General features: G+C 40.5%; 6 non-coding genes across 6 annotated transcripts; all 6 read right to left on the bottom strand.

Annotated features, from left to right (window-relative positions):
- Positions 1-42570: 42570 nt before the first annotated feature.
- TRNAN-AUU (transfer RNA asparagine (anticodon AUU)) lies at positions 42571-42644 on the bottom strand. Its single transcript has one exon. It is a non-coding gene; the product is annotated as a tRNA-Asn (tRNA).
- Positions 42645-43738: 1094 nt separating this feature from the next.
- TRNAN-AUU (transfer RNA asparagine (anticodon AUU)) lies at positions 43739-43812 on the bottom strand. Its single transcript has one exon. It is a non-coding gene; the product is annotated as a tRNA-Asn (tRNA).
- A 3432-nt stretch (positions 43813-47244) lies between these two features.
- Positions 47245-47318, bottom strand: TRNAN-AUU (transfer RNA asparagine (anticodon AUU)). The gene has a single exon. It is a non-coding gene; the product is annotated as a tRNA-Asn (tRNA).
- Positions 47319-49576: 2258 nt separating this feature from the next.
- TRNAN-AUU (transfer RNA asparagine (anticodon AUU)) lies at positions 49577-49650 on the bottom strand. The gene has a single exon. It is a non-coding gene; the product is annotated as a tRNA-Asn (tRNA).
- A 3427-nt stretch (positions 49651-53077) lies between these two features.
- TRNAN-AUU (transfer RNA asparagine (anticodon AUU)) lies at positions 53078-53151 on the bottom strand. The gene has a single exon. It is a non-coding gene; the product is annotated as a tRNA-Asn (tRNA).
- Positions 53152-64758: 11607 nt separating this feature from the next.
- TRNAN-AUU (transfer RNA asparagine (anticodon AUU)) lies at positions 64759-64832 on the bottom strand. Its single transcript has one exon. It is a non-coding gene; the product is annotated as a tRNA-Asn (tRNA).
- Between the last annotated feature and the right edge of the window lie 7257 nt (positions 64833-72089).

Below are 72089 nucleotides of genomic sequence, written 5' to 3'. Positions count from 1 at the left end.
AGAAAGAAAATTTTAAAGCCTCCTGTTAGGCCATCATCTACACGACATAGCCCTGAATTTTCCAATGCGTAGCTCTTTGCAAAAGAGAGATATTGGCAAGGAAAAGCTGTCTTGTACCATTGCATTTTTCTCCCAAACGAAGGACACTAGAAAGAAAATTTTAAAGCCTCCTGTTAGGCCATCATCTACACGACATAGCCCTGAATTTTCCAATGCGTAGCTCTTTGCAAAAGAGAGATATTGGCAAGGAAAAGCTATCTTGTACCTTTGCATTTTTCTCCCAAACGAAGGACACTAGAATTAAAATTTTAAAGCCTCCTGTTAGGCCATCATCTACACGACATAGCCCTGAATTTTCTAATGCGTAGCTCTTTGCAAAAGAGAGATATTGGCAAGGAAAAGCTGTCTTTTCCCTTTGCATTTTTCTCCCAAACGAAGGACACTAGAAAGAAAATTTTAAAGCCTCCTGTTAGGCCATCATCTACACGAAATAGCCCTGAATTTTCCAATGCGCAGCTCTTTGCAAAAGAGAGATATTGGCAAGGAAAAGCTGTCTTGTACCATTGCATTTTTCTCCCAAACGAAGGACACTAGAAAGAAAATTTTAAAGCCTCCTGTTAGGCCATCATCTACACGACATAGTCCTGAATTTTCCAATGCGTAGCTCTTTGCAAAAGAGAGATATTGGCAAGGAAAAGCTGTCTTGTACCATTGCATTTTTCTCCCAAACGAAGGACACTAGAAAGAAAATTTTAAAGCCTCCTGTTAGGCCATCATCTACACGAAATAGCCCTGAATTTTCCAATGCGCAGCTCTTTGCAAAAGAGAGATATTGGCAAGGAAAAACTGTCTTGTACCATTGCATTTTTCTCCCAAACGAAGGACACTAGAAAGAAAATTTTAAAGCCTCCTGTTAGGCCATCATCTACACGAAATAGCCCTGAATTTTCCAATGCGCAGCTCTTTGCAAAAGAGAGATATTGGCAAGGAAAAGCTGTCTTGTACCATTGCATATTTCTCCCAAACGAAGGACACTAGAAAGAAAATTTTAAAGCCTCCTGTTAGGCCATCATCTACACGACATAGCCCTGAATTTTCCAATGCGCAGCTCTTTGCAAAAGAGAGATATTGGCAAGGAAAAGCAGTCTTGTACCTTTGCATTTTTCTCCCAAACGAAGGTCACTAGAAAGAAAATTTTAAAGCCTCCTGTTAGGCCATCATCTACACGACATAGCCCTGAATTTTCCAATGCGTAGCTCTTTGCAAAAGAGAGATATTGGCATGGAAAAGCTGTCTTGTACCATTGCATATTTCTCCCAAACGAAGGACACTAGAATTAAAATTTTAAAGCCTCCTGTTAGGCCATCATCTACACGACATAGCCCTGAATTTTCCAATGCGCAGCTCTTTGCAAAAGAGAGATATTGGCAAGGAAAAGCTGTCTTGTACCATTGCATTTTTCTCCCAAACGAAGGTCACTAGAAAGAAAATTTTAAAGCCTCCTGTTAGGCCATCATCTACACGACATAGCCCTGAATTTTCCAATGCGTAGCTCTTTGCAAAAGAGAGATATTGGCAAGGAAAAGCTGTCTTGTACCATTGCATTTTTCTCCCAAACGAAGGACACTAGAAAGAAAATTTTAAAGCCTCCTGTTAGGCCATCATCTACACGACATAGCCCTGAATTTTCCAATGCGTAGCTCTTTGCAAAAGAGAGATATTGGCAAGGAAAAGCTGTCTTGTACCTTTGCATTTTTCTCCCAAACGAAGGACACTAGAAAGTTAATTGGAAAGCCTCCTGTTAGGCCATCATCTACACGAAATAGCCCTGAATTTTCCAATACGCAGCTCTTTGCAAAAGAGAGATATTGGCAAGGAAAAGCTGTCTTGTACCATTGCATTTTTCTCCCAAACGAAGGACACTAGAAAGAAAATTTTAAAGCCTCCTGTTAGGCCATCATCTACACGACATAGCCCTGAATTTTCCAATGCGCAGCTCTTTGCAAAAGAGAGATATTGGCAAGGAAAAGCTGTCTTGTACCATTGCATTTTTCTCCCAAACGAAGGACACTAGAAAGAAAATTTTAAAGCCCCCTGTTAGGCCATCATCTACACGACATAGCCCTGAATTTTCCAATGCGCAGCTCTTTGCAAAAGAGAGATATTGGCAAGGAAAAGCTGTCTTGTACCTTTGCATTTTTCTCCCAAACGAAGGTCACTAGAAAGAAAATTTTAAAGCCTCCTGTTAGGCCATCATCTACACGACATAGCCCTGAATTTTCCAATGCGTAGCTCTTTGCAAAAGAGAGATATTGGCAAGGAAAAGCTGTCTTGTACCATTGCATTTTTCTCCCAAACGAAGGACACTAGAAGAAAATTTTAAAGCCTCCTGTTAGGCCATCATCTACACGACATAGCCCTGAATTTTCCAATGCGCAGCTCTTTGCAAAAGAGAGATATTGGCAAGGAAAAGCTGTCTTGTACCTTTGCATTTTTCTCCCAAACGAAGGACACTAGAATTAAAATTTTAAAGCCTCCTGTTAGGCCATCATCTACACGACATAGCCCTGAATTTTCCAATGCGTAGCTCTTTGCAAAAGAGAGATATTGGCAAGGAAAAGCTGTCTTGTACCATTGCATTTTTCTCCCAAACGAAGGACACTAGAAAGAAAATTTTAAAGCCTCCTGTTAGGCCATCATCTACACGACATAGCCCTGAATTTTCCAATGCGCAGCTCTTTGCAAAAGAGAGATATTGGCAAGGAAAAGCTGTCTTGTACCTTTGCATTTTTCTCCCAAACGAAGGACACTAGAAAGAAAATTTTAAAGCCTCCTGTTAGGCCATCATCTACACGAAATAGCCCTGAATTTTCCAATGCGTAGCTCTTTGCAAAAGAGAGATATTGGCAAGGAAAAGCTGTCTTGTACCATTGCATTTTTCTCCCAAACGAAGGACACTAGAAAGAAAATTTTAAAGCCTCCTGTTAGGCCATCATCTACACGACATAGCCCTGAATTTTCCAATGCGTAGCTCTTTGCAAAAGAGAGATATTGGCAAGGTAAAGCTGTCTTGTACCATTGCATATTTCTCCCAAACGAAGGACACTAGAATTAAAATTTTAAAGCCTCCTGTTAGGCCATCATCTACACGACATAGCCCTGAATTTTCCAATGCGCAGCTCTTTGCAAAAGAGAGATATTGGCAAGGAAAAGCTGTCTTGTACCATTGCATTTTTCTCCCAAACGAAGGTCACTAGAAAGTAAATTTTAAAGCCTCCTGTTAGGCAATCATCTACACGACATAGCCCTGAATTTTCCAATGCGTAGCTCTTTGCAAAAGAGAGATATTGGCAAGGAAAAGCTGTCTTGTACCATTGCATTTTTCTCCCAAACGAAGGTCACTAGATAGAAAATTTTAAAGCCTCCTGTTAGGCCATCATCTACACGACATAGCCCGGAATTTTCCAATGCGTAGCTCTTTGCAAAAGAGAGATATTGGCAAGGAAAAGCTGTCTTGTACCTTTGCATTTTTCTCCCAAACGAAGGACACTAGAAAGAAAATTTTAAAGCCTCCTGTTAGGCCATCATCTACACGAAATAGCCCTGAATTTTCCAATGCGCAGCTCTTTGCAAAAGAGAGATATTGGCAAGGAAAAGCTGTCTTGTACCATTGCATTTTTCTCCCAAACGAAGGACACTAGAAAGAAAATTTTAAAGCCTCCTGTTAGGCCATCATCTACACGACATAGCCCTGAATTTTCCAATGCGTAGCTCTTTGCAAAAGAGAGATATTGGCAAGGAAAAGCTGTCTTGTACCATTGCATTTTTCTCCCAAACGAAGGACACTAGAAAGAAAATTTTAAAGCCTCCTGTTAGGCCATCATCTACACGACATAGCCCTGAATTTTCCAATGCGTAGCTCTTTGCAAAAGAGAGATATTGGCAAGGATAAGCTGTCTTGTACCATTGCATATTTCTCCAAAACGAAGGACACTAGAAAGAAAATTTTAAAGCCTCCTGTTAGGCCATCATCTACACGACATAGCCCTGAATTTTCCAATGCGTAGCTCTTTGCAAAAGAGAGATATTGGCAAGGAAAAGCTGTCTTGTACCTTTGCATTTTTCTCCCAAACGAAGGACACTAGAATTAAAATTTTAAAGCCTCCTGTTAGGCCATCATCTACACGACATAGCCCTGAATTTTCCAATGCGCAGCTCTTTGCAAAAGAGAGATATTGGCAAGGAAAAGCTGTCTTGTACCTTTGCATATTTCTCCCAAACGAAGGACACTAGAAAGAAAATTTTAAAGCCTCCTGTTAGGCCATCATCTACACGACATAGCCATGAATTTTCCAATGCGCAGCTCTTTGCAAAAGAGAGATATTGGCAAGGAAAAGCTGTCTTGTACCTTTGCATTTTTCTCCCAAACGTAGGTCACTAGAAAGAAAATTTTAAAGCCTCCTGTTAGGCCATCATCTACACGACATAGCCCTGAATTTTCCAATGCGTAGCTCTTTGCAAAAGAGAGATATTGGCAAGGAAAAGCTGTCTTGTACCATTGCATTTTTCTCCCAAACGAAGGACACTAGAAAGAAAATTTTAAAGCCTCCTGTTAGGCCATCATCTACACGACATAGCCCTGAATTTTCCAATGCGTAGCTCTTTGCAAAAGAGAGATATTGGCAAGGAAAAGCTATCTTGTACCTTTGCATTTTTCTCCCAAACGAAGGACACTAGAATTAAAATTTTAAAGCCTCCTGTTAGGCCATCATCTACACGACATAGCCCTGAATTTTCTAATGCGTAGCTCTTTGCAAAAGAGAGATATTGGCAAGGAAAAGCTGTCTTTTCCCTTTGCATTTTTCTCCCAAACGAAGGACACTAGAAAGAAAATTTTAAAGCCTCCTGTTAGGCCATCATCTACACGAAATAGCCCTGAATTTTCCAATGCGCAGCTCTTTGCAAAAGAGAGATATTGGCAAGGAAAAGCTGTCTTGTACCATTGCATTTTTCTCCCAAACGAAGGACACTAGAAAGAAAATTTTAAAGCCTCCTGTTAGGCCATCATCTACACGACATAGTCCTGAATTTTCCAATGCGTAGCTCTTTGCAAAAGAGAGATATTGGCAAGGAAAAGCTGTCTTGTACCATTGCATTTTTCTCCCAAACGAAGGACACTAGAAAGAAAATTTTAAAGCCTCCTGTTAGGCCATCATCTACACGAAATAGCCCTGAATTTTCCAATGCGCAGCTCTTTGCAAAAGAGAGATATTGGCAAGGAAAAACTGTCTTGTACCATTGCATTTTTCTCCCAAACGAAGGACACTAGAAAGAAAATTTTAAAGCCTCCTGTTAGGCCATCATCTACACGAAATAGCCCTGAATTTTCCAATGCGCAGCTCTTTGCAAAAGAGAGATATTGGCAAGGAAAAGCTGTCTTGTACCATTGCATATTTCTCCCAAACGAAGGACACTAGAAAGAAAATTTTAAAGCCTCCTGTTAGGCCATCATCTACACGACATAGCCCTGAATTTTCCAATGCGCAGCTCTTTGCAAAAGAGAGATATTGGCAAGGAAAAGCAGTCTTGTACCTTTGCATTTTTCTCCCAAACGAAGGTCACTAGAAAGAAAATGTTAAAGCCTCCTGTTAGGCCATCATCTACACGACATAGCCCTGAATTTTCCAATGCGTAGCTCTTTGCAAAAGAGAGATATTGGCATGGAAAAGCTGTCTTGTACCATTGCATATTTCTCCCAAACGAAGGACACTAGAATTAAAATTTTAAAGCCTCCTGTTAGGCCATCATCTACACGACATAGCCCTGAATTTTCCAATGCGCAGCTCTTTGCAAAAGAGAGATATTGGCAAGGAAAAGCTGTCTTGTACCATTGCATTTTTCTCCCAAACGAAGGTCACTAGAAAGAAAATTTTAAAGCCTCCTGTTAGGCCATCATCTACACGACATAGCCCTGAATTTTCCAATGCGTAGCTCTTTGCAAAAGAGAGATATTGGCAAGGAAAAGCTGTCTTGTACCATTGCATTTTTCTCCCAAACGAAGGACACTAGAAAGAAAATTTTAAAGCCTCCTGTTAGGCCATCATCTACACGACATAGCCCTGAATTTTCCAATGCGTAGCTCTTTGCAAAAGAGAGATATTGGCAAGGAAAAGCTGTCTTGTACCTTTGCATTTTTCTCCCAAACGAAGGACACTAGAAAGTTAATTGGAAAGCCTCCTGTTAGGCCATCATCTACACGAAATAGCCCTGAATTTTCCAATACGCAGCTCTTTGCAAAAGAGAGATATTGGCAAGGAAAAGCTGTCTTGTACCATTGCATTTTTCTCCCAAACGAAGGACACTAGAAAGAAAATTTTAAAGCCTCCTGTTAGGCCATCATCTACACGACATAGCCCTGAATTTTCCAATGCGCAGCTCTTTGCAAAAGAGAGATATTGGCAAGGAAAAGCTGTCTTGTACCTTTGCATTTTTCTCCCAAACGAAGGTCACTAGAAAGAAAATTTTAAAGCCTCCTGTTAGGCCATCATCTACACGACATAGCCCTGAATTTTCCAATGCGTAGCTCTTTGCAAAAGAGAGATATTGGCAAGGAAAAGCTGTCTTGTACCTTTGCATTTTTCTCCCAAACGAAGGACACTAGAAGGAAAATTTTAAAGCCTCCTGTTAGGCCATCATCTACACGAAATAGCCCTGAATTTTCCAATGCGCAGCTCTTTGCAAAAGAGAGATATTGGTAAGGAAAAGCTGTCTTGTACCATTGCATTTTTCTCCCAAACGAAGGACACTAGAAAGAAAATTTTAAAGCCTCCTGTTAGGCCATCATCTACACGACATAGCCCTGAATTTTCCAATGCGTAGCTCTTTGCAAAAGAGAGATATTGGCAAGGAAAAGCTGTCTTGTACCATTGCATTTTTCTCCCAAACGAAGGACACTAGAAAGAAAATTTTAAAGCCTCCTGTTAGGCCATCATCTACACGACATAGCCCTGAATTTTTCAATGCGTAGCTCTTTGCAAAAGAGAGATATTGGCAAGGAAAAGCTGTCTTGTACCATTGCATATTTCTCCCAAACGAAGGACACTAGAAAGAAAATTTTAAAGCCTCCTGTTAGGCCATCATCTACACGACATAGCACTGAATTTTCCAATGCGTAGCTCTTTGCAAAAGAGAGATATTGGCAAGGAAAAGCTGTCTTGTATCTTTGCATTTTTCTCCCAAACGAAGGACACTAGAATTAAAATTTTAAAGCCTCCTGTTAGGCCATCATCTACACGACATAGCCCTGAATTTTCCAATGCGCAGCTCTTTGCAAAAGAGAGATATTGGCAAGGAAAAGCTGTCTTGTACCATTACATTTTTCTCCCAAACCAAGGTCACTAGAAAGAAAATTTTAAAGCCTCCTGTTAGGCCATCATCTACACGACATAGCCCTGAATTTTCCAATGCGTAGCTCTTTGCAAAAGAGAGATATTGGCAAGGAAAAGCTGTCTTGTACCATTGCATTTTTCTCCCAAACGAAGGTCACTAGAAAGAAAATTTTAAAGCCTCCTGTTAGGCCATCATCTACACGACATAGCCCTGAATTTTCCAATGCGTAGCTCTTTGCAAAAGAGAGATATTGGCAAGGAAAAGCTGTCTTGTACCTTTGCATTTTTCTCCCAAACGAAGGACACTAGAAAGAAAATTTTAAAGCCTCCTGTTAGGCCATCATCTACACGAAATAGCCCTGAATTTTCCAATGCGCAGCTCTTTGCAAAAGAGAGATATTGGCAAGGAAAAGCTGTCTTGTACCATTGCATTTTTCTCCCAAACGAAGGACACTAGAAAGAAAATTTTAAAGCCTCCTGTTAGGCCATCATCTACACGACATAGCCCTGAATTTTCCAATGCGCAGCTCTTTGCAAAAGAGAGATATTGGCAAGGAAAAGCTATCTTGTACCTTTGCATTTTTCTCCCAAACGAAGGACACTAGAATTAAAATTTTAAAGCCTCCTGTTAGGCCATCATCTACACGACATAGCCCTGAATTTTCCAATGCGTAGCTCTTTGCAAAAGAGATATATTGGCAAGGAAAAGCTGTCTTTTCCCTTTGCATTTTTCTCCCAAACGAAGGACACTAGAAAGAAAATTTTAAAGCCTCCTGTTAGGCCATCATCTACACGAAATAGCCCTGAATTTTCCAATGCGCAGCTCGTTGCAAAAGAGAGATATTGGCAAGGAAAAGCTGTCTTGTACCATTGCATTTTTCTCCCAAACGAAGGACACTAGAAAGAAAATTTTAAAGCCTCCTGTTAGGCCATCATCTACACGACATAGCCCTGAATTTTCCAATGCGTAGCTCTTTGCAAAAGAGAGATATTGGCAAGGAAAAGCTGTCTTGTACCTTTGCATTTTTCTCCCAAACGAAGGACACTAGAATTAAAATTTTAAAGCCTCCTGTTAGGCCATCATCTACACGACATAGCCCTGAATTTTCCAATGCGCAGCTCTTTGCAAAAGAGAGATATTGGCAAGGAAAAGCTGTCTTGTACCATTGCATTTTTCTCCCAAACGAAGGTCACTAGAAAGAAAATTTTAAAGCCTCCTGTTAGGCCATCATCTACACGACATAGCCCTGAATTTTCCAATGCGTAGCTCTTTGCAAAAGAGAGATATTGGCAAGGAAAAGCTGTCTTGTACCATTGCATTTTTCTCCCAAACGAAGGTCACTAGAAAGAAAATTTTAAAGCCTCCTGTTAGGCCATCATCTACACGACATAGCCCTGAATTTTCCAATGCGTAGCTCTTTGCAAAAGAGAGATATTGGCAAGGAAAAGCTGTCTTGTACCTTTGCATTTTTCTCCCAAACGAAGGACACTAGAAAGAAAATTTTAAAGCCTCCTGTTAGGCCATCATCTACACGAAATAGCCCTGAATTTTCCAATGCGCAGCTCTTTGCAAAAGAGAGATATTGGCAAGGAAAAGCTGTCTTGTACCATTGCATTTTTCTCCCAAACGAAGGACACTAGAAAGAAAATTTTAAAGCCTCCTGTTAGGCCATCATCTACACGACATAGCCCTGAATGTTCCAATGCGCAGCTCTTTGCAAAAGAGAGATATTGGCAAGGAAAAGCTATCTTGTACCATTGCATTTTTCTCCCAAACGAAGGACACTAGAATTGAAATTTTAAAGCCTCCTGTTAGGCCATCATCTACATGACATAGCCCTGAATTTTCCAATGCGTAGCTCTTTGCAAAAGAGAGATATTGGCAAGGAAAAGCTGTCTTTTCCATTTGCATTTTTCTCCCAAACGAAGGACACTAGAAAGAAAATTTTAAAGCCTCCTGTTAGGCTATCATCTACACGACATAGCCCTGAATTTTCCAATGCGTAGCTCTTTGCAAAAGAGAGATATTGGCAAGGAAAAGCTGTCTTGTACCTTTGCATTTTTCTCCCAAACGAAGGACACTAGAAAGAAAATTTTAAAGCCTCCTGTTAGGCCATCATCTACACGACATAGCCCTGAATTTTCCAATGCGCAGCTCTTTGCAAAAGAGAGATATTGGCAAGGTAAAGCTGTCTTGTACCATTGCATTTTTCTCCCAAACGAAGGACACTAGAAAGAAAATTTTAAAGCCTCCTGTTAGACCATCATCTACACGAAATAGCCCTGAATTTTCCAATGCGCAGCTCTTTGCAAAAGAGAGATATTGGCAAGGAAAAGCTGTCTTGTACCTTTGCATTTTTCTCCCAAACGAAGGACACTAGAAAGAAAATTTTAAAGCCTACTGTTAGGCCATCATCTACACGACATAGCCCTGAATTTTCCAATGCGCAGCTCTTTGCAAAAGAGAGATATTGGCAAGGTAAAGCTGTCTTGTACCATTGCATTTTTCTTCCAAACGAAGGACACTAGAAAGAAAATTTTAAAGCCTCCTGTTAGACCATCATCTACACGGCATAGCCATGAATTTTCCAATGCGCAGTATGTATAAAGAAGAAAGAAAAAAAAAAACACGGGTAGGTGGTATACAATTATGGACGGACTGCCGAGTGCCGACACAGAGGTAGCTACAGCCGTGGACTACCGTACTGTACTGTGTCTGCTGCTAATATAGACTGGATGATAATGAGATGTAGTATGTATAAAGAAGAAAGAAAAAAAAATCACGGGTAGGTGGTATACAATTATGGACGGACTGCCGAGTGCCGACACAGAGGTAGCTACAGCCGTGGACTACCGTACTGTACTGTGTCTGCTGCTAATATAGACTGGTTGATAAAGAGATGTAGTATGTATGTAAAAAGAAGAAAGAAAAAAAAACCACGGGTAGGTGGTATACAATTATGGATGGACTGCCGAGTGCCGACACAGAGGTAGCTACAGCCGTGGACTACTGTACTGTGTCTGCTGCTAATATAGACTGGTTGATAAAGAGATGTAGTATGTATGTATAAAGAAGAAAGAAAAAAAAACCACGGGTAGGTGGTATACAATTATGGACGGACTGCCGAGTGCCGACACAGAGGTAGCTACAGCCGTGGACTACCGTACTGTACTGTGTCTGCTGCTAATATAGACTGGTTGATAAAGAGATGTAGTATGTATGTATAAAGAAGAAAGAAAAAAAAACCACGGGTAGGTGGTATACAATTATGGATGGACTGCCGAGTGCCGACACAGAGGTAGCTACAGCCGTGGACTACTGTACTGTGTCTGCTGCTAATATAGACTGGTTGATAAAGAGATGTAGTATGTATGTATAAAGAAGAAAGAAAAAAAAACCACGGGTAGGTGGTATACAATTATGGATGGACTGCCGAGTGCCGACACAGAGGTAGCTACAGCCGTGAACTACCGTACTGTGTCTGCTGCGACTGGATGATAAATAATGATATAAAAAATATATATATATCACTACTGCAGCCGGACAGGTATATATTATATAATGACGGACCTGCTGGACACTGTCTGTCAGCAGAATGAGTTTTTTAAAGAATAAAAAAAAAAAACACCACACAAGTCACACGACGAGTGTTTAACTTTTTCAGGCAATCACAATATAGTATACTACTAACTATACTGGTGGTCAGTGTGGTCAGGTCACTGGTCAGTCACACTGGCAGTGGCACTCCTGCAGCAAAAGTGTGCACTGTTTAATTTTAATAATATGTACTCCTGGCTCCTGCTATAACCTATAACTGGCACTGCTCCCCAGTCTCCCCCACAATTATAAGCTGTGTGAGCACAGTCAGATATATACATAGATGATGCAGCACACTGGGCTGAGCAGTGCACACAGATATGGTATGTGACTGAGTCACTGTGTATCGTTTTTTTCAGGCAGAGAACGGATTATATTAAATAAAACTGCACTGTCTGGTGGTCACTGTGGTCAGTCACTACTAAACTCTGCACTCTCTACAGTACTCCTAAGCTCCAGTAAATCAAGTGTCTCTGTCTCAAATCAATCTCACTCTCTCTCTTCTAATCTAAATGGAGAGGACGCCAGCCACGTCCTCTCCCTATCAATCTCAATGCACGTGTGAAAATGGCGGCGACGCGCGGCTCCTTATATAGAATCCGAGTCTCGCGAGAATCCGACAGCGTCATGATGACGTTCGGGCGCGCTCGGGTTAACCGAGCAAGGCGGGAAGATCCGAGTCGCTCGGACCCGTGAAAAAAAACATGAAGTTCGGGCGGGTTCGGATTCCGAGGAACCGAACCCGCTCATCTCTACTACACACCCAGTCCGACGCAATTGCCGGTCTGAGTAAGGTATCTGAATGTGTATAAATGGACTTCAGGGTAATCTCCTGTTTGCGGTCAGCACACTCTTTGAGGGTAGCCGTATCCTGGGACGGGAGGGCTACCTTCTTGGATAAGCGTGTTAATGCTTTGTCCACCCTAGGGGAGCATTCCCATCGTAACCTATCCGTTGATGGGAAAGGATACGCCATAAGAATCCTTTTGGAAATCTGCAGTCTTTTATCTGGAGATTCCCAAGCTTTTTCACATAACTCGTTCAGCTCGTGTGAGGGGGGAAAGGTTACCTCAGGCTTCTTTCCCTTGTACATATGTACCCTCTTGTCAGCGACAGGGGGTTCCTCTGTGATGTGCAAAACATCTTTTATTGCCATAATCATAAATCGAATGGATTTTGCCAATTTTGGCTGTAACTTTGCATCATCGTAATCGACACTGGAGTCAGAATCCGTGTCGGTATCTGTGTCAACAATCTGGGATAGTGGGCGCTTATGAGACCCTGACAGTCCCTGCAACATAGGATCAGGCATGGGTTGAATCCCTGACTGTCCCAAAGCTTCTGCCTTGTCTAATCTTTTGTGCAATGAGTTTACACTAGCATTTAAAACATTCCACATATCCATCCAATCAGCTGTCGGCGGAGACACCACATTCATTTGCTCCCGCTCCTCTCTAATATAGCCTTCTTCCTCAGACATGTCGACACACGTGTACCGACACACTACACACACAGGGAATGCTTTTTCTGAAGACAGTTTCCCCACAAGGCCCTTTGGAGAGACAGAGAGAGAGTATGCCAGCACACCCCCCAGCGCTATATAACCCAGGAATAAAACAGTAACTTAATGTTTGCCCAGTAGTGCTGCTGTATGTAATTTGCGAATTATGTGCCCCCCCCACCCCTCTTTTCAACCCTCTTGTCTAACGTGGTATAAGCAGGGTAGAGTCCGGGGAGCTTCCTCTCAGCGGTGCTGTGGAGAAAAAATGGCGCTGGTGAGTGCTGAGGGAGAAGCCCCGCCCCCTCGGAGGCGGGCTTCTGTCCCGCTTAAACTGTAAAATTGGTGGGGGCTTATACATATATAAAGTGCCCAGCTGTATATATGTTATATTTTTGCGAAAGAGGTTTATATTGCTGCCCAGGGCGCCCCCCCTGCGCCCTGCACCCTTACAGTGACCGGAGTATGTGAGGTGTATGGGAGCAAAGGCGCACAGCTGCAGTGCTATGCGTTACCTTAGTGAAGATCATGAAGTCTTCTGCCGCCTCTGAAGTCTTCTTTTCTTCTCATACTCACCCGGCTTCTATCTTCCGGCTCTGCGAGGGGGACGGCGGCGCGGCTCTGGGACGGACGGCGAGGGTGAGATCCTGCGTACCAATCCCACTGGAGCTAATGGTGTCCAGTAGCCTAAGAAGCAGGACCTTGCAACTCAGAGAGCAGGGCTGCTTCTCTCCCCTCAGTCCCTCGATGAGGGAGTCTGTTGCCAGCAGTGCTCCCTGAAAATTAAAAACCTAACAAAATACTTTCTGTCAGAAAGCTCAGGAGAGCTCCTGAAAAGCACCCAGTCTCCACTGGGTACAGTATCAAACTGAGTTCTGGAGGAGGGGCATAGAGGGAGGAGCCAGTGCACACCCAGAACTAAAGTCTTTCTTAAAGTGCCCATGTCTCCTGCGGAGCCCGTCTATCCCCATGGTCCTTACGGAGTCCACAGCATCCTCTAGGACGTTAGAGAAAATAGGATTTTAATACCTACCGGTAAATCCTTTTCTCTTAGTCCGTAGAGGATGCTGGGCACCCGTCCCAGTGCGTACTGTGTCTGCAGTTATTAAATGGCCCTTAACTCCAGAACATTTATGTGGAGATGAAAACATCCAAGGAAGACTTGACCATCTTCCTTGGATGTTTTCCCCCTGTGTGACTGCTCTCCAGACTCGGAGGGTTGCATCCGTGGTCCCTAGGATCCCGTCCTGGATCCCGAACCATCGCCCCTCTAGGTGGTGAGAACTGTGCAGCCACCAATGGAGTGAGATTCTGGTCTTGGAAGACAGGATTATCCTCCGGTGCATGTGTAGGTGGGATCCGGACCACTTGTCCAACAGGTCCCACTGGAACACTCTGGCATGGAACCTGCCAAACTGAATGGCCTCGTAGGCCGCAACCATCTTCCCCAGCAACTGAATGCATTGATGGATTAACACTCTTGCTGGTTTCAGAATTTGTTTGACCAGACTCTGGATCTCCAGAGCCTTTCCACTAGAAGAAAACCTCTTCTGTGTCCAGTATCACTCCCAAAAACAACAACCGCGTCATTGGGACCAACTGCGATTTTGGCAAGTTTAGGAGCCAACCATGTTGTTGAAGAACTGTCAGGGAGAGTAGATGTTTTGCACCAACTGGTCCCTGGATCTCGCCTTTATCAGGAGATCATCCAAGTACGGGATAATTGTGACTCCTTGCTTGCGAAGGAGAACCATCATTTCCGCCATCACCCTGGTGAAAATCCTCGGAGCCGTGGACAGACCAAACGGCAACGTCTGAAATTGGTAATGACAATCCTGAATTGCAAACCTCAGGTAGCTTGATGCAGTGGCTAAATGGGAACATATAAGTAGGCATCCTTTATGTCTACCAAAACCATGAAATCTCCTTTATCCCCCGGACTGGAGATCACTACCCTGAGAGATTCCATCTTGAAATTGAATTTCTTTAGGTAGAAATTAAGGGATTTCAGATTTAAGATTGGTCTGACTGAGCCGTCCGGCTTCGGGACCACGAAGAGGCTTGAATAAAAACCTTCTCCCTGCTGACTAAGGCTGATTTGAACAATCGGTGAGGGGGAACGTCTTGAAACCCCAGTTTGTACCCTTGGGACACTATTTGTAAAACCCACGAGTCCAGGTCCGAATGAATCCAGAACTGACTGAAGAGTTTTAGACGTGCCCCCCACTGGTGCGGGCTCCTGCAAGAGAGCCCCAGCGTCATGCAGTGGATTTGGCAGAAGCAGAGGACGATCTCTGCTCCTGCGATCTTGAAGAGGCTACAGACCTCTTCCCTCTTTTCCTTCCTCTACCTGCAAAGAAAGGGGAATCTTAACTTCTTGCATATCTATTGGGCCGAAATGACTGCGTCAGATAATGATGCGTCTTCATCCGTTGAGAGGGAACATAGGGCAAGAAGGATGACTTACCTGCGGGAGCTGCCGAGATCAAATTAACTAGGCCGTCGCCAAACAAGGCTTCACCTTCATAGGGAAGAGACTCCCTTTCTTCTTGGAGTCAGCATCAGCATTCCCTTGGTGAATCCACAATGCCCTCCTATCCGAGACTGCCATGAAATTGGCCCGTGAGCACTTGTGCCCGGTGTAGGATTTTTAAATATGTGTAGTTTACTGTATGCAAGGGTTTAAAACCTTTTAGGAACTGAGCTCTAAGGTGTATTACATGTAGTTTAAAAAAAACAAAAAAGGTTTATTTTATGGCAGTAGTTTCCAAACTGGGGTTCTTGCACTGGTAGCATAGTTTGGTGGTCCAGGACCAATTAAAATTATTTATACTTTATTAAATTGGCAAAACCATTCCCTCACAACATAACTGAACCTGAGGATGACATGCTATAAACACAATTTACTTAATTTTATATTTTTTTCTGAATTTCTCAATAAAAAAAACTTTGGCCTAGGGGTGCCGTGAAACAAATTTTGATACTCTAGGGCAGGGGTGTCAAACCCATGGGCCGCATGCCGCCCCCAATGCATCCTTTTGTGGCCCACAGGCCGGGGTCCGGCAGGGGTCCGACAGGGGTCCTTTTGTGGCCCGATCACCTTGCTTAGAGCGAGGGCAGGAGAGTGCAGCCAGAGTCTTTGCTTTCTATGTGCGGCACCATCTTCCCGAAGAGATCACCGGGAAGATAGTGCCCCTTCCACTGGCTACAGCACAGGTATACTGGGGTGGGGTAGCAAACTGGGGGCCCCAATGGGCCCCTCCAGCAGTCCCTCTACCAAAACACGTCTTTTGGTGGTTTTGCGGTGTTGTTATAACTACATGGTGACGATACTGTAGCACAGAGATTTTCAACCATTTACAACTCACGTCACACAGAACAAGATTTAAATATTGACAAGGCACACTGAAATATAATGGTGATGCATGGTGCAGTATCGTGTCCTAGGATGTCATGTCGCAGCTTCTCCATAGGTAACGCCTGAACAGGCCCGGTGACAGGGGGGACAAAGGGGACACTTGTTCAGGGCTCCAAGTATTAAGAACAGAAATAATGGGGCCACAGTGCCAATATTGCTTTTTAAAGTGTATCCACCAACTGCTCAATTTAAGCAGGAAAACAATTAACAGGCCAACTAAGCCCTCCCCCCTCCTTTTACCCCATCACTTTGTCCAGTCCCTGTGGTCCATACTGTATTGCCATTATTATGCATGTTGCTGTGCTGGCCCTTTTCTGAATGTCCCTGCCACCGCCACCGAAGAGCTGGATAGCCCAGTATGAAAACCACCTGCCGGCCTCACTGACGGTCCGAGTCAAAGGCTCCATTTTTTTTTAAAGATCCCTCTGCCAAGTTAAGGGGGGGTTGAGGGGGCCCCAGAGATATCAGTGTACTGGGCCCCGAGATTTCTGTTGCTGGCCCTGACCCTCAGGGGCGTATCTACCCCTTGGCCAGGATGGCACTTGCCAGGGGCACCATCCAGCTGTGCCAACCGTGGCTAAGGGATAGAGTTCTGCAGTCTCGAAAGGGCGCTATGGCAATCAGCGTGGGACTGACCAATTAGACGGTGAGGGAAGGATACTGAAATTGTCCCAACCCTGTTACAGTTTGAAACGCCCCTCAACTGCTGTCCACTGCTTCACTCCTAGCTCTGCCCCTTTGAAATTATTAATCCCTACCCCCCGGTAGGCGGAGTTCTCCAGGCCCATACTCAGGAGTCACCACTGCTGTACATTATGTGCCAGTTGTAGAGGCAGAGCGGGGAACATCAGAGAACGCCACAAATTACACAGTGGGCAAGGAGATGGCTGGAGACAGCTGCACAGCCATGCCTTGCAAGTTCGAGAGAGCTGTTGAATTTCAGCACTTCAAGTCAGAGCCTGCCCCCTGCTGCCCAAGCAGTCCGTGACAGTTAGTGTCGAGGAGGGGGGGATTTGTGCATGTGTGCTATCAGTGTGTGTGTGTGGGGGGTGGGGGGGTGGAGGATGTGTGTGACTGTGAGGGAGCTGTCAGTGTCAGTGGGGAGAGGAGCAGGAGGGAGTTGTCAGTGTGTGGAAGTGATGAGAGTTGTCAGTACTGGGGAAATGTGTGTGTGTGTGTACTAGATTTAGGAGTGTGTGTTTGTGAGAGGTTTTAGTTGGGGAATTAGAGTTCATACAGTAATTAAATGTTTTCATATTGAGAACTACATCTCCCAGCATATACAGTGTGCTGGGGATGCTAACAAGCTTTATTTAAAAGTTTAAAAAACATTGCTTTTATGACTGCAATGGTTAAAAAGGGAGAGCTATAAATCAATTTATCAGTGAATGATCGCAGTTTGAGCTGTTACATTTTACTGAACCACCTATCCCTCCACACTCACTACCTGTCCTCAGGATACATTTACCATCCCGGCAGACGGTATACCGGCGGTCATTTGACCGATGTTGGAATCCTGACACCACTTGGGAGACTGGTGCCGGCACACAGACAGCCAACATCCCGAAGGCGAGTATTAGAGGGAGGGTTAGGACCGGGGGAGGGGGTGTTAGGGAAGGCACTAGGAGGGGGGGGGTTAGTCCTAGCTGCCACCCCCTGAGGGTTAGCCCTATCCGCCACCCCCCCCAGAGGGTTAGGATTAGGATTAGGTATCATGTGACTGCTGGAATCCCGAGCGCCGGATGCCATACCCAACCCCCTTTACTTTTTCAGGCATTTCTATCTCTCCTCTCTCTATGGTGTTCCGATTGCCCACTTTCCCTTGTGCTTTTCTCTCTCTCTCCTTTGTTTAGAGCATCAGTTTCTGTAGTCCACTTTATCCTTATTTTTTCCAGTGTTTCACTATCTCTCTGATGTAATGAGGATGTATGGTCTAGAGGGATCAGTAATGCATTGTACTGTATAGAGGCGTCAGGGATGTAGCGTAGGGTATAGAGGCGTCAGGGATGTAGCGTAGGTTATAGAGGCATCAGGAATGTAGCGTAGGGAATAGAGGCGTCAGGGATTTAGCTTAGGGAATATAGGCATCAGGGATGTACTAGCAGGTATATAGAGGTCAGTGTACTGTATAGAGGGGTCAGTAATGCAGTGATGGTTATAGAAAGGTCAGTGATGTAGTGTAGGGTATAGAGGGGTCAGTTATGTAGTGTGGGGTAAAGAGGGGTCAGTAAAGATACTAAGCTGAAGTACTTAGAACACTTCTTGAATTAAGACACAACCTGCAAGAAAAAGTATGCAATATGGGTGAAAAGGCAAATGTCAGAGGTCTGATACAAGTGACCAGCTCCACACCTTGCACCACATAGCATTATGTTAAACTGGGATATGTTCTTTTTTGGTGTGTGTGTGTGTGTGTGTGTGTGTATGTGTGTGTGTGTGGGGGGGGGGGGTGCCAAAGGAAATTTTTGCCATTGGCTCCTTTGGTCTAGAACCAGCCCTGATCACAAAATATTTTTGTCTGAGCAGACTGGACACTGATCAGCGTTGGCTCATTCTCAGCCCCCCGCCCAGCCTCTGCTGCCAACAGACTGCTTTTAGCTAGTTAACCTTCTGCCTTCCCTATCTATGACACAGACTGCTGCTAATGCTACCAGAATGTTCCCAGTGGCTTCACACCAACAGTGAATCCCAGCCGATGATGTAGGGCAGCGTGTGGGGGAGGGGGTCAGTTGCTGTGGCTCCAACATGGTAACCGCCAATGGACTGCAATGCTTTATCGAAAGGGGGGGCGCTAGTCCCTTACTTTGCCAGGGGCGCTTGGACCCCTAGCTACACCTCTGTTGACCCTAACCGATACCCCTAAACTAACCATAATTCCTGCAGTAAAAATCCATGTTTCTATGTATATAGGGGGTCATTCCGAGTTGATCGCTTGCTGCCGTTGTTCGCTGCGTAGCAATCAGTTGAAAAAAAATGGCTAATCTGTGCATGCGCATGCTCCGTAATGTGCATGCGCATCGTACGGGTACAAAGTCCATTGTGGTTTTGCACTAGTTCTAGCGATTATTCCAATCACAGAACAGGCCACAAGGAGATTGACAGAAAGAGGGCGTTTCTGGGTGTCAACTGACCGTTTTCAGGGAGTGCTTGGAAAAATGCAGGCGTGGCAGAAGAAATGCAGACGTGGCTGGACATTCGCTGGATGGGTGTGTGACATCAAAAGCCGTCCCTCGGTTGTTAGAATCAACGCACACGAAGTGTAACTACAGTGCTGGTCTTATTTTGAAACGATTTTGCAGGCGCTCTGCTGCTCAAGTGTTCGCACTTCTCCAAAGTGAATATACACTCTCCAGTGGGCAGCGACAATGCGTTTGCATGGCTGCTAAAAACTGCTAGCGAGCAATCAACTCAGAATGAACCCCATAGTGTATTGCAAGAAAATATCTGTAAATCCAATGGTACCGTAAGTGCGGTATATACTCGCACTTCTTTGCGGGGTGAGAACATCTCCCCTAAGTGAAGTCAGCCCTATGAATAGAGTTTGTGTGATCCCTGTGCAGCAGTCACAGAAAGGGTTCATCTCTGCAGTTTGTCACTCAAATTACATTGCTGCATTTTTTCTAGAAGTGGATCTGAGAGCTGTTACCCGCAGACCAGCTACAATAATTATCCTGGGTACTCACTAGACCAGTGGTTCTCAAACTGCACCCTGGGGTGCCTCAGGACACTTGCAGGGGTGCCTTGGATTGGTGGTCCAGGACCAATTCAAAATATTTATAGTTAGTGTTATAGGCAAAACCAGTGCTGTTGGCTGGCAATCATAACATATGTGCACAAGCAGAAGCAAATCCTGTCCCCTACCAAAGGGCCAGTGCTAGGGTGTTTGGCGCCTCCCTGCAAACTATTAATTTGGGCCCTCTCTCCAATACTTAATAAAGGGACAGTGCGCTCCTTAAAAAAAGACGGTGTGGTATCACAAGGAAGGGGCATGGCCACACAATAGCACCCCAAATCAAAATACGCCACACAGTAGCACTATCTTATTGTCATTACACCGCATGTAATAATAATAATAATAATAATAATACCCACAGTCGCAGTGCCCTTTATACACATAACCACCATATCAGTGCAGCTTACACACATAATGCCAACAGTAGCAGTGCCCCTTCTACACATGCCCACGGTGGCAATCCTTTACATGGCAAATATCAACCTGGTTTTGCCATGTAAAGGATTGCCACTTTAAAAAACAAACAATAAAAAAAAAAAAAACAACAGGAAAAAACACAAAATCTCTCACTTTCTGATTCTCACACCCTATTACATTCCTCCCTATATATTTAAATGTTTCTATTACTGTATGTTCCCTCTTCCCTTCTCCAAACTATACACATAATCTTTTAGTATTTCCAGGTAAGTTTTGTGATGTAGGCCATGCACAATTTTAGTTGCCCTAATGTATTTACAGCCTTCTGGAGATATGGCTTCTGGAACTGAACACAGGATTCTAAATGTGGCTGTACCAAGGACCTATACAGTGGCATTACAGGTTGAGTATCCCTTATCCAAAATGCTTGGGACCAGAGGAATTTTGGATATCGGATTTTTCTGTATTTTGGAATAATTGCATACCATAACGAGATATTATGGTGATGGGACCTAAATCTAAGCACAGAATGCATTTATGTTTCATATACACCTTATACACACAGCCTGAAGGTCATTTTAGCCAATATTTTTTATAACTTTGTGCATTAAACAAAGTGTGTGTACATTCACAGAATTCATTCATGTGTCATATACACCTTATACACACAGTCTGAAGTTCATTTAATACAATATTTTTAATAACTTTGAGTATTAAACAAAGTTTGTGTACACTGAGCCATCAAAAAACAAAGGTTTCACTATCTCAGTCTCACTCAAAAAAGTCCGTATTTCGGAATATTCCGTATTTCAGAATATTTGCATATGGGATACTCAACCTGTATTACTTTTTTCTGCTACTGGTTCTTTAACCTATGCAAACAAGCATCTGACTTGCCTTTCCTATTGCTTTGTTACATTGCTCACCTGAAATAGTAATACTTAGATAGCTTTCCTCTTGCCATTATAATGCCCTTAATATTATAGTTAGCCTTTGCATTTTTGAGACGTGTATGATTTTGCATTTTTTGGCATTAAATGTTGCCATGTTCTTGACCATTCCTCTAGTCCAGGGGCAGAACTGCCAGAGACAACGGAGTCAGTTGCCGCCGGGCTCCAGCCCTGAAGGGGCTCCAGCCCTAAAGGGGCTTCCTCCATTGCCCCCCGGCTGTTACGTGCCCTTCCTACTAAATAGACAAAGGCGCTACCAGCAGGGTCTCGCAGTTTGTACATTCCATGCCGTAACACCCTTCTTTCCACCTTTTTCAAGACCCAGCCCAGCAGCCTCGCCGCTGCCACCACCGCTAGCTGCAGCACTGCCAGCGGTGGGGTGCCCCTGCTTCTTCTCACACCACAGATAGCTGGGCAGCACTGCAACTGCCTGCCTGATTGCTCCGCCCCCTTCCGGCTCCCAAGCACCTCTGCTGCCCAGTGATCCAGGAGCCTGCTGCTAGGAAGAAGTGGCCGAGCTTCAGCAAGCGAGTCTGGACACTGGCGGAGGAAGCCATGATAACCAGATAATGGGGAGTGGAGAGCCAGTTCCAAGGTAATACTTTATACAGCTGGTTGAGATCCTGGTCGGTGGATATGGATTCCAAGAAAACCCTGGAGGTGCTTCCTTTCAAGGGAGACACTCTCTTTGGAGAAGACCTCAATAAGATTGTAGCTGATCTGGCTACTGCTAAAACAGCTTGCCTACCTCGTATGACTCCTACCACGCAGAAGGCTAAAAGTACTTTCCCTTGGCCCTTTCATCCCTCAGGTAAAGCGTACCCAAGGTCAGGCATACCCAAAGCAAGCTCATGCTTCCAGACCTGCCAAGCCCAGACTGAAGCAAGCCTGGGCTGCCCATCAGCCTGCTTCCAAAACGGACAAGCCTGCCGCATGACGGTGCAGGCCTCCCTCTGGGGGATCCCATGGTGGGGGGCCCGACTTCTAGGTTTGGCATAGAAAGGTATAATTCTAAGCTAGAGAATTCTGTTTGGAGCTCACCTTGTACTTTGTGAAGAAATAATCAGCATTGTGGCTGAGCAGATACATGTAGTGTGTGGCTGCAAACTGCATGGATCTGCTGCGTTGTAATGCTGATACTTTTTTTTTGCAAAGTACCAATAGCTTCATATAATGTTCACAATTTTTATGCAGGATCAAATAGCTCAATAGGTAGGGTGTTTGATTAGAATTCAACAGGTTATAGGTTTGAATCCTGGGTATGGTAGTTTGAGATGTGTTATTTAATAAAGTATGTTGTTCTGACTGCTGGGATATCATACTAAATAAATGGAGTTGATCAATTTTTTTTTATTTTTTTTTTAAACTTGGGACAATTTCCAGATACTTTTCTTTATAACTGAGATTGCCCCCTGGAACTTCACATCAGTTGACAACTATGCATGAGTGGGCAGTGCTTGCTCTGGATCTGCCCACCCATTTATGTGCCGTCATAAAAGAAAGCACAACTGACAGTTATCCTGGGCGTACACTACACAATTATCTGTCAGGCTATCTATCCAGTCTGGATGGATGGAATGAAAATCTGATCTGGTAATGTATAGTAGCAAATGTCAATTAACCATTTGCTCCCAAACACTAGAAAAGTGGTCAAAAATGGTCATTACACAAATTGGTTAAACCCAAAATTTAACCAATTTGTTTAGGGGACCATGTTTGTCCATTTTCTAGTGTTTGAGAGTAAATCGTTGATGGTCATTTGCTCACATAGATAACCGGATTTCTATTCCAACCAGCCAGTGTTGGAGATATGGTCTGCCAGATTACATAATGCATACCAGAGCCATAACTAGACTTTTTGGTGCCCTGTGACAGAGAATTATATGCCCCCCCCCTCCCCTCCCCATTTTTGCAATATGGACAAAAGGCGCATGCCTTGTGGGGAAGGGGCATAACAAGATTGGTCTCAGAGAAAGCACATGAGATATGAAGATATATCTAGTATACTTGACACTCAATGGTTTGTGGTATTGCCGGGGTGCCCTCCTTAAATGCATATACAGTCACACATGGCGTGTTTGTGCAAATGGCATATCAGCAGTCAGCACTAACTGGTGACATGCCATTTGTACAAGTAAGCCATGTGTGACTAATATATAAACATACTTTATTAAATAACACCTCAAACTATCATACCCAGGATTCAAATCTATAACCTGTTGAATTCTAATCAAACACCCTACCCATTGAGCTACTTGATCCTGCATCTATTCTAACCTCCAAAAACAGATTCAGTTGCATTTTCCAGCGTGTTTTGTTTGCGCCTTTGCAAATGTCTTACATCGACAAACTTATTTAGTACTATTTTGCAAATAGGGTTACATTGTCGCAACATTGTGTTCCCTAATTGCTTGATTTTTTAAATGCAACAATTGATAAAGACACCTGATAATTGCTCTGTGGAGTGTTATTTTGTGTCTACTTCTTATCTACATTTAATTACCTACCTCTAATCAAGGCATTTTTAAATGCTGGGGGCTGCCAGGACGTGAGGCCTACCTAGACTTTAGATCGGAATTTGAATGTACTTGTGAACTAACTTAATTTCCTACTTCTAAATTCATTCCTAAATTCACTACTTACATTAATCCTGTAGTTGAGCATTTTGAGCCTTCAATTGTGGGTATTGTTTTGTGTCCAGACCAGCAGCTGGTGGTGTGCATTTGCTGGAAAGGCATCGAAGACCTCCGATATGCTGCATCTCCTGATGTGTGTCTCCCTCAAGTGGCTGTCAGCAAATGCATGCTAGACACCCCATTCCAAGCTGATTGTGACATCACGGAACATGCATCATAGAACAGGCATGCCAGAATATGGGTCTTCAACCTGCGACCCTCCAGCTGCTGTGGAACTACATATACCAGCATGCCCTGCCTCAGTTTTAGCATACCTTAATAGCAAAACTGTGGCAGGGCATGCTGGGATGTGTAGTTTCACAGCAGCTGGAGGGCCACAGGATGAAGACCCATGTGCTAGAGCCAAGCCGCAGGTACATTGAATGCTAGCAAGCTGAATGTTTAAATCCTTTTTGTTCCGCAGCATTCCAATGCGGAAGATTCCATGGAACCAGAGATTATTCCATTGAGAAGGACATGCTGCCTGGATGACTGCACTGTGCAAATTAAATCACGGAGCCAGTTGGCTTGTGGGTGGCTCTGGTGACTGGGTGGTTGGGTGGGCGGTGTGTCAGAGGTGGAGCACATGCAAATGAATGTGTATCATCCTGCTAGTGAGAGTGAAAACTCATGCAGGAGTGTGCCTGCTTGTCAGTGGGTTATGCACCTTGCCAGGCGTCAAATCTACATGGAGCAGCTGGAGGGGACAAGAGCAGGTTTGCAAAATATAGATAGAAGAGCATATATGCTGGCGCATTCTCCATGATTGTGTCAGCTTATGTTTTGGTGCACTGCACTTTCCTCCACTAAGTTTTAGCCATTTTGGTTAAACGCAAGTGTAGTTGCTTCTCGCCCTTTTGGCTGTGATCTTGTATCGTGGTTGAAGAGTCTGCTGGAGGGATTGTTTTCTTCATTGACGAGAGACTGAAGATATTACAGGATGGAAGGCTTGGGAACACTATCTGTTTTTCAGTTGTGGAAGAGTTGAAAGACAGCTTTTACTTGCCAATATCTCTCTTTTGCAAAGAGCTACGCATTGGACAATTCAGGGCTATACCGTGTAGATGAAGCACTAACAGGAGGCTTTAAAATTTTCATTCTAGTTTCCTTCGTTTGGGAGAAAAATGCAAAGGTACAAGACAGCTTTTCCTTGCCAATATCTCTCTTTTGCAAAGAGCTGCACATTGGAAAATTCAGGGCTATGCCGTGTAGATGATGGCCTAACAGGAGGCTTTAAAATTTTCTTTCTAGTGTCCTTCGTTTGGGAGAAAAATGCAAAGGTACAAGACAGCTTTTCCTTGCCAATATCTCTCTTTTGCAAAGAGCTACGCATTGGAAAATTCAGGGCTAAGCCGTGTAGATGATGGCCTAACAGGAGGCTTTAAAATTTTCTTTCTAGTGTCCTTCGTTTGGGAGAAAAATGCAAAGGTACAAGACAGCTTTTCCTTGCCAATATCTCTCTTTTGCAAAGAGCTACGCATTGGAAAATTCAGGGCTATACCGTGTAGATGAAGCACTAACAGGAGGCTTTAAAATTTTCATTCTAGTGTCCTTCGTTTGGGAGAAAAATGCAAAGGTAGCTTGTGCCATCGCCACTCTGCTCCTTGTGCCGCCTTGGCGGTTTACATGAGCCACTGCGGTGACGTTGTCTGACTGGATCAGAACCGGTTGGTCGCAAAGTAAGGTCTCCGCTTGACGTAGGGCATTGTATATGGCCCCTAGTTTCAGGATGTTGATGTGAAGACAAGTCTCTTGACTTGACCAAAGACCTTGGAAATTTCTTCCCTGTGTGACTGCTCCCCAACCTTGGAGGCTTGCATCTGTGGTCACCAGGATCCAGTCCTGAATGCCGAATCTGCGTCACTCGAGAAGGTGAGCACTCTGCAGCCACCACAGGAGTGATACCCTGACCCTGGGGGACAGGGTGATCAACCAATGCATCTGTAAATGTGACCCAGACCACTTGTCCAGTAGGTCCCATTGGAAAGTATTCGCATGGAACCTGCCGAATGGAGTGGCTTTGTATGATGCCACCATCTTTCCCAGGACTCGAGTGCAGTGATGCACTGACACAAGTTTTGGTTTCAATAGGTTCCTGACAAGAGTCATGAGTTCCAGGGCCTTTTCTATCAGGAGATAAACCCTCTTCTGGTCTGTGTCCAGAATCATGCCCAAGAAAGACAGACGAGTCGTAGGAACCAACTGCGACTTTGGGATATTGAAAATCCAGCCGTGTTGCTGTAACACTTTCAGTGAAAGTGATACGCTGTTCAGCAACTGCTCTCTTGATCTCGCTTTTATGAGATCGCTCAAGTACGGGATAATTGTGACACCTTGCTTGCGCAGGAAAACCATCATTTCCACCATTACCTTGGTGAAAATTCTCTGGGCAGTGGAGAGACCAAACAGCAACGTCTGAAATTGGCAATGACAGTCCTGTACCGCAAATCTGAGGTACGACTGATGAGATGGATAAATTTGGACATGAAGGTATGCATCCTGTACACAAATGCGGACAACAGGTGTCAAGCCGTGTGTTGCCTTTGTCAAGCTGTAATAAGTAGGGGTAAGGACGTTAACCACCTCAGAACATCCTCCCTTATACGTCACCTGCAGCGCATTAATCATAAGTCAGTGACAAGTTCAAAAACTTTGGATGACAGCGGAAGCAGTCCACTGACCACTAAATCCCTTCCTCTTGTAACCAAGCTCCTGCAAACCACACCACCAACTCCCTCAGTGTCAATTTCCTCCTTAGACAGGAGAGCCAATAGTCCTGCAGGCCATGTCACTGGCAAGTCTGACGAGTCCTCTCCTGCCTGGGATTCCTCCGATGCATCCTTGAGTGTAACGCCTACTGCTGCTGGCGCTGCTGTTGTTGCTGCTGGGAGTCGATCGTCATCCCAGAGGGGAAGTCGGAAGACCACTTGTACTACTTCCAGTAGGCAATTGACTGTCCAACAGTCCTTTGCGAGGAAAATGAAATATCACAGCAGTCATCCTGCTGCAAAGCGGATAACTCAGGTCTTGTCAGCCTGGGTGGTGAGAAACGTGGTTCCGGTATCCATCGTTAATTCAGAGGCAACTAGAGACTTGATTGAGGTACTGTGTCCCCGGTACCAAATGCCATCTAGGTTCCATTTCTCTAGGCAGGCGATACCGAAAATGTACACAGACCTCAGAAAAAGAGTCACCAGTGTCCTAAAAAATGCAGTTGTACCCAATGTCCACTAGTCCACATGTCCGTGGTTAAGTGGAGCAGGGCAGACTCAGGACTATATGACTGTGACAGCCCACTGGGTAGATGTATTGCCTCCCGCAGCAAGGACAGCAGCGGCGGCACCAGTAGCAGCATCTCGCAAATGCCAACTCGTTCCTAGGCAGGCTACGCTTTGTATCACCGCTTTCCATAAGAGGCACACAGCTGACAACCTCTTACGGAAACTGAGGAACATCATCGCAGAATGGCTTACCCCAATTTGACTCTCCTGGGGATTTGTGACATCGGACAACGCCACCAATATTGTGCGTGCATTACATCTGGGCAAATTCCAGCACGTCCCATGTTTTGCACATACATTGAATTTGGTGGTGCAGAATTATTTAAAAAACGACAGGGGCATGCAAGAGATGCTGTCGGTGGCCCGAAGAATTGCGGGCCACTTTCTGCATTCAGCCACCGCGTGCCGAAGACTGGAGCACCACCAAACATTCCTGAACCTGCCCTGCCATCCTCTGAAGCAAGAGGTGGTAACGAGGTGGAATTCAACCCTCTATATGCTTCAGAAGATGGAGGAGCAGCAAAAGGCCATTCAAGCCTATACATCTACCCACGATATAGGCAAAGGAGGGGGAATGCACCTGACTCAAGCGCAGTGGAGAATGATTTCAACGTTGTGCAAGGTTCTGCAATCCTTTGAACTTGCCACACGTGAAGTCAGTTCAGACACTGCCAGCCTGAGTCAGGTCATTCCCCTCATCAGGCTTTTGCAGAAGAAGCTGGAGACATTGAAGGAGGAGCTAAAACAGAGCGATTCCGCTAGGCATGTGGGACTTGTGGATGGAGCCCTTAATTCGCTTAACCAGGATTCAATCTGTTGAAATCAGAGCAATAAATTTTGGCCACCGTGCTCGATCCTAGATTTAAAACCTACATTGTATCTCTCTTTCCTGCAGACACAAGTCTGCAGAGGTTCAAAGACCTGCTGGTGAGAAAATTGTCAAGTCAAGCGGAACGTGACCCGTCAACAGCTCCTCCTTCACATTCTCCCGCAACTGGGGGTGCGAGGAAAAGGCTAAGAATTCTGAGCCCACCCGCTGGCGGTGATGCAGGGCAGTCTGGAGTGAGTGCTGACATCTGGTCCGGACTGAAGGACCTGGCAACGATTACTGACATGTCGTCTACTGTCACTGCATATGATTCTGTCACCTTTGAAAGAATGGTGGAGGATTATATGAGTGACCGCATCCAGGTAGGCACGTATGTATACTGGCAGGAAAAAGAGGCAATTTGGAGGCCCTTGCACAAACTGGCTTTATTCTACCTAAGTTGCCCTCCCTCCAGTGTGTACTCCAAAAGAGTGTTTAGTGCAGCCGCTCACCTTGTCAGCAATCGGCGTACGAGGTTACTTCCAGAAAATGTGGAGAAGATGATGATCATCAAAATGAATTATAATCAATTCCTCCGTGGAGACATTCACCAGCAATTGCCTCCAGAAAGTACACAGGGATCTGAGATGGTGGATTCCAGTGGGGACGAATTAATAATCTGTGAGGAGGGCGATGTACACAGTGAAAGGGGTGAGGAATCGGAGGATGATGAGGTGGACATCTTGCCTCTGTAGAGCCAGTTTGTGCAAGGAGAGATTGATTGCTTCTTTTTTGGTGGGGGTCCAAACCAACCAGTCATTTCAGTCAGCCGTGTGGCAGACCCTGTTGCTGAAATGATGGGTTCGTCAATGTTTTTCTTTTCAATCTAAGCCCCTGCAGTTTTCTGTAAGAATCTGCTTCGCTATGATGATCAACAAGTCACAAGGGCAAACACTCAGGGCTGGAGGCGTAGATCTTAGGACCAGCTGCTACAAGCATGGCAAAGGTGTCACTATCATTGGTGACACCCAGAGAGGCAGCGAGGGAGATTGTAATGCAGTGCACGCAGATAAGCAGCGCAATGGTAAAATGGAGGCATGGTCTCATAGGTAGGGGTGTGGCCTGTTGGCCTGAATCTCCATTTTGTTGCTCCGGGTATCCCGGGGGTTGAGTGCTGCACCCGGGGACTAGTGTGTGAGTGGTGCTGGCTCCTGCACAGTGACAGAAACTGGGTGTTGCACGTAATGTCACAGTGAAACACCCATATTCTGTCACTGAAGAGGAGCCGGCACTTTGGTGTCACCCCCCTTGGCGGGTGACACTCGGGTGTGGGCCGCAACCCCGTTGTGATGCCACTGACCAATGGGAAGCTTTACGTGGCTTACCCATGTGTTAGTAGCCCCAAGCATCTTTTGTGTTAGTCCCTGAAGAAAAACTTCAAATATTTACAAATAAATTTTGTAATCAATGGGCCTAATTCAGTAAGGATTGCAAATTCTGCTAAGTAACAGAATTTGCAATCCTTTGGTTCGCATGCTGGGGCCACCCAGCATGCCGCCTCCCTTCTTGACCACGCTGAAATTGCAGTCGCAGTGCAGTTCAGCGTGATCATAAAAAATGGGTTAGCCTCCTGTTGGTGCAGACTGTATGTGTGCGCAGGAAGCCGCCACCATTTTTGTGATCGCAGCTGCTGCATGTGATGTCATGCAACCGCTCTGACCACGCCTCCTGTTTCTCCGTTGCCGACCCCATTTTGAAGCCCTGCCCACGCACCGCTCCATCTCCGACTTGGAAATGGAGTGTTGCTGACCCCCCCCCCCAGCACCGATTGACAGTCAGAGGCGATTGCATTAACTGCGGGGTGCCGCAGAAAATGCAGGCGCATGCGTATGCTCTTAGCAATTTTTGCAGTTGGACTGCTTATTGCGATTGCAATCCAACCTGAATCAGGCTCTATTACCTATCACAATGCACTGCGGGTAGTACAAAATGGGGTTAATATAAGAGAAAACCCCCCAGAGCTGTGCTCCTTAACTGTCCCTGGTGGCTAGTGGAGCGGCTGCCCAGTAATCAGTGTCCACGCCAGTGCGCACATGGCCCGCCCCCTACAGCCACGCTGGATCACGGTATAGTGTGGGCACAGAAGTCCCTTACCTCCCTTTCATCAGCGGCCTCGTGATCCCGGAGGGCGGTGTGTGTGTGACTGACCTTAGGAAGAAACCGGAGCCTCCGCTGCAGTGACCCAGCAACCAGGGCGCGGGAGTATACTGCGCCGCTGGGAGTGATGGAGCTGCAGTAAAGATGTCTATTAGACCTAGCCTGCTGCAGCCCTTGTAGATTCTTATAAAAAAAAGTTCTTCTTTTCTTGTCAAAATTAATAGCTAAGAATAGGCTGCCTGAGGCAGCCCCCTCTTAAGTGGCCTGCTACTGAAGGCACCAACTACAAACTGAGCTCCCTGTTCATGGAAGCGAGGTTATAGAGGAGGGGGCGCTGAGCATCTTGGGAACAGTCAAAAGCTTTGAGCCTGTTGGTGCCTCAGATCAAGATCCTACTCTACACCCCAATGTGAATCCTTGTGGAGTCCAGTGTATCCCACAGAAGAAATTAATGTGTCACACCCATTGGCAGCAACATTAGAATAGCTGCTGATGGGCACAATTGAGAAAGGAAGGGGGGAAAACATTTGAATCCAGCACATATATGTAATTTGAATATGTAATTTGTACCTTCCTACTTTAAAATGTAATGGATGAACCTCACCCTGTGAGAACTATCTTCATGATCAAGAGATCTCATACGCAAGAAAAGCATGTGCTGGGATAGGGCTGTGGAGGGCGGCTGCTCGGGCACACACCCGTCAAGTTAAGGAGATTCAACTGAGGAAGCACAAGGGAACTGCAGGGAGACCACATATTTTCAGATGAACATGAGAGGGCGGAAGGCTGCCTAATACTGAAGCACCCTCAAACATCAAACCATATGCAACAACTAGTACAAGCATTCCTGGGGAAAGGTCTGCAGCAGACGGATTTGCATACGGTGATGTCATCCAAGCAATGGGCATAGTTGGCTGCAACCCTCGTCTGCATATGAAAAGAGAAAATGGTCACGCAGGGCATGGCGGCCTTTGTGGGGTTGCGCTTGGATGACCCCTAGATCGCTTTATACACCCCCATCAGTGTGGGGCTCATGTTGGCCATGCCCAAGCCCCTGAAGCATTCAAGCTGATTTCTTGCAGCAGCTGGACCCAGTAACAGCTCCAGAGTTGCTCTACAAGACAAGTAAAAGGGTGTGAGCCCTGCAGCACCACCTGTAGTTTGCATACACACATATATAGGACAGCATCTCTTATATGCCCCAGGGGCAATAAAATAGTAGCCTTATCTAGGGTATCCGTCCATGCCGCTACAGCACTACACACCCAGGCCGACGCAATTGCCGGTCTGAGTAAGGTACCTGAATGTGTATAAATGGACTTCAGGGTAATCTCCTGTTTGCGGTCAGCAGACTCTTTGAGGGTAGCCGTATCCTGGGATGGGAGGGCTACCTTCTTGGATAAGCGTGTTAATGCTTTGTCCACCCAAGGGGAGGATTCCCATCGTAACCTATCCGTTGATGGGAAAGGGGAATCCTTTTGGAAATCTGCAGGAGATTCCCAAGCTTTTTCACATAACTCGTTCAGCTCGTGTGAGGGGGGAAAGGTTACCTCAGGCTTCTTTCCCTTGTACATATGTACCCTCTTGTCAGGGATAGGGGGCTCCTCTGTGATGTGCAAAACATCTTTTATTGCCATAATCATATATCAAATGTATTTTGCCAATTTTGGCTGTAACTTTGCATCATCGTAATCGACACTGGAGTCAGAATCCGTGTCGGTATCTGTGTCAACAATCTGGATAGTGGGCGCTTATGAGACCCTGACAGTCCCTGCGACATAGGATTAGGCATTGGTTGAGACCCTGACTGTCCCAAAGCTTCTGCCTTGTCTAATCTTTTGTGCAATGAGTTTACACTAGCATTTAAAACATTCCACATATCCATCCAATCAGGTGTCGGCGGAGACACCACGTTCATTTGCTCCCGCTCCTCTCTAATATAGCCTTCTTCCTCAGACATGTCGACACACGCGTACCGACACACCACACACACAGGGAATACTTTTACTGAAGACATTTCCCCCACAAGGCCCTTTGGAGAGACAGAGAGAGAGTATGCCAGCACATACCCCAGCGCTATATAACCCAGGAATAGCACAGTAACTTAATGTTTGAACAATCGGTGAGGGGGAACATCTTGAAACCCCAGTTTGTACCCTTGGGACACTATTTGTAAAACACACGAGTCCATGTCCGAATGAATCCAGAACTGACTGAAGAGTTTTAGACGTGCCCCCACTGGTGCGGGCTCCTGCAAGAGAGCCCCAGCGTCATGCAGTGGATTTGGCAGAAGCAGAGGATGATCTCTGCTCCTGCGATCTTGAAGAGGATGCAGACCTCTTCTCTCTTCTCCTTCCTCTACCTGCAAAGAAAGGGGAATCTTAACTTCTTGCATATCTATTGGGCCGAAATGACTGCATCAGATAATGATGCGTCTTCATCCGTTGGGAGGGAACATAGGGCAAGAAGGTTGACTTACCTGCGGGAGCTGCCGAGATCAAATTAACTAGGCAGTCACCAAACAAGGCTTCACCTTCATAGGGAAGAGACTCCCTTTCTTCTTGGAGTCAGCATCAGCATTCTCTTGGTGAATCCACAATGCCCTCCTATCCGACACTGCCATGAAATTGGCCCGTGAACTCAAGAGTCCTATATCCCTTGCAGTCTCACGTAAGTATGCTGCAGTGTCCTTGATATGATACAACGTAAGGAGTATCCCATCTCTCCAGGGTATCTATATCGGATGACAAGGTATTCGACCAATTCTTGAATACTACTACTCACCCATGCACATGTAATGGCAGGTCTAAGTAATGTACCCGTGGTTACATAACTAGAAATAATGTAGCTTCCTGCATACGATCCGCTGGATTTGTGACAGGGCCCCGTGCAGAACAGGGGGTGACTCCCACTTTATTCTGTCCGCGGCGGGAAATGAATAAACAACCAGAATCCTTTTGGGGATTTGAAACCATCTTGTCGAGCTGGCCCAGACTTTCTCAAACAGAGATGGAGGAACGTTACATCAGCTTTCATTATATATCTATATATACATACATATAGACCCCTTTGTCAGGAACAGCAGGGTCTTCAGTGATTTTAATATGTCCTTAATATCCACAATCATGTACTGAATGCTCCTTGCCAATATTGGATCTAATCAGGAAACATTATGGTCGACATAAGTATCAGTATCCGTGTCAGTATCAGTGTGTAGTAACTGGGCAAAATAACATTTTTGCGACCCAGCGGGGCCTGAGGGAAAAGAAACATAGCCATGAATATCACATCTATTCTCTACGTCTGTGTCTGGGACACAGATTTATCCAACCTTACTCTGATATTACTGAAACATTTACCCAGTCAGTTATTGGTGGTGCCAACAGGGCCACCATCATATGTCTGCATTCCTAATATAGTTTCCTCTTGGGAAAAACATTCAGCCACCGACATGTTGACACACATATACCAAGTACCCACAGACACACCGGCTTATGGGGGACAGACCGTCAGTAAATCTGTCAGAGGGACACAGAGGATTTTTCAGCTCACAATCCAGCGCCAAAAGTACACAGTCTGGGAAATAATAAACTCTATAGTGATAGACTTGTAATGCTCTAAAGATGTTCTGGTGAGGTGAGGAAGAAGCCCCGCCGCTGTAATGGCGCATATCTGTCCCGCTCAGAAATAATTAATTACGCTAGCGGGGTAAGGACAGTGCCCAGGCACTAATGTCCACTTTTTCCAGCCTTTTGTGAGGAATTTATGCTGCCCAGGGTGCCCCCCCCCCCCGTGCCCTGCACCCTGCAGTGCCTGTGTTTGTGTGTGAGCATGGCGCGCAGCGTTCCGCTCGCTGCTCGGTACCTCAGAATGCCGTCACTGAAGAAGAAGTCTTCTGTTCTTCTGCTACTCACCTGTCTTCTGGCTCTGTAAGGGGGTGACGGCAGGCTGCGGGAGTGTGCATCTAGGCGTACCCAGCGATCAGCACCCTCAGGAGCTAATGGTGTCCTGTCAGCCTGAAGCAGAGCCATTGAACTCACTAGAAGTTGGTCATACTTCTCTCCCCTAAGTCCCACGAAGCAGGGAGACTGTTGCCAGCAGCCTCCCTGAAAATAAAAAAAACTAACAAGTCTTTTCAGAGAAACTCAGTAGAGCTCCCCTGTAGTGCATCCAGTATCACTGCGCACAATACTAAAACTGGAGTCTGGAGGAGGGGCATAGAGGGAGGAGACAGTTCACACCCTTTGAAAGTCTTAAAGTGCCCATGTCTCCTGCGGATCCCGTCTATACCCCATGGTTCTTAATGTGACCCCAGCATCCTCTAGGACGTATGAGAAAACAAATAACGCACACACGAGGAGGAGAGAACTAAGTAAGCTATAAGGAGAAGAGGGGAGGGAGGGGGGGTTGAAAGGTAAGGTAGTAAAGGCATATTGGATAAACTACAACCTTATACATATTCATTAATGTACCAGTAGTTAGAAGCAGAAGAGCTCTAACAGAAACCACAAAGCTTATCTAAAGCCACACCACACTGGATATGCCCAATCTCATTTGATTTTTGAAGCAAAGCAGTATTGGACTTTGTTAATACATGGATGGGAGACTGCTTGGTAGTATCAGATTCTTTAGGTGTTTTTAAACTACCAACACCATTTTCTTGGTACATTTAATTTTTACATGTATTCTTTTATGTACCAGAAGTTAGAAGTAGAAGAGCTGTAACAGAAACCACCAGCTCATCTACAGCCACAGCACACTGGATTTGCCCAATCTCTCCTGATCATGGAAGCTGAGCAGTGTTGGTCCTGGTTTTAGTACTTGGATGGGAGACCAAAAGGAAATACCAGGAGCTGTGTGTATTTTTACAATACTAACACTGTTCTCTTGATGCATTCCATTTTGAAACATTGGGGCAGATCTATTAAGCCTGGTGAACTGATAAAGTGCAAGGTGATAAAGTACCAGCCAGACAGCTCCTAACTGTCATTTTTCAAACCCAGCCTGTGACATGGCAATTAGGAGCTGATTGGCTGGTACTTTATCACCATGCAAATTATCATTTCACCAGGTTTAATAAATCGGCTGCTTACTCATTTATGTACGAGTAGTTAGAAGTAGAAGAACTCTAACAGAAACCACAAGCTCATCTACAGCCACACCACACTGTATGTGCCCAATATCACCTGATTTTAGGCCTGGTTTGTTCTTGGATGTGAGACCACCTGGGAATACCAGGTGCTGTAGGTAGTTTTATACTACCAACACCGTTCTCTTGATGCATTATATTTTGAAACTTATTCATTGATGTACCAGTAGTTAGAAGTAGAAGTTAGAAACAGCAAAAATCATCTACAGCCGCATCACACTGGATATGTCCAATCTCATCTGATGTTGGAAGCTAAGCAGTGTTGTGCCTGGTTAGTTTTTGGATTTCAGGTCCTGCCTTCTGGTTTGGCCACGGCACCTCGGAAATTCACCAAGGTCATGGCCGTGATGACGACCCTTCACCATCGGTGGACCAGGGAGGAATCTCTCCTCCCGATAAACATTCTGGAATTGCGGGCAGTGTTCAATTCATTGACACTGGCCCTGCCTCTAGTACAGAACAGGCCTGTTCAAGTACAATCGGACAACGACACCACGGTAGTGTACACAAATCATCAAGGCGGCACTCGAAATTGCATGGCAAAGCTGGAAGTATCAAAAATCCTCAGTTGGGTAGAACGTCATCTGCCAGCAATATCGGCAGTGTTCATTCCCGGAGTCCTCAACTGGGAAGCGGATTTCCTCAGTCGTCAGTACGTTCACGCTGGAGAGTGGAGAGGCCGCAGCAGAAATGTCTGCACTGGTGTCAGTAGGTGACTGAGGCAGGGATGACTGGGAGATAGTGGGTGACTGAAGCATGTATGACTGGGAGATAGTGGGTGACTGAGGCCGGGGTGACTGGGAGATAGTCAGTGACTAAGGCAGGGGTGATAGGGATATAGTGGATGACTGTGGCAGGGGTGACAGGGACAGTAGGAGACTGAGGCAGGGGTGACAGGGATAGTGGGTGACTGAGGCAGGGGTGATAGGGTGACAGTGGGTGACTGAGGCAGAGGTGACAGGGATAGTGGGTGACTGAGGTAGGGGTGATATGGAGATAGTGGTTGACTGAGGCAGGGGTGACAGAGATAGTGGGTGACTAAAGCAGGGGTGACTGGTATAGTGGGTGACTGAGGCAGGGGTCGCAGGTATAGTGGTTAACTGAGGCAGCGGTGACTGGGAGATAGTGGGTAACTGGGGCAGGGGTGACAGGGAAAGTGTGTGACTCAGGCAGGGGTGATAGGGAGATAGTGGGCAGCAGATCACTGCCTCGCTGACAGCAGCACATCCCTGCTTCACTGACAGCAGCACATCCCTGCCTCATTGACAGCAGCACATACCTGCCTCACTTATAGCAGCACATCCCTGCCTCACTGGCAGCAGCAGATCCCTGCCTCACTGGCAGCAGCAGATCACTGCTTCACTGACAGCAGCACATCCCTGCCTCACTGGCAGCAGCAGATCCCTGCCTTACTGACAGCTGTATATAGGGCCTAATTCAGACCTGATCTCTGCTGTGCATATTCACACAACAGGAGATCAGGTCTGAAGTGTGTGTGTGTGTGTGCTGGTGCCGCAGTGCACCGGCACATGCCAGAGATGCGATCAGCATCTCTGCCCAGTGAGCGCCTCTGCCAACACATACTTATCTTGCATATGAGATCTCTTGATCATGAAGATAGTTCTCACAGGGTGAGGTTCATCCATTACATTTTAAAGTAGGAAGGTACAAATTACATATTCAAATTACATATATGTGCTGGATTCAAATGTTTTCCCCCCTTCCTTTCTCAATTGTGCCCATCAGCAGCTATTCTAATGTTGCTGCCAATGGGTGTGACACATTAATTTCTTCTGTGGGATACACTGGACTCCACAAGGATTCACATTGGGGTGTAGAGTAGGATCTTGATCTGAGGCACCAACAGGCTCAAAGCTTTTGACTGTTCCCAAGATGCTCAGCGCCCCCTCCTCTATAACCTCGCTTCCATGAACAGGGAGCTCAGTTTGTAGTTGGTGCCTTCAGTAGCAGGCCACTTAAGAGGGGGCTGCCTCAGGCAGCCTATTCTTAGCTATTAATTTTGACAAGAAAAGAAGAACTTTTTTTTATAAGAATCTACAAGGGCTGCAGCAGGCTAGGTCTAATAGACATCTTTACTGCAGCTCCATCACTCCCAGCGGCGCAGTATACTCCCGCGCCCTGGTTGCTGGGTCACTGCAGCGGAGGCTCCGGTTTCTTCCTAAGGTCAGTCACACACACACACCGCCCTCCGGGATCACGAGGCCGCTGATGAAAGGGAGGTAAGGGACTTCTGTGCCCACACTATACCGTGATCCAGCGTGGCTGTAGGGGGCGGGCCATGTGCGCACTGGCGTGGACACTGATTACTGGGCAGCCGCTCCACTAGCCACCAGGGACAGTTAAGGAGCACAGCTCTGGGGGGTTTTCTCTTATATTAACCCCATTTTGTACTACCCGCAGTGCATTGTGATAGGTAATAGAGCCTGATTCAGGTTGGATTGCAATCGCAATAAGCAGTCCAACTGCAAAAATTGCTAAGAGCATACGCATGCGCCTGCATTTTCTGCGGCACCCCGCAGTTAATGCAATCGCCTCTGACTGTCAATCGGTGCTGGGGGGGGGGGTCAGCAACACTCCATTTCCAAGTCGGAGATGGAGCGGTGCGTGGGCAGGGCTTCAAAATGGGGTCGGCAACGGAGAAACAGGAGGCGTGGTCAGAGCGGTTGCATGACATCACATGCAGCAGCTGCGATCACAAAAATGGTGGCGGCTTCCTGCGCACACATACAGTCTGCACCAACAGGAGGCTAACCCATTTTTTATGATCACGCTGAACTGCACTGCGACTGCAATTTCAGCGTGGTCAAGAAGGGAGGCGGCATGCTGGGTGGCCCCAGCATGCGAACCAAAGGATTGCAAATTCTGTTACTTAGCAGAATTTGCAATCCTTACTGAATTAGGCCCATTGATTACAAAATTTATTTGTAAATATTTGAAGTTTTTCTTCAGGGACTAACACAAAAGATGCTTGGGGCTACTAACACATGGGTAAGCCACGTAAAGCTTCCCATTGGTCAGTGGCATCACAACGGGGTTGCGGCCCACACCCGAGTGTCACCCGCCAAGGGGGGTGACACCAAAGTGCCGGCTCCTCTTCAGTGACAGAATATGGGTGTTTCACTGTGACATTACGTGCAACACCCAGTTTCTGTCACTGTGCAGGAGCCAGCACCACTCACACACTAGTCCCCGGGTACAAGTACAATAACTTTTACCATTTTAATTTGTTTTAATAGTATATTGACAGTATTGTTTTCTTTCAAAAATCCACTTCATTTTCTTTACCCTATTATTAAAATGGTAATTGACAAAAACAAACTACATTGTCACCAGAAGAGCAATACAAAATGTACAAGTGATATATTAAAATCATCTTTCCAGCTTGAATTTCAATGATGCATTGGGTCAACAATTTTGTGAGAAACATCTTCACCCTTAAATAAAGATTTTCTTAATTCCTTACCTGTGTGCTAATTAGATATCACCTTGTTTTCACATTAAACAGACTTCCACATGAGAAAGCAGCAAGGATGCAGTGGCGTTAATGTTTCCTGGTGTCAACCTGTATTATTTCAGTAGACATTGAAATGAGGATACATCTTGCTGCCTTTCCAATGAAGCAAGTTTAATTTAGTAATAGGTGAAAAACCATCCCTACAAAGGTGTTAATCAGAGACTTGGCTTTGTGGACACTTTTCAGAGAACAAATTTGTTAGCATAAAAATAAAGCCAGAAAATGAAGAGCTGTTTAATCACGCAATTTGATTTTTTTGCCAGCATATTTCTTTTTCTCTGCAACCCAATGCTAAATTGTGCTTCCTAGATGTTTTTATAAAATCACTGAATCAAATCTAACTCTGATTACATCAGAGAAGGCCAGGTACCCTACACCATAACAGGGGGTATGAAATTTGACTTGTCTACTTAAAGATCACCAAAATCTGATAACAAGGTCAATTAGGTCCCTGGGTGGGATTGAACCACCAACCTTTTGGTTAATAGCCGTACATACTAACTGATTGCACCACAGAGACACTTTGCAAAAGTCCATACTGACAAAGGCTAATAAGCATTCATCTAAAACGTTTCCTAGAAAAACTTTAAAAAGTCAATAATCTGGAGAGTTTTTGTAAGATGTTTCTTCCATCAACCAACGAAGAAACACATTGGTACTTTCCCATGATGAGTGAGTGCTTCAGGATCTCTTGAACTTACATGTGCAGCAGAGTACTGCAATGAAAGCATGCTGGGCTCATAACCGAGAGGTAGGCAGATTGAAACTATCCTCTGCTATATGCATTTTTTTTTTGTTAATTAAAGTAATCCAAAACTGGGATTGATATTTTGTCTCTTTTATTTTTACTTAAAGTACAATAACTTTTACCATTTTAATTTGTTTTAATAGTATATTGACAGTATTGTTTTCTTTCAAAAATCCACTTCATTTTCTTTACCCTATTATTAAAATGGTAATTGACAAAAACAAACTACATTGTCACCAGAAGAGCAATACAAAATGTACAAGTGATATATTAAAATCATCTTTCCAGCTTGAATTTCAATGTTGCATTGGGTCAACAATTTTGTGAGAAACATCTTCACCCTTAAATAAAGATTTTCTTAATTCCTTACCTGTGTGCTAATTAGATATCACCTTGTTTTCACATTAAACAGACTTCCACATGACCACATGAGAAAGCAGCAAGGATGCAGTGGCGTTAATGTTTCCTGGTGTCAACTTGTATTATTTCAGTACACATTGAAATGAGGATGCATCTTGCTGCCTTTCCAATGAAGCAAGTTTAATTTAGTAATAGGTGAAAAACCATCCTTACAAAGGTGTTAATCAGAGACTTGGCTTTGTGGACACTTTTCAGAGAACAAATTTGTTAGCATAAAAATAAAGCCAGAAAAGGAAGAGCTGTTTAATCACTCAATTGGATTTTTTTGCCAGCATATTTCTTTTTCTCTGCAACCCACTGCTAAATTGTGCTTCCTAGCTGTTTTTATAAAATCACTGAATCAAATCTAACTCTGATTACATCAGAGAAGGCCAGGTACCCTACACCATAACAGGGGGTTTGAAATTTTGACTTGTCTACTTAAAGATCACCAAAATCTGATAACAAGGTCAATTAGGTCCCTCGGTGGGATTGAACCACCAACCTTTTGGTTAATAGCCGTACATACTAACTGATTGCGCCACAGAGACACTTTGCAAAAGTCCATACTGACAAAGGCTAATAAGCATTCATCTAAAACGTTTCCTAGAAAAACTTTAAAAAGTCAATAATCTGGAGAGTTTTTGTAAGATGTTTCTTCCATCAACCAACGAAGAAACACATTGGTACTTTCCCATGATGAGTGAGTGCTTCAGGATCTCTTGAACTTACATGTGCAGCAGAGTACTGCAATGGAAGCATGCTGGGCCCATAACCCAGAGGTAGGCAGATTGAAACTATCCTCTGCTATATGCATTTTTTTTTGTTAATTAAAGTAATCCAAAACTGGGATTGATATTTTGTCTCTTTTATTTTTACTTAAAGTACAATAACTTTTACCATTTTAATTTGTTTTAATAGTATATTGACAGTATTGTTTTCTTTCAAAAATCCACTTCATTTTCTTTACCCTATTATTAAAATGGTAATTGACAAAAACAAACTACATTGTCACCAGAAGAGCAATACAAAATGTACAAGTGATATATTAAAATCATCTTTCCAGCTTGAATTTCAATGATGCATTGGGTCAACAATTTTGTGAGAAACATCTTCACCCTTAAATAAAGATTTTCTTAATTCCTTACCTGTGTGCTAATTATATATCACCTTGTTTTCACATTAAACAGACTTCCACATGAGAAAGCAGCAAGGATGCAGTGGCGTTAATGTTTCCTGGTGTCAACTTGTATTATTTCAGTAGACATTGAAATGAGGATGCATCTTGCTGCCTTTCCAATGAAGCAAGTTTAATTTAGTAATAGGTGAAAAACCATCCTTACAAAGGTGTTAATCAGAGACTTGGCTTTGTGGACACTTTTCAGAGAACAAATTTGTTAGCATAAAAATAAAGCCAGAAAATAAAGAGCTGTTTAATCACTCAATTGGATTTTTCTGCCAGCATATTTTTTTTCTCTGCAACCCACTGCTAAATTGTGCTTCCTAGCTGTTTTTATAAAATCACTGAATCAAATCTAACTCTGATTACATCAGAGAAGGCCAGGTACCCTACACCATAACAGGGGGTTTGAAATTTTGACTTGTCTACTTAAAGATCACCAAAATCTGATAACAAGGTCAATTAGGTCCCTGGGTGGGATTGAACCACCAACCTTTTGGTTAATAGCCGTACATACTAACTGATTGCGCCACAGAGACACTTTGCAAAAAGTACATACTGACAAATGCTAATAAGCATTCATCTAAAACGTTTCCTAGAAAAACTTAAAAAAGTCAATAATCTGGAGAGTTTTTGTAAGATGTTTCTTCTATCAACCAACGAAGGAACACATTGGTACTTTCCCATGATGAGTGAGTGCTTCAGGATCTCTTGCACTTACATGTGCAGCAGAGTACAGCAATGGAAGCATGCTGGGCCCATAACCCAGAGGTAGGCAGATTAAAACTATCCTCTGCTATATGCATTTTTTTTTTGTTAATTAAAGTAATCCAAAACTGGGATTGATATTTTGGCTCTTTTATTTTTACTTAAAGTACAATAACTTTTACCATTTTAATTTGTTTTAATAGTATATTGACAGTATTGTTTTCTTTCAAAAATCCACTTCATTTTCTTTACCCTATTATTAAAATGGTAATTGACAAAAACAAACTACATTGTCACCAGAAGAGCAATACAAAATGTACAAGTGATATATTAAAATCATCTTTCCAGCTTGAATTTCAATGATGCATTGGGGCAACGATTTTGTGAGAAACATCTTCACCCTTAAATAAAGATTTTCTTAATTCCTTACCTGTGTGCTAATTAGATATCACCTTGTTTTCACATTAAACAGACTTCCACATGAGAAAGCAGCAAGGATGCAGTGGCGTTAATGTTTCCTGGTGTCAACCTGTATTATTTCAGTAGACATTGAAATGAGGATGCATCTTGCTGCCTTTCCAATGAAGCAAGTTTAATTTAGTAATAGGTGAAAAACCATCCTTACAAAGGTGTTAATCAGAGACTTGGCTTTGTGGACACTTTTCAGAGAACAAATTTGTTAGCATAAAAATAAAGCCAGAAAATGAAGAGCTGTTTAATCACTCGATTGGATTTTTCTGCCAGCATATTTTTTTTCTCTGCAACCCACTGCTAAATTGTGCTTCCTAGCTGTTTTTTATAAAATCACTGAATCAAATCTAACTCTGATTACATCAGAGAAGGCCATGTACCCTACACCATAAGAGGAGGTTTGAAATTTTGACTTGTCTACTTAAATATCACCAAAATCTGATCACAAGGTTAATTACGTCCCTGGGTGGGATTGAACCACCAACCTTTTGGTTAATAGCCAAACACACTAACCGATTGCGCCACAGAGACACTTTGCAAAAGTCCATACTGACAAAGGCTAATAAGCATTCATCTAAAACGTTTCCTAGAAAAACTTTAAAAAGTCAATAATCTGGAGAGTTTTTGTAAGATGTTTCTTCCATCAACCAACGAAGAAACACATTGGTACTTTCCCATGATGAGTGAGTGCTTCAGGATCTCTTGCACTTACATGTGCAGCAGAGTACTGCAATGGAAGCATGCTGGGCCCATAACCCAGAGGTAGGCAGATTGAAACTATCCTCTGCTATATGCATTTTTTTTGTTAATTAAAGTAATCCAAAACTGGGATTGATATTTTGTCTCTTTTATTTTTACTTAAAGTACAATAACTTTTACCATTTTAATTTGTTTTAATAGTATATTGACAGTATTGTTTTCTTTCAAAAATCCACTTCATTTTCTTTACCCTATTATTAAAATGGTAATTGACAAAAACAAACTACATTGTCACCAGAAGAGCAATACAAAATGTACAAGTGATATATTAAAATCATCTTTCCAGCTTGAATTTCAATGATGCATTGGGTCAACAATTTTGTGAGAAACATCTTCACCCTTAAATAAAGATTTTCTTAATTCCTTACCTGTGTGCTAATTAGATATCACCTTGTTTTCACATTAAACAGACTTCCACATGAGAAAGCAGCAAGGATGCAGTGGCGTTAATGTTTCCTGGTGTCAACCTGTATTATTTCAGTAGACATTGAAATGAGGATACATTTTGCTGCCTTTCCAATGAAGCAAGTTTAATTTAGTAATAGGTGAAAAACCATCCCTACAAAGGTGTTAATCAGAGACTTGGCTTTGTGGACACTTTTCAGAGAACAAATTTGTTAGCATAAAAATAAAGCCAGAAAATGAAGAGCTGTTTAATCACTCGATTGGATTTTTCTGCCAGCATATTTTTTTTCTCTGCAACCCACTGCTAAATTGTGCTTCCTAGCTGTTTTTTATAAAATCACTGAATCAAATCTAACTCTGATTACATCAGAGAAGGCCATGTACCCTACACCATAAGAGGAGGTTTGAAATTTTGACTTGTCTACTTAAATATCACCAAAATCTGATCACAAGGTTAATTACGTCCCTGGGTGGGATTGAACCACCAACCTTTTGGTTAATAGCCAAACACACTAACCGATTGCGCCACAGAGACACTTTGCAAAAGTCCATACTGACAAAGGCTAATAAGCATTCATCTAAAACGTTTCCTAGAAAAACTTTAAAAAGTCAATAATCTGGAGAGTTTTTGTAAGATGTTTCTTCCATCAACCAACGAAGAAACACATTGGTACTTTCCCATGATGAGTGAGTGCTTCAGGATCTCTTGCACTTACATGTGCAGCAGAGTACAGCAATGGAAGCATGCTGGGCCCATAACCCAGAGGTAGGCAGATTGAAACTATCCTCTGCTATATGCATTTTTTTGTTTGTTAATTAAAGTAATCCAAAACTGGGATTGATATTTTGGCTCTTTTATTTTTACTTAAAGTACAATAACTTTTACCATTTTAATTTGTTTTAATAGTATATTGACAGTATTGTTTTCTTTCAAAAATCCACTTCATTTTCTTTACCCTATTATTAAAATGGTAATTGACAAAAACAAACTACATTGTCACCAGAAGAGCAAAACAAAATGTACAAGTGATATATTAAAATCATCTTTCCAGCTTGAATTTCAATGTTGCATTGGGTCATCAATTTTGTGAGAAACATCTTCACCCTTAAATAAAGATTTTCTTAATTCCTTACCTGTGTGCTAATTAGATATCACCTTGTTTTCACATTAAACAGACTTCCACATGAGAAAGCAGCAAGGATGCAGTGGCGTTAATGTTTCCTGGTGTCAACCTGTATTATTTCAGTAGACATTGAAATGAGGATACATCTTGCTGCCTTTCCAATGAAGCAAGTTTAATTTAGTAATAGGTGAAAAACCATCCCTACAAAGGTGTTAATCAGAGACTTGGCTTTGTGGACACTTTTCAGAGAACAAATTTGTTAGCATTAAAATAAAGCCAGAAAATGAAGAGCTGTTTAATCACGCAATTTGGTTTTTTTGCCAGCATATTTCTTTTTCTCTGCAACCCACTGCTAAATTGTGCTTCCTAGATGTTTTTATAAAATCACTGAATCAAATCTAACTCTGATTACATCAGAGAAGGCCAGGTACCCTACACCATAACAGGGGGTATGAAATTTGACTTGTCTACTTAAAGATCACCAAAATCTGATAACAAGGTCAATTACGTCCCTGGGTGGGATTGAACCACCAACCTTTTGGTCAATAGCCGTACACACTAACTGATTGCGCCACAGAGACACTTTGCAAAAAGTACATACTGACAAATGCTAATAAGCATTCATCTAAAACGTTTCCTAGAAAAACTTAAAAAAGTCAATAATCTGGAGAGTTTTTGTAAGATGTTTCTTCTATCAACCAACGAAGAAACACATTGGTACTTTCCCATGATGAGTGAGTGCTTCAGGATCTCTTGCACTTACATGTGCAGCAGAGTACAGCAATGGAAGCATGCTGGGCCCATAACCCAGAGGTAGGCAGATTGAAACTATCCTCTGCTATATGCATTTTTTTGTTTGTTAATTAAAGTAATCCAAAACTGGGATTGATATTTTGGCTCTTTTATTTTTACTTAAAGTACAATAACTTTTACCATTTTAATTTGTTTTAATAGTATATTGACAGTATTGTTTTCTTTCAAAAATCCACTTCATTTTCTTTACCCTATTATTAAAATGGTAATTGACAAAAACAAACTACATTGTCACCAGAAGAGCAAAACAAAATGTACAAGTGATATATTAAAATCATCTTTCCAGCTTGAATTTCAATGATGCATTGGGGCAACGATTTTGTGAGAAACATCTTCACCCTTAAATAAAGATTTTCTTAATTCCTTACCTGTGTGCTAATTAGATATCACCTTGTTTTCACATTTAACAGACTTCCACATGAGAAAGCAGCAAGGATGCAGTGGCGTTAATGTTTCCTGGTGTCAACCTGTATTATTTCAGTAGACATTGAAATGAGGATGCATCTTGCTGCCTTTCCAATGAAGCAAGTTTAATTTAGTAATAGGTGAAAAACCATCCTTACAAAGGTGTTAATCAGAGACTTGGCTTTGTGGACACTTTTCAGAGAACAAATTTGTTAGCATAAAAATAAAGCCAGAAAATAAAGAGCTGTTTAATCACGCAATTGGATTTTTCTGCCAGCATATTTTTTTTCTCTGCAACCCACTGCTAAATTGTGCTTCCTAGCTGTTTTTATAAAATCACTGAATCAAATCTAACTCTGATTACATCAGAGAAGGCCAGGTACCCTACACCATAACAGGGGGTTTGAAATTTTGACTTGTCTACTTAAAGATCACCAAAATCTGATAACAAGGTAAATTAGGTCCCTGGGTGGGATTGAACCACCAACCTTTTGGTTAATAGCCGTACATACTAACTGATTGCGCCACAGAGACACTTTGCAAAAGTCCATACTGACAAAGGCTAATAAGCATTCATCTAAAACGTTTCCTAGAAAAACTTTAAAAAGTCAATAATCTGGAGAGTTTTTGTAAGATGTTTCTTCCATCAACCAACGAAGAAACACATTGGTACTTTCCCATGATGAGTGAGTGCTTCAGGATCTCTTGAACTTACATGTGCAGCAGAGTACTGCAATGGAAGCATGCTGGGCTCATAACCGAGAGGTAGGCAGATTGAAACTATCCTCTGCTATATGCATTTTTTTTTGTTAAAGTAATCCAAAACTGGGATTGATATTTTGTCTCTTTTATTTTTACTTAAAGTACAATAACGTTTACCATTTTAATTTGTTTTAATAGTATATTGACAGTATTGTTTTCTTTCAAAAATCCACTTCATTTTCTTTACCCTATTATTAAAATGGTAATTGACAAAAACAAACTACATTGTCACCAGAAGAGCAATACAAAATGTACAAGTGATATATTAAAATCATCTTTCCAGCTTGAATTTCAATGTTGCATTGGGTCAACAATTTTGTGAGAAACATCTTCACCCTTAAATAAAGATTTTCTTAATTCCTTACCTGTGTGCTAATTAGATATCACCTTGTTTTCACATTAAACAGACTTCCACATGAGAAAGCAGCAAGGATGCAGTGGCGTTAATGTTTCCTGGTGTCAACTTGTATTATTTCAGTAGACATTGAAATGAGGATGCATCTTGCTGCCTTTCCAATGAAGCAAGTTTAATTTAGTAATAGGTGAAAAACCATCCTTACAAAGGTGTTAATCAGAGACTTGGCTTTGTGGACACTTTTCAGAGAACAAATTTGTTAGCATAAAAATAAAGCCAGAAAATGAAGAGCTGTTTAATCACTCGATTGGATTTTTCTGCCAGCATATTTTTTTTCTCTGCAACCCACTGCTAAATTGTGCTTCCTAGCTGTTTTTTATAAAATCACTGAATCAAATCTAACTCTGATTACATCAGAGAAGGCCATGTACCCTACACCATAAGAGGAGGTTTGAAATTTTGACTTGTCTCCTTAAATATCACCAAAATCTGATCACAAGGTTAATTACATCCCTGGGTGGGATTGAACCACCAACCTTTTGGTTAATAGCCAAACACACTAACCGATTGCGCCACAGAGACACTTTGCAAAAGTCCATACTGACAAAGGCTAATAAGCATTCATCTAAAACGTTTCCTAGAAAAACTTTAAAAAGTCAATAATCTGGAGAGTTTTTGTAAGATGTTTCTTCCATCAACCAACGAAGAAACACATTGGTACTTTCCCATGATGAGTGAGTGCTTCAGGATCTCTTGCACTTACATGTGCAGCAGAGTACTGCAATGGAAGCATGCTGGGCCCATAACCCAGAGGTAGGCAGATTGAAACTATCCTCTGCTATATGCATTTTTTTTGTTAATTAAAGTAATCCAAAACTGGGATTGATATTGTGTCTCTTTTATTTTTACTTAAAGTACAATAACTTTTACCATTTTAATTTGTTTTAATAGTATATTGACAGTATTGTTTTCTTTCAAAAATCCACTTCATTTTCTTTACCCTATTATTAAAATGGTAATTGACAAAAACAAACTACATTGTCACCAGAAGAGCAATACAAAATGTACAAGTGATATATTAAAATCATCTTTCCAGCTTGAATTTCAATGATGCATTGGGTCAACAATTTTGTGAGAAACATCTTCACCCTTAAATAAAGATTTTCTTAATTCCTTACCTGTGTGCTAATTAGATATCACCTTGTTTTCACATTAAACAGACTTCCACATGAGAAAGCAGCAAGGATGCAGTGGCGTTAATGTTTCCTGGTGTCAACCTGTATTATTTCAGTAGACATTGAAATGAGGATACATCTTGCTGCCTTTCCAATGAAGCAAGTTTAATTTAGTAATAGGTGAAAAACCATCCCTACAAAGGTGTTAATCAGAGACTTGGCTTTGTGGACACTTTTCAGAGAACAAATTTGTTAGCATAAAAATAAAGCCAGAAAATGAAGAGCTGTTTAATCACGCAATTTGATTTTTTTGCCAGCATATTTCTTTTTCTCTGCAACCCACTGCTAAATTGTGCTTCCTAGATGTTTTTATAAAATCACTGAATCAAATCTAACTCTGATTACATCAGAGAAGGCCAGGTACCCTACACCATAACAGGGGGTATGAAATTTGACTTGTCTACTTAAAGATCACCAAAATCTGATAACAAGGTCAATTAGGTCCCTGGGTGGGATTGAACCACCAACCTTTTGGTTAATAGCCGTACACGCTAACTGATTGCACCACAGAGACACTTTGCAAAAGTCCATACTGACAAAGGCTAATAAGCATTCATCTAAAACGTTTCCTAGAAAAACTTTAAAAAGTCAATAATCTGGAGAGTTTTTGTAAGATGTTTCTTCCATCAACCAACGAAGAAACACATTGGTACTTTCCCATGATGAGTGAGTGCTTCAGGATCTCTTGAACTTACATGTGCAGCAGAGTACTGCAATGGAAGCATGCTGGGCTCATAACCGAGAGGTAGGCAGATTGAAACTATCCTCTGCTATATGCATTTTTTTTTGTTAAAGTAATCCAAAACTGGGATTGATATTTTGTCTCTTTTATTTTTACTTAAAGTACAATAACGTTTACCATTTTAATTTGTTTTAATAGTATATTGACAGTATTGTTTTCTTTCAAAAATCCACTTCATTTTCTTTACCCTATTATTAAAATGGTAATTGACAAAAACAAACTACATTGTCACCAGAAGAGCAATACAAAATGTACAAGTGATATATTAAAATCATCTTTCCAGCTTGAATTTCAATGTTGCATTGGGTCAACAATTTTGTGAGAAACATCTTCACCCTTAAATAAAGATTTTCTTAATTCCTTACCTGTGTGCTAATTAGATATCACCTTGTTTTCACATTAAACAGACTTCCACATGAGAAAGCAGCAAGGATGCAGTGGCGTTAATGTTTCCTGGTGTCAACTTGTATTATTTCAGTAGACATTGAAATGAGGATGCATCTTGCTGCCTTTCCAATGAATCAAGTTTAATTTAGTAATAGGTGAAAAACAATCCTTACAAAGGTGTTAATCAGAGACTTGGCTTTGTGGACACTTTTCAGAGAACAAATTTGTTAGCATAAAAATAAAGCCAGAAAATGAAGAGCTGTTTAATCACTCGATTGGATTTTTCTGCCAGCATATTTTATTTCTCTGCAACCCACTGCTAAATTGTGCTTCCTAGCTGTTTTTTATAAAATCACTGAATCAAATCTAACTCTGATTACATCAGAGAAGGCCATGTACCCTACACCATAAGAGGAGGTTTGAAATTTTGACTTGTCTCCTTAAATATCACCAAAATCTGATCACAAGGTTAATTACATCCCTGGGTGGGATTGAACCACCAACCTTTTGGTTAATAGCCAAACACACTAACCGATTGCGCCACAGAGACACTTTGCAAAAGTCCATACTGACAAAGGCTAATAAGCATTCATCTAAAACGTTTCCTAGAAAAACTTTAAAAAGTCAATAATCTGGAGAGTTTTTGTAAGATGTTTCTTCCATCAACCAACGAAGAAACACATTGGTACTTTCCCATGATGAGTGAGTGCTTCAGGATCTCTTGCACTTACATGTGCAGCAGAGTACTGCAATGGAAGCATGCTGGGCCCATAACCCAGAGGTAGGCAGATTGAAACTATCCTCTGCTATATGCATTTTTTTTGTTAATTAAAGTAATCCAAAACTGGGATTGATATTGTGTCTCTTTTATTTTTACTTAAAGTACAATAACTTTTACCATTTTAATTTGTTTTAATAGTATATTGACAGTATTGTTTTCTTTCAAAAATCCACTTCATTTTCTTTACCCTATTATTAAAATGGTAATTGACAAAAACAAACTACATTGTCACCAGAAGAGCAATACAAAATGTACAAGTGATATATTAAAATCATCTTTCCAGCTTGAATTTCAATGATGCATTGGGTCAACAATTTTGTGAGAAACATCTTCACCCTTAAATAAAGATTTTCTTAATTCCTTACCTGTGTGCTAATTAGATATCACCTTGTTTTCACATTAAACAGACTTCCACATGAGAAAGCAGCAAGGATGCAGTGGCGTTAATGTTTCCTGGTGTCAACCTGTATTATTTCAGTAGACATTGAAATGAGGATACATCTTGCTGCCTTTCCAATGAAGCAAGTTTAATTTAGTAATAGGTGAAAAACCATCCCTACAAAGGTGTTAATCAGAGACTTGGCTTTGTGGACACTTTTCAGAGAACAAATTTGTTAGCATAAAAATAAAGCCAGAAAATGAAGAGCTGTTTAATCACGCAATTTGATTTTTTTGCCAGCATATTTCTTTTTCTCTGCAACCCACTGCTAAATTGTGCTTCCTAGATGTTTTTATAAAATCACTGAATCAAATCTAACTCTGATTACATCAGAGAAGGCCAGGTACCCTACACCATAACAGGGGGTATGAAATTTGACTTGTCTACTTAAAGATCACCAAAATCTGATAACAAGGTCAATTACGTCCCTGGGTGGGATTGAACCACCAACCTTTTGGTTAATAGCCGTACACGCTAACTGATTGCGCCACAGAGACACTTTGCAAAAGTACATACTGACAAATGCTAATAAGCATTCATCTAAAACGTTTCCTAGAAAAACTTAAAAAAATCAATAATCTGGAGAGTTTTTGTAAGATGTTTCTTCTATCAACCAACGAAGAAACACATTGGTACTTTCCCATGATGAGTGAGTGCTTCAGGATCTCTTGCACTTACATGTGCAGAAGAGTACAGCAATGGAAGCATGCTGGGCCCATAACCCAGAGGTAGGCAGATTGAAACTATCCTCTGCTATATGCATTTTTTTGTTTGTTAATTAAAGTAATCCAAAACTGGGATTGATATTTTGGCTCTTTTATTTTTACTTAAAGTACAATAACTTTTACCATTTTAATTTGTTTTAATAGTATATTGACAGTATTGTTTTCTTTCAAAAATCCACTTAATTTTCTTTACCCTATTATTAAAATGGTAATTGACAAAAACAAACTACATTGTCACCAGAAGAGCAATACAAAATGTACAAGTGATATATTAAAATCATCTTTCCAGCTTGAATTTCAATGATGCATTGGGGCAACGATTTTGTGAGAAACATCTTCACCCTTAAATAAAGATTTTCTTAATTCCTTACCTGTGTGCTAATTAGATATCACCTTGTTTTCACATTAAACAGACTTCCACATGAGAAAGCAGCAAGGATGCAGTGGCGTTAATGTTTCCTGGTGTCAACCTGTATTATTTCAGTAGACATTGAAATGAGGATGCATCTTGCTGCCTTTCCAATGAAGCAAGTTTAATTTAGTAATAGGTGAAAAACCATCCTTACAAAGGTGTTAATCAGAGACTTGGCTTTGTGGACACTTTTCAGAGAACAAATTTGTTAGCATAAAAATAAAGCCAGAAAATAAAGAGCTGTTTAATCACTCAATTGGATTTTTCTGCCAGCATATTTTTTTTTTCTGCAACCCACTGCTAAATTGTGCTTCCTAGCTGTTTTTATAAAATCACTGAATCAAATCTAACTCTGATTACATCAGAGAAGGCCAGGTACCCTACACCATAACAGGGGGTATGAAATTTGACTTGTCTACTTAAAGATCACCAAAATCTGATAACAAGGTCAATTAGGTCCCTGGGTGGGATTGAACCACCAACCTTTTGGTTAATAGCCGTACACGCTAACTGATTGCACCACAGAGACACTTTGCAAAAGTCCATACTGACAAAGGCTAATAAGCATTCATCTAAAACGTTTCCTAGAAAAACTTTAAAAAGTCAATAATCTGGAGAGTTTTTGTAAGATGTTTCTTCCATCAACCAACGAAGAAACACATTGGTACTTTCCCATGATGAGTGAGTGCTTCAGGATCTCTTGAACTTACATGTGCAGCAGAGTACTGCAATGGAAGCATGCTGGGCTCATAACCGAGAGGTAGGCAGATTGAAACTATCCTCTGCTATATGCATTTTTTTTTGTTAAAGTAATCCAAAACTGGGATTGATATTTTGTCTCTTTTATTTTTACTTAAAGTACAATAACGTTTACCATTTTAATTTGTTTTAATAGTATATTGACAGTATTGTTTTCTTTCAAAAATCCACTTCATTTTCTTTACCCTATTATTAAAATGGTAATTGACAAAAACAAACTACATTGTCACCAGAAGAGCAATACAAAATGTACAAGTGATATATTAAAATCATCTTTCCAGCTTGAATTTCAATGTTGCATTGGGTCAACAATTTTGTGAGAAACATCTTCACCCTTAAATAAAGATTTTCTTAATTCCTTACCTGTGTGCTAATTAGATATCACCTTGTTTTCACATTAAACAGACTTCCACATGAGAAAGCAGCAAGGATGCAGTGGCGTTAATGTTTCCTGGTGTCAACTTGTATTATTTCAGTAGACATTGAAATGAGGATGCATCTTGCTGCCTTTCCAATGAATCAAGTTTAATTTAGTAATAGGTGAAAAACCATCCTTACAAAGGTGTTAATCAGAGACTTGGCTTTGTGGACACTTTTCAGAGAACAAATTTGTTAGCATAAAAATAAAGCCAGAAAATGAAGAGCTGTTTAATCACTCGATTGGATTTTTCTGCCAGCATATTTTATTTCTCTGCAACCCACTGCTAAATTGTGCTTCCTAGCTGTTTTTTATAAAATCACTGAATCAAATCTAACTCTGATTACATCAGAGAAGGCCATGTACCCTACACCATAAGAGGAGGTTTGAAATTTTGACTTGTCTCCTTAAATATCACCAAAATCTGATCACAAGGTTAATTACATCCCTGGGTGGGATTGAACCACCAACCTTTTGGTTAATAGCCAAACACACTAACCGATTGCGCCACAGAGACACTTTGCAAAAGTCCATACTGACAAAGGCTAATAAGCATTCATCTAAAACGTTTCCTAGAAAAACTTTAAAAAGTCAATAATCTGGAGAGTTTTTGTAAGATGTTTCTTCCATCAACCAACGAAGAAACACATTGGTACTTTCCCATGATGAGTGAGTGCTTCAGGATCTCTTGCACTTACATGTGCAGCAGAGTACTGCAATGGAAGCATGCTGGGCCCATAACCCAGAGGTAGGCAGATTGAAACTATCCTCTGCTATATGCATTTTTTTTGTTAATTAAAGTAATCCAAAACTGGGATTGATATTGTGTCTCTTTTATTTTTACTTAAAGTACAATAACTTTTACCATTTTAATTTGTTTTAATAGTATATTGACAGTATTGTTTTCTTTCAAAAATCCACTTCATTTTCTTTACCCTATTATTAAAATGGTAATTGACAAAAACAAACTACATTGTCACCAGAAGAGCAATACAAAATGTACAAGTGATATATTAAAATCATCTTTCCAGCTTGAATTTCAATGATGCATTGGGTCAACAATTTTGTGAGAAACATCTTCACCCTTAAATAAAGATTTTCTTAATTCCTTACCTGTGTGCTAATTAGATATCACCTTGTTTTCACATTAAACAGACTTCCACATGAGAAAGCAGCAAGGATGCAGTGGCGTTAATGTTTCCTGGTGTCAACCTGTATAATTTCAGTAGACATTGAAATGAGGATACATCTTGCTGCCTTTCCAATGAAGCAAGTTTAATTTAGTAATAGGTGAAAAACCATCCCTACAAAGGTGTTAATCAGAGACTTGGCTTTGTGGACACTTTTCAGAGAACAAATTTGTTAGCATAAAAATAAAGCCGGAAAATGAAGAGCTGTTTAATCACGCAATTTGATTTTTTTGCCAGCATATTTCTTTTTCTCTGCAACCCACTGCTAAATTGTGCTTCCTAGATGTTTTTATAAAATCACTGAATCAAATCTAACTCTGATTACATCAGAGAAGGCCAGGTACCCTACACCATAACAGGGGGTATGAAATTTGACTTGTCTACTTAAAGATCACCAAAATCTGATAACAAGGTCAATTACGTCCCTGGGTGGGATTGAACCACCAACCTTTTGGTTAATAGCCGTACACGCTAACTGATTGCGCCACAGAGACACTTTGCAAAAGTACATACTGACAAATGCTAATAAGCATTCATCTAAAACGTTTCCTAGAAAAACTTAAAAAAATCAATAATCTGGAGAGTTTTTGTAAGATGTTTCTTCTATCAACCAACGAAGAAACACATTGGTACTTTCCCATGATGAGTGAGTGCTTCAGGATCTCTTGCACTTACATGTGCAGAAGAGTACAGCAATGGAAGCATGCTGGGCCCATAACCCAGAGGTAGGCAGATTGAAACTATCCTCTGCTATATGCATTTTTTTGTTTGTTAATTAAAGTAATCCAAAACTGGGATTGATATTTTGGCTCTTTTATTTTTACTTAAAGTACAATAACTTTTACCATTTTAATTTGTTTTAATAGTATATTGACAGTATTGTTTTCTTTCAAAAATCCACTTAATTTTCTTTACCCTATTATTAAAATGGTAATTGACAAAAACAAACTACATTGTCACCAGAAGAGCAATACAAAATGTACAAGTGATATATTAAAATCATCTTCCAGCTTGAATTTCAATGATGCATTGGGGCAACGATTTTGTGAGAAACATCTTCACCCTTAAATAAAGATTTTCTTAATTCCTTACCTGTGTGCTAATTAGATATCACCTTGTTTTCACATTAAACAGACTTCCACATGAGAAAGCAGCAAGGATGCAGTGGCGTTAATGTTTCCTGGTGTCAACCTGTATTATTTCAGTAGACATTGAAATGAGGATGCATCTTGCTGCCTTTCCAATGAAGCAAGTTTAATTTAGTAATAGGTGAAAAACCATCCTTACAAAGGTGTTAATCAGAGACTTGGCTTTGTGGACACTTTTCAGAGAACAAATTTGTTAGCATAAAAATAAAGCCAGAAAATAAAGAGCTGTTTAATCACTCAATTGGATTTTTCTGCCAGCATATTTTTTTTTTCTGCAACCCACTGCTAAATTGTGCTTCCTAGCTGTTTTTATAAAATCACTGAATCAAATCTAACTCTGATTACATCAGAGAAGGCCAGGTACCCTACACCATAACAGGGGGTTTGAAATTTTGACTTGTCTACTTAAAGATCACCAAAATCTGATAACAAGGTCAATTAGGTCCCTGGGTGGGATTGAACCACCAACCTTTTGGTTAATAGCCATACATACTAACTGATTGCGCCACAGAGACACTTTGCAAAAGTCCATACTGACAAAGGCTAATAAGCATTCATCTAAAACGTTTCCTAGAAAAACTTTAAAAAGTCAATAATCTGGAGAGTTTTTGTAAGATGTTTCTTCCATCAACCAATGAAGAAACACATTGGTACTTTCCCATGATGAGTGAGTGCTTCAGGATCTCTTGAACTTACATGTGCAGCAGAGTACTGCAATGGAAGCATGCTGGGCCCATAACCCAGAGGTAGGCAGATTGAAACTATCCTCTGCTATATGCATTTTTTTTTGTTAATTAAAGTAATCCAAAACTGGGATTGATATTTTGTCTCTTTTATTTTTACTTAAAGTACAATAACTTTTACCATTTTAATTTGTTTTAATAGTATATTGACAGTATTGTTTTCTTTCAAAAATCCACTTCATTTTCTTTACCCTATTATTAAAATGGTAATTGACAAAAACAAACTACATTGTCACCAGAAGAGCAATACAAAATGTACAAGTGATATATTAAAATCATCTTTCCAGCTTGAATTTCAATGATGCATTGGGTCAACAATTTTGTGAGAAACATCTTCACCCTTAAATAAAGATTTTCTTAATTCCTTACCTGTGTGCTAATTATATATCACTTTGTTTTCACATTAAACAGACTTCCACATGAGAAAGCAGCAAGGATGCAGTGGCGTTAATGTTTCCTGGTGTCAACTTGTATTATTTCAGTAGACATTGAAATGAGGATGCATCTTGCTGCCTTTCCAATGAAGCAAGTTTAATTTAGTAATAGGTGAAAAACCATCCTTACAAAGGTGTTAATCAGAGACTTGGCTTTGTGGACACTTTTCAGAGAACAAATTTGTTAGCATAAAAATAAAGCCAGAAAATGAAGAGCTGTTTAATCACTCAATTGGATTTTTCTGCCAGCATATTTTTTTTCTCTGCAACCCACTGCTAAATTGTGCTTCCTAGCTGTTTTTATAAAATCACTGAATCAAATCTAACTCTGATTACATCAGAGAAGGCCAGGTACCCTACACCATAACAGGGGGTTTGAAATTTTGACTTGTCTACTTAAAGATCACCAAAATCTGATAACAAGGTCAATTAGGTCCCTGGGTGGGATTGAACCACCAACCTTTTGGTTAATAGCCGTACATACTAACTGATTGCGCCACAGAGACACTTTGCAAAAGTCCATACTGACAAAGGCTAATAAGCATTCATCTAAAACGTTTCCTAGAAAAACTTTAAAAAGTCAATAATCTGGAGAGTTTTTGTAAGATGTTTCTTCCATCAACCAACGAAGAAACACATTGGTACTTTCCCATGATGAGTGAGTGCTTCAGGATCTCTTGCACTTACATGTGCAGCAGAGTACTGCAATGGAAGCATGCTGGGCCCATAACCCAGAGGTAGGCAGATTGAAACTATCCTCTGCTATATGCATTTTTTTTGTTAATTAAAGTAATCCAAAACTGGGATTGATATTGTGTCTCTTTTATTTTTACTTAAAGTACAATAACTTTTACCATTTTAATTTGTTTTAATAGTATATTGACAGTATTGTTTTCTTTCAAAAATCCACTTCATTTTCTTTACCCTATTATTAAAATGGTAATTGACAAAAACAAACTACATTGTCACCAGAAGAGCAATACAAAATGTACAAGTGATATATTAAAATCATCTTTCCAGCTTGAATTTCAATGATGCATTGGGTCAACAATTTTGTGAGAAACATCTTCACCCTTAAATAAAGATTTTCTTAATTCCTTACCTGTGTGCTAATTAGATATCACCTTGTTTTCACATTAAACAGACTTCCACATGAGAAAGCAGCAAGGATGCAGTGGCGTTAATGTTTCCTGGTGTCAACCTGTATAATTTCAGTAGACATTGAAATGAGGATACATCTTGCTGCCTTTCCAATGAAGCAAGTTTAATTTAGTAATAGGTGAAAAACCATCCCTACAAAGGTGTTAATCAGAGACTTGGCTTTGTGGACACTTTTCAGAGAACAAATTTGTTAGCATAAAAATAAAGCCGGAAAATGAAGAGCTGTTTAATCACGCAATTTGATTTTTTTGCCAGCATATTTCTTTTTCTCTGCAACCCACTGCTAAATTGTGCTTCCTAGATGTTTTTATAAAATCACTGAATCAAATCTAACTCTGATTACATCAGAGAAGGCCAGGTACCCTACACCATAACAGGGGGTATGAAATTTGACTTGTCTACTTAAAGATCACCAAAATCTGATAACAAGGTCAATTACGTCCCTGGGTGGGATTGAACCACCAACCTTTTGGTTAATAGCCGTACACGCTAACTGATTGCGCCACAGAGACACTTTGCAAAAGTACATACTGACAAATGCTAATAAGCATTCATCTAAAACGTTTCCTAGAAAAACTTAAAAAAATCAATAATCTGGAGAGTTTTTGTAAGATGTTTCTTCTATCAACCAACGAAGAAACACATTGGTACTTTCCCATGATGAGTGAGTGCTTCAGGATCTCTTGCACTTACATGTGCAGAAGAGTACAGCAATGGAAGCATGCTGGGCCCATAACCCAGAGGTAGGCAGATTGAAACTATCCTCTGCTATATGCATTTTTTTGTTTGTTAATTAAAGTAATCCAAAACTGGGATTGATATTTTGGCTCTTTTATTTTTACTTAAAGTACAATAACTTTTACCATTTTAATTTGTTTTAATAGTATATTGACAGTATTGTTTTCTTTCAAAAATCCACTTCATTTTCTTTACCCTATTATTAAAATGGTAATTGACAAAAACAAACTACATTGTCACCAGAAGAGCAATACAAAATGTACAAGTGATATATTAAAATCATCTTTCCAGCTTGAATTTCAATGATGCATTGGGGCAACGATTTTGTGAGAAACATCTTCACCCTTAAATAAAGATTTTCTTAATTCCTTACCTGTGTGCTAATTAGATATCACCTTGTTTTCACATTAAACAGACTTCCACATGAGAAAGCAGCAAGGATGCAGTGGCGTTAATGTTTCCTGGTGTCAACCTGTATTATTTCAGTAGACATTGAAATGAGGATGCATCTTGCTGCCTTTCCAATGAAGCAAGTTTAATTTAGTAATAGGTGAAAAACCATCCTTACAAAGGTGTTAATCAGAGACTTGGCTTTGTGGACACTTTTCAGAGAACAAATTTGTTAGCTTAAAAATAAAGCCAGAAAATAAAGAGCTGTTTAATCACTCAATTGGATTTTTCTGCCAGCATATTTTTTTTTTCTGCAACCCACTGCTAAATTGTGCTTCCTAGCTGTTTTTATAAAATCACTGAATCAAATCTAACTCTGATTACATCAGAGAAGGCCAGGTACCCTACACCATAACAGGGGGTTTGAAATTTTGACTTGTCTACTTAAAGATCACCAAAATCTGATAACAAGGTCAATTAGGTCCCTGGGTGGGATTGAACCACCAACCTTTTGGTTAATAGCCATACATACTAACTGATTGCGCCACAGAGACACTTTGCAAAAGTCCATACTGACAAAGGCTAATAAGCATTCATCTAAAACGTTTCCTAGAAAAACTTTAAAAAGTCAATAATCTGGAGAGTTTTTGTAAGATGTTTCTTCCATCAACCAATGAAGAAACACATTGGTACTTTCCCATGATGAGTGAGTGCTTCAGGATCTCTTGAACTTACATGTGCAGCAGAGTACTGCAATGGAAGCATGCTGGGCCCATAACCCAGAGGTAGGCAGATTGAAACTATCCTCTGCTATATGCATTTTTTTTTGTTAATTAAAGTAATCCAAAACTGGGATTGATATTTTGTCTCTTTTATTTTTACTTAAAGTACAATAACTTTTACCATTTTAATTTGTTTTAATAGTATATTGACAGTATTGTTTTCTTTCAAAAATCCACTTCATTTTCTTTACCCTATTATTAAAATGGTAATTGACAAAAACAAACTACATTGTCACCAGAAGAGCAATACAAAATGTACAAGTGATATATTAAAATCATCTTTCCAGCTTGAATTTCAATGATGCATTGGGTCAACAATTTTGTGAGAAACATCTTCACCCTTAAATAAAGATTTTCTTAATTCCTTACCTGTGTGCTAATTATATATCACTTTGTTTTCACATTAAACAGACTTCCACATGAGAAAGCAGCAAGGATGCAGTGGCGTTAATGTTTCCTGGTGTCAACTTGTATTATTTCAGTAGACATTGAAATGAGGATGCATCTTGCTGCCTTTCCAATGAAGCAAGTTTAATTTAGTAATAGGTGAAAAACCATCCTTACAAAGGTGTTAATCAGAGACTTGGCTTTGTGGACACTTTTCAGAGAACAAATTTGTTAGCATAAAAATAAAGCCAGAAAATGAAGAGCTGTTTAATCACTCAATTGGATTTTTCTGCCAGCATATTTTTTTTCTCTGCAACCCACTGCTAAATTGTGCTTCCTAGCTGTTTTTATAAAATCACTGAATCAAATCTAACTCTGATTACATCAGAGAAGGCCAGGTACCCTACACCATAACAGGGGGTTTGAAATTTTGACTTGTCTACTTAAAGATCACCAAAATCTGATAACAAGGTCAATTAGGTCCCTGGGTGGGATTGAACCACCAACCTTTTGGTTAATAGCCGTACATACTAACTGATTGCGCCACAGAGACACTTTGCAAAAGTCCATACTGACAAAGGCTAATAAGCATTCATCTAAAACGTTTCCTAGAAAAACTTTAAAAAGTCAATAATCTGGAGAGTTTTTGTAAGATGTTTCTTCCATCAACCAATGAAGAAACACATTGGTACTTTCCCATGATGAGTGAGTGCTTCAGGATCTCTTGAACTTACATGTGCAGCAGAGTACTGCAATGGAAGCATGCTGGGCCCATAACCCAGAGGTAGGCAGATTGAAACTATCCTCTGCTATATGCATTTTTTTTTTGTTAATTAAAGTAATCCAAAACTGGGATTGATATTTTGTCTCTTTTATTTTTACTTAAAGTACAATAACTTTTACCATTTTAATTTGTTTTAATAGTATATTGACAGTATTGTTTTCTTTCAAAAATCCACTTCATTTTCTTTACCCTATTATTAAAATGGTAATTGACAAAAACAAACTACATTGTCACCAGAAGAGCAATACAAAATGTACAAGTGATATATTAAAATCATCTTTCCAGCTTGAATTTCAATGATGCATTGGGTCAACAATTTTGTGAGAAACATCTTCACCCTTAAATAAAGATTTTCTTAATTCCTTACCTGTGTGCTAATTATATATCACCTTGTTTTCACATTAAACAGACTTCCACATGAGAAAGCAGCAAGGATGCAGTGGCGTTAATGTTTCCTGGTGTCAACTTGTATTATTTCAGTAGACATTGAAATGAGGATGCATCTTGCTGCCTTTCCAATGAAGCAAGTTTAATTTAGTAATAGGTGAAAAACCATCCTTACAAAGGTGTTAATCAGAGACTTGGCTTTGTGGACACTTTTCAGAGAACAAATTTGTTAGCATAAAAATAAAGCCAGAAAATAAAGAGCTGTTTAATCACTCAATTGGATTTTTCTGCCAGCATATTTTTTTTTCTGCAACCCACTGCTAAATTGTGCTTCCTAGCTGTTTTTATAAAATCACTGAATCAAATCTAACTACATCAGAGAAGGCCAGGTACCCTACACCATAACAGGGGGTTTGAAATTTTGACTTGTCTACCTAAAGATCACCAAAATCTGATAACAAGGTCAATTAGGTCCCTGGGTGGGATTGAACCACCAACCTTTTGGTTAATAGCCGTACATACTAACTGATTGCGCCACAGAGACACTTTGCAAAAGTCTATACTGACAAAGGCTAATAAGCATTCATCTAAAACGTTTCCTAGAAAAACTTTAAAAAGTTAATAATCTGGAGAGTTTTTGTAAGATGTTTCTTCCATCAACCAACGAAGAAACACATTGGTACTTTCCCATGATGAGTGAGTGCTTCAGGATCTCTTGAACTTACATGTGCAGCAGAGTACTGCAATGGAAGCATGCTGGGCCCATAACCCAGAGGTAGGCAGATTGAAACTATCCTCTGCTATATGCATTTTTTTGTTGTTAATTAAAGTAATCCAAAACTGGGATTGATATTTTGTCTCTTTTATTTTTACTTAAAGTACAATAACTTTTACCATTTTAATTTGTTTTAATAGTATATTGACAGTATTGTTTTCTTTCAAAAATCCACTTCATTTTCTTTACCCTATTATTAAAATGGTAATTGACAAAAACAAACTACATTGTCACCAGAAGAGCAATACAAAATGTACAAGTGATATATTAAAATCATCTTTCCAGCTTGAATTTCAATGATGCATTGGGGCAACGATTTTGTGAGAAACATCTTCACCCTTAAATAAAGATTTTCTTAATTCCTTACCTGTGTGCTAATTAGATATCACCTTGTTTTCACATTAAACAGACTTCCACATGAGAAAGCAGCAAGGATGCAGTGGCGTTAATGTTTCCTGGTGTCAACCTGTATTATTTCAGTAGACATTGAAATGAGGATGCATCTTGCTGCCTTTCCAATGAAGCAAGTTTAATTTAGTAATAGGTGAAAAACCATCCTTACAAAGGTGTTAATCAGAGACTTGGCTTTGTGGACACTTTTCAGAGAACAAATTTGTTAGCATAAAAATAAAGCCAGAAAATAAAGAGCTGTTTAATCACTCAATTGGATTTTTCTGCCAGCATATTTTTTTTCTCTGCAACCCACTGCTAAATTGTGCTTCCTAGCTGTTTTTATAAAATCACTGAATCAAATCTAACTCTGATTACATCAGAGAAGGCCAGGTACCCTACACCATAACAGGGGGTTTGAAATTTTGACTTGTCTACTTAAAGATCACCAAAATCTGATAACAAGGTCAATTAGGTCCCTGGGTGGGATTGAACCACCAACCTTTTGGTTAATAGCCGTACATACTAACTGATTGCGCCACAGAGACACTTTGCAAAAGTCCATACTGACAAAGGCTAATAAGCATTCATCTAAAACGTTTCCTAAAAAAACTTTAAAAAGTTAATAATCTGGAGAGTTTTTGTAAGATGTTTCTTCCATCAACCAACGAAGAAACACATTGGTACTTTCCCATGATGAGTGAGTGCTTCAGGATCTCTTGAACTTACATGTGCAGCAGAGTACTGCAATGGAAGCATGCTGGGCCCATAACCCAGAGGTAGGCAGATTGAAACTATCCTCTGCTATATGCATTTTTTTGTTGTTAATTAAAGTAATCCAAAACTGGGATTGATATTTTGTCTCTTTTATTTTTACTTAAAGTACAATAACTTTTACCATTTTAATTTGTTTTAATAGTATATTGACAGTATTGTTTTCTTTCAAAAATCCACTTCATTTTCTTTACCCTATTATTAAAATGGTAATTGACAAAAACAAACTACATTGTCACCAGAAGAGCAAAACAAAATGTACAAGTGATATATTAAAATCATCTTTCCAGCTTGAATTTCAATGATGCATTGGGGCAACGATTTTGTGAGAAACATCTTCACCCTTAAATAAAGATTTTCTTAATTCCTTACCTGTGTGCTAATTAGATATCACCTTGTTTTCACATTAAACAGACTTCCACATGAGAAAGCAGCAAGGATGCAGTGGCGTTAATGTTTCCTGGTGTCAACCTGTATTATTTCAGTAGACATTGAAATGAGGAAGCATCTTGCTGCCTTTCCAATGAAGCAAGTTTAATTTAGTAATAGGTGAAAAACCATCCTTACAAAGGTGTTAATCAGAGACTTGGCTTTGTGGACACTTTTCAGAGAACAAATTTGTTAGCATAAAAATAAAGCCAGAAAATAAAGAGCTGTTTAATCACTCAATTGGATTTTTCTGCCAGCATATTTTTTTTCTCTGCAACCCACTGCTAAATTGTGCTTCCTAGCTGTTTTTATAAAATCACTGAATCAAATCTAACTCTGATTACATCAGAGAAGGCCAGGTACCCTACACCATAACAGGGGGTTTGAAATTTTGACTTGTCTACTTAAAGATCACCAAAATCTGATAACAAGGTCAATTAGGTCCCTGGGTGGGATTGAACCACCAACCTTTTGGTTAATAGCCGTACATACTAACTGATTGCGCCACAGAGACACTTTGCAAAAGTCCATACTGACAAAGGCTAATAAGCATTTAACTAAAACGTTTCCTAGAAAAACTTTAAAAAGTCAATAATCTGGAGAGTTTTTGTAAGATGTTTCTTCCATCAACCAACGAAGAAACACATTGGTACTTTCCCATGATGAGTGAGTGCTTCAGGATCTCTTGAACTTACATGTGCAGCAGAGTACTGCAATGGAAGCATGCTGGGCCCATAACCCAGAGGTAGGCAGATTGAAACTATCCTCTGCTATATGCATTTTTTTTTTTGTTAATTAAAGTAATCCAAAACTGGGATTGATATTTTGTCTCTTTTATTTTTACTTAAAGTACAATAACTTTTACCATTTTAATTTGTTTTAATAGTATATTGACAGTATTGTTTTCTTTCAAAAATCCACTTCATTTTCTTTACCCTATTATTAAAATGGTAATTGACAAAAACAAACTACATTGTCACCAGAAGAGCAATACAAAATGTACAAGTGATATATTAAAATCATCTTTCCAGCTTGAATTTCAATGTTGCATTGGGTCAACAATTTTGTGAGAAACATCTTCACCCTTAAATAAAGATTTTCTTAATTCCTTACCTGTGTGCTAATTAGATATCACCTTGTTTTCACATTAAACAGACTTCCACATGAGAAAGCAGCAAGGATGCAGTGGCGTTAATGTTTCCTGGTGTCAACTTGTATTATTTCAGTACACATTGAAATGAGGATGCATCTTGCTGCCTTTCCAATGAAGCAAGTTTAATTTAGTAATAGGTGAAAAACCATCCTTACAAAGGTGTTAATCAGAGACTTGGCTTTGTGGACACTTTTCAGAGAACAAATTTGTTAGCATAAAAATAAAGCCAGAAAATGAAGAGCTGTTTAATCACTCAATTGGATTTTTTTGCCAGCATATTTCTTTTTCTCTGCAACCCACTGCTAAATTGTGCTTCCTAGCTGTTTTTTATAAAATCACTGAATCAAATCTAACTCTGATTACATCAAAGAAGGCCATGTACCCTACACCATAAGAGGAGGTTTGAAATTTTGACTTGTCTACTTAAATATCACCAAAATCTGATCACAAGGTTAATTACGTCCCTGGGTGGGATTGAACCACCAACCTTTTGGTTAATAGCCAAACACACTAACCGATTGCGCCACAGAGACACTTTGCAAAAGTCCATACTGACAAAGGCTAATAAGCATTCATCTAAAACGTTTCCTAGAAAAACTTTAAAAAGTCAATAATCTGGAGAGTTTTTGTAAGATGTTTCTTCCATCAACCAACGAAGAAACACATTGGTACTTTCCCATGATGAGTGAGTGCTTCAGGATCTCTTGCACTTACATGTGCAGCAGAGTACTGCAATGGAAGCATGCTGGGCCCATAACCCAGAGGTAGGCAGATTGAAACTATCCTCTGCTATATGCATTTTTTTTGTTAATTAAAGTAATCCAAAACTGGGATTGATATTTTGTCTCTTTTATTTTTACTTAAAGTACAATAACTTTTACCATTTTAATTTGTTTTAATAGTATATTGACAGTATTGTTTTCTTTCAAAAATCCACTTCATTTTCTTTACCCTATTATTAAAATGGTAATTGACAAAAACAAACTACATTGTCACCTGAAGAGCAATACAAAATGTACAAGTGATATATTAAAATCATCTTTCCAGCTTGAATTTCAATGATGCATTGGGTCAACAATTTTGTGAGAAACATCTTCACCCTTAAATAAAGATTTTCTTAATTCCTTACCTGTGTGCTAATTAGATATCACCTTGTTTTCACATTAAACAGACTTCCACATGAGAAAGCAGCAAGGATGCAGTGGCGTTAATGTTTCCTGGTGTCAACCTGTATTATTTCAGTAGACATTGAAATGAGGATACATCTTGCTGCCTTTCCAATGAAGCAAGTTTAATTTAGTAATAGGTGAAAAACCATCCCTACAAAGGTGTTAATCAGAGACTTGGCTTTGTGGACACTTTTCAGAGAACAAATTTGTTAGCATAAAAATAAAGCCAGAAAATGAAGAGCTGTTTAATCACGCAATTTGATTTTTTTGCCAGCATATTTCTTTTTCTCTGCAACCCAATGCTAAATTGTGCTTCCTAGATGTTTTTATAAAATCACTGAATCAAATCTAACTCTGATTACATCAGAGAAGGCCAGGTACCCTACACCATAAAAGGGGGTATGAAATTTGACTTGTCTACTTAAAGATCACCAAAATCTGATAACAAGGTCAATTAGGTCCCTGGGTGGGATTGAACCACCAACCTTTTGGTTAATAGCCGTACATACTAACTGATTGCACCACAGAGACACTTTGCAAAAGTCCATACTGACAAAGGCTAATAAGCATTCATCTAAAACGTTTCCTAGAAAAACTTTAAAAAGTCAATAATCTGGAGAGTTTTTGTAAGATGTTTCTTCCATCAACCAACGAAGAAACACATTGGTACTTTCCCATGATGAGTGAGTGCTTCAGGATCTCTTGAACTTACATGTGCAGCAGAGTACTGCAATGGAAGCATGCTGGGCTCATAACCGAGAGGTAGGCAGATTGAAACTATCCTCTGCTATATGCATTTTTTTTTTGTTAATTAAAGTAATCCAAAACTGGGATTGATATTTTGTCTCTTTTATTTTTACTTAAAGTACAATAACTTTTACCATTTTAATTTGTTTTAATAGTATATTGACAGTATTGTTTTCTTTCAAAAATCCACTTCATTTTCTTTACCCTATTATTAAAATGGTAATTGACAAAAACAAACTACATTGTCACCAGAAGAGCAATACAAAATGTACAAGTGATATATTAAAATCATCTTTCCAGCTTGAATTTCAATGTTGCATTGGGTCAACAATTTTGTGAGAAACATCTTCACCCTTAAATAAAGATTTTCTTAATTCCTTACCTGTGTGCTAATTAGATATCACCTTGTTTTCACATTAAACAGACTTCCACATGAGAAAGCAGCAAGGATGCAGTGGCGTTAATGTTTCCTGGTGTCAACCTGTATTATTTCAGTAGACATTGAAATGAGGATACATCTTGCTGCCTTTCCAATGAAGCAAGTTTAATTTAGTAATAGGTGAAAAACCATCCCTACAAAGGTGTTAATCAGAGACTTGGCTTTGTGGACACTTTTCAGAGAACAAATTTGTTAGCATAAAAATAAAGCCAGAAAATGAAGAGCTGTTTAATCACGCAATTTGATTTTTTTGCCAGCATATTTCTTTTTCTCTGCAACCCAATGCTAAATTGTGCTTCCTAGATGTTTTTATAAAATCACTGAATCAAATCTAACTCTGATTACATCAGAGAAGGCCAGGTACCCTACACCATAACAGGGGGTATGAAATTTGACTTGTCTACTTAAAGATCACCAAAATCTGATAACAAGGTCAATTACGTCCCTGGGTGGGATTGAACCACCAACCTTTTGGTTAATAGCTGTACACACTAACTGATTGCGCCTCAGAGACACTTTGCAAAAGTACATACTGACAAATGCTAATAAGCATTCATCTAAAACGTTTCCTAGAAAAACTTAAAAAAGTCAATAATCTGGAGAGTTTTTGTAAGATGTTTCTTCTATCAACCAACGAAGAAACACATTGGTACTTTCCCATGATGAGTGAGTGCTTCAGGATCTCTTGCACTTACATGTGCAGCAGAGTACAGCAATGGAAGCATGCTGGGCCCATAACCCAGAGGTAGGCAGATTGAAACTATCCTCTGCTATATGCATTTTTTTGTTTGTTAATTAAAGTAATCCAAAACTGGGATTGATATTTTGGCTCTTTTATTTTTACTTAAAGTACAATAACTTTTACCATTTTAATTTGTTTTAATAGTATATTGACAGTATTGTTTTCTTTCAAAAATCCACTTCATTTTCTTTACCCTATTATTAAAATGGTAATTGACAAAAACAAACTACATTGTCACCAGAAGAGCAATACAAAATGTACAAGTGATATATTAAAATCATCTTTCCAGCTTGAATTTCAATGATGCATTGGGGCAACGATTTTGTGAGAAACATCTTCACCCTTAAATAAAGATTTTCTTAATTCCTTACCTGTGTGCTAATTAGATATCACCTTGTTTTCACATTAAACAGACTTCCACATGAGAAAGCAGCAAGGATGCAGTGGCGTTAATGTTTCCTGGTGTCAACCTGTATTATTTCAGTAGACATTGAAATGAGGATGCATCTTGCTGCCTTTCCAATGAAGCAAGTTTAATTTAGTAATAGGTGAAAAACCATCCTTACAAAGGTGTTAATCAGAGACTTGGCTTTGTGGACACTTTTCAGAGAACAAATTTGTTAGCATAAAAATAAAGCCAGAAAATAAAGAGCTGTTTAATCACTCAATTGGATTTTTCTGCCAGCATATTTTTTTTCTCTGCAACCCACTGCTAAATTGTGCTTCCTAGCTGTTTTTATAAAATCACTGAATCAAATCTAACTCTGATTACATCAGAGAAGGCCAGGTACCCTACACCATAACAGGGGGTTTGAAATTTTGACTTGTCTACTTAAAGATCACCAAAATCTGATAACAAGGTCAATTAGGTCCCTGGGTGCGATTGAACCACCAACCTTTTGGTTAATAGCCGTACATACTAACTGATTGCGCCACAGAGACATTTTGCAAAAGTCCATACTGACAAAGGCTAATAAGCATTCATCTAAAACGTTTCCTAGAAAAACTTTAAAAAGTCAATAATCTGGAGAGTTTTTGTAAGATGTTTCTTCCATTAACCAACGAAGAAACACATTGGTACTTTCCCATGATGAGTGAGTGCTTCAGGATCTCTTGAACTTACATGTGCAGCAGAGTACTGCAATGGAAGCATGCTGGGCCCATAACCCAGAGGTAGGCAGATTGAAACTATCCTCTGCTATATGCATTTTTTTTGTTAATTAAAGTAATCCAAAACTGGGATTGATATTTTGTCTCTTTTATTTTTACTTAAAGTACAATAACTTTTACCATTTTAATTTGTTTTAATAGTATATTGACAGTATTGTTTTCTTTCAAAAATCCACTTCATTTTCTTTACCCTATTATTAAAATGGTAATTGACAAAAACAAACTACATTGTCACCAGAAGAGCAATACAAAATGTACAAGTGATATATTAAAATCATCTTTCCAGCTTGAATTTCAATGATGCATTGGGTCAACAATTTTGTGAGAAACATCTTCTCCCTTAAATAAAGATTTTCTTAATTCCTTACCTGTGTGCTAATTAGATATCACCTTGTTTTCACATTAAACAGACTTCCACATGAGAAAGCAGCAAGGATGCAGTGGCGTTAATGTTTCCTGGTGTCAACTTGTATTATTTCAGTACACATTGAAATGAGGATGCATCTTGCTGCCTTTCCAATGAAGCAAGTTTAATTTAGTAATAGGTGAAAAACCATCCTTACAAAGGTGTTAATCAGAGACTTGGCTTTGTGGACACTTTTCAGAGAACAAATTTGTTAGCATAAAAATAAAGCCAGAAAATGAAGAGCTGTTTAATCACTCAATTGGATTTTTTTGCCAGCATATTTCTTTTTCTCTGCAACCCACTGCTAAATTGTGCTTCCTAGCTGTTTTTTATAAAATCACTGAATCAAATCTAACTCTGATTACATCAAAGAAGGCCATGTACCCTACACCATAAGAGGAGGTTTGAAATTTTGACTTGTCTACTTAAATATCACCAAAATCTGATCACAAGGTTAATTACGTCCCTGGGTGGGATTGAACCACCAACCTTTTGGTTAATAGCCAAACACACTAACCGATTGCACCACAGAGACACTTTGCAAAAGTCCATACTGACAAAGGCTAATAAGCATTCATCTAAAACGTTTCCTAGAAAAACTTTAAAAAGTCAATAATCTGGAGAGTTTTTGTAAGATGTTTCTTCCATCAACCAACGAAGAAACACATTGGTACTTTCCCATGATGAGTGAGTGCTTCAGGATCTCTTGCACTTACATGTGCAGCAGAGTACTGCAATGGAAGCATGCTGGGCCCATAACCCAGAGGTAGGCAGATTGAAACTATCCTCTGCTATATGCATTTTTTTTGTTAATTAAAGTAATCCAAAACTGGGATTGATATTTTGTCTCTTTTATTTTTACTTAAAGTACAATAACTTTTACCATTTTAATTTGTTTTAATAGTATATTGACAGTATTGTTTTCTTTCAAAAATCCACTTCATTTTCTTTACCCTATTATTAAAATGGTAATTGACAAAAACAAACTACATTGTCACCAGAAGAGCAATACAAAATGTACAAGTGATATATTAAAATCATATTTCCAGCTTGAATTTCAATGATGCATTGGGGCAACGATTTTGTGAGAAACATCTTCACCCTTAAATAAAGATTTTCTTAATTCCTTACCTGTGTGCTAATTAGATATCACCTTGTTTTCATATTAAATAGACTTCCACATGAGAAAGCAGCAAGGATGCAGTGGCGTTAATGTTTCCTGGTGTCAACTTGTATTATTTTAGTAGACATTGAAATGAGGATGCATCTTGCTGCCTTTCCAATGAAGCAAGTTTAATTTAGTAATAGGTGAAAAACCATCCTTACAAAGGTGTTAATCAGAGACTTGGCTTTGTGGACACTTTTCAGAGATCAAATTTCTTAGCATAAAAATAAAGCCAGAAAATGAAGAGCTGTTTAATCACTCAATTGGATTTTTCTGCCAGCATATTTTTTTTCTCTGCAACCCACTGCTAAATTGTGCTTCCTAGCTGTTTTTATAAAATCACTGAATCAAATCTAACTCTGATTACATCAGAGAAGGCCAGGTACCCTACACCATAACAGGGGGTTTGAAATTTTGACTTGTCTACTTAAAGATCACCAAAATCTGATAACAAGGTCAATTAGGTCCCTGGGTGGGATTGAACCACCAACCTTATGGTTAATAGTCGTACATACTAACCGATTGCGCCACAGAGACACTTTGCAAAAGTCCATACTGACAAAGGCTAATAAGCATTCATCTAAAACGTTTCCTAGAAAAACTTTAAAAAGTCAATAATCTGGAGAGTTTTTGTAAGATGTTTCTTCCATCAACCAACGAAGAAACACATTGGTACTTTCCCATGATGAGTGAGTGCTTCAGGATCTCTTGCACTTACATGTGCAGCAGAGTACTGCAATGGAAGCATGCTGGGCCCATAACCCAGAGGTAGGCAGATTGAAACTATCCTCTGCTATATGCATTTTTTTTTTGTTAATTAAAGTAATCCAAAACTGGGATTGATATTTTGTCTCTTTTATTTTTACTTAAAGTACAATAACTTTTACCATTTTAATTTGTTTTAATAGTATATTGACAGTATTGTTTTCTTTCAAAAATCCACTTCATTTTCTTTACCCTATTATTAAAATGGTAATTGACAAAAACAAACTACATTGTCACCAGAAGAGCAATACAAAATGTACAAGTGATATATTAAAATCATATTTCCAGCTTGAATTTCAATGATGCATTGGGGCAACGATTTTGTGAGAAACATCTTCACCCTTAAATAAAGATTTTCTTAATTCCTTACCTGTGTGCTAATTAGATATCACCTTGTTTTCACATTAAACAGACTTCCACATGAGAAAGCAGCAAGGATGCAGTGGCGTTAATGTTTCCTGGTGTCAACCTGTATTATTTCAGTAGACATTGAAATGAGGATGCATCTTGCTGCCTTTCCAATGAAGCAAGTTTAATTTAGTAATAGGTGAAAAACCATCCTTACAAAGGTGTTAATCAGAGATTTGGCTTTGTGGACACTTTTCAGAGAACAAATTTGTTAGCATAAAAAAAAAGCCAGAAAATAAAGAGCTGTTTAATCACTCAATTGGATTTTTCTGCCAGCATATTTTTTTCTCTGCAACCCACTGCTAAATTGTGCTTCCTAGCTGTTTTTATAAAATCACTGAATCAAATCTAACTCTGATTACATCAGAGAAGGCCAGGTACCCTACACCATAACAGGGGGTTTGAAATTTTGACTTGTCTACTTAAAGATCACCAAAATCTGATAACAAGGTCAATTAGGTCCCTGGGTGGGATTGAACCACCAACCTTTTGGTTAATAGCCGTACATACTAACTGATTGCGCCACAGAGACACTTTGCAAAAGTCCATACTGACAAAGGCTAATAAGCATTCATCTAAAACGTTTCCTAGAAAAACTTTAAAAAGTCAATAATCTGGAGAGTTTTTGTAAGATGTTTCTTCCATCAACCAACGAAGAAACACATTGGTACTTTCCCATGATGAGTGAGTGCTTCAGGATCTCTTGAACTTACATGTGCAGCAGAGTACTGAAATGGAAGCATGCTGGGCCCATAACCCAGAGGTAGGCAGATTGAAAC

The sequence above is a fragment of the Pseudophryne corroboree genome, unplaced genomic scaffold, assembly GCF_028390025.1.
Source record: "Pseudophryne corroboree isolate aPseCor3 unplaced genomic scaffold, aPseCor3.hap2 scaffold_621, whole genome shotgun sequence".
NCBI classification, from domain to species: Eukaryota; Metazoa; Chordata; class Amphibia; order Anura; family Myobatrachidae; genus Pseudophryne; species Pseudophryne corroboree.
The sequence above is the reverse complement of the archived record's forward strand: the minus strand, read 5'-3'. Positions and strand labels throughout refer to the sequence as shown.